The sequence below is a fragment of the Sorex fumeus genome, unplaced genomic scaffold (assembly GCF_029834395.1).
Source record: "Sorex fumeus unplaced genomic scaffold, SorFum_2.1 ptg000233l, whole genome shotgun sequence".
Taxonomy (NCBI): Eukaryota; Metazoa; Chordata; class Mammalia; order Eulipotyphla; family Soricidae; genus Sorex; species Sorex fumeus.
The window spans coordinates 2,119,152-2,180,099 of record NW_026606290.1 but is presented as its reverse complement, the minus strand read 5'-3'; the positions used below and the strand labels follow the sequence as shown (position 1 = coordinate 2,180,099).

At 56.2% G+C, this 60,948-nt stretch overlaps 4 protein-coding genes across 9 annotated transcripts; 3 read left to right on the top strand and 1 right to left on the bottom strand.

Annotated features, from left to right (window-relative positions):
* The first annotated feature begins 395 nt into the window (after positions 1–395).
* Positions 396–4,689, top strand: PTGES2 (prostaglandin E synthase 2). The gene is made up of 7 exons (XM_056108811.1): positions 396–689; positions 1,509–1,706; positions 2,227–2,285; positions 2,497–2,646; positions 2,918–3,118; positions 3,220–3,337; positions 4,259–4,689. Exons 1-7 carry the CDS (start codon positions 411–413, stop codon positions 4,382–4,384), a joined length of 1,131 nt encoding a protein of 376 aa, XP_055964786.1. The 5' UTR covers positions 396–410; the 3' UTR covers positions 4,385–4,689.
* Positions 4,690–6,430: 1,741 nt separating this feature from the next.
* SLC25A25 (solute carrier family 25 member 25) lies at positions 6,431–41,262 on the bottom strand. Of its 6 annotated transcripts, none has more exons than XM_056108793.1 (11): positions 40,930–41,262; positions 13,407–13,533; positions 13,242–13,329; positions 12,340–12,375; positions 12,038–12,149; positions 10,498–10,656; positions 8,626–8,778; positions 8,363–8,470; positions 8,110–8,277; positions 7,738–7,888; positions 6,431–7,648 (listed from the first exon to the last, which is right to left on the bottom strand). In XM_056108793.1, the coding sequence occupies exons 1-11, from the start codon at positions 41,206–41,208 to the stop codon at positions 7,464–7,466; spliced, it is 1,566 nt and encodes a 521-aa protein (XP_055964768.1). In that variant the 5' UTR covers positions 41,209–41,262; the 3' UTR covers positions 6,431–7,463. The 6 variants fall into 6 exon arrangements, with proteins under 6 accessions (XP_055964768.1, XP_055964769.1, XP_055964772.1 ...); XM_056108795.1 differs by lacking the exon at positions 40,930–41,262 and adding an exon at positions 21,764–21,982 and having other exon boundaries at positions 6,432–7,648; XM_056108798.1 differs by lacking the exon at positions 40,930–41,262 and adding an exon at positions 15,250–15,409 and having other exon boundaries at positions 6,432–7,648.
* On the top strand, positions 27,786–28,296 carry LOC130018007 (60S ribosomal protein L23a-like). Its single transcript, XM_056108826.1, has one exon. The coding sequence runs from the start codon at positions 27,786–27,788 to the stop codon at positions 28,248–28,250; it is 465 nt and encodes a 154-aa protein (XP_055964801.1). The 3' UTR covers positions 28,251–28,296.
* Positions 41,263–41,727: 465 nt separating the features above from the next.
* On the top strand, positions 41,728–46,392 carry NAIF1 (nuclear apoptosis inducing factor 1). Its single transcript, XM_056108813.1, has 3 exons — positions 41,728–42,947; positions 44,462–44,990; positions 45,867–46,392. Exons 1-2 carry the CDS (start codon positions 42,437–42,439, stop codon positions 44,935–44,937), a joined length of 987 nt encoding a protein of 328 aa, XP_055964788.1. The 5' UTR covers positions 41,728–42,436; the 3' UTR covers positions 44,938–44,990; positions 45,867–46,392.
* The last annotated feature ends 14,556 nt before the right edge of the window (positions 46,393–60,948 follow it).

Below are 60,948 nucleotides of genomic sequence, written 5' to 3'. Positions count from 1 at the left end.
CCGCAGGCGCTCACCCTTTCCGCGGCCGTCAAGGATCCGAAGCCGGGACCTTCCCCGGACACTTCAGTCTCTTGGTGGGCTGATGAGTCGACGTTTACTAGTCACACACACACCCTGGGCCACGCCGCGGCTCCGCGGCCCGGGTCCCCCCCGCGCCGGTCACCTCCCCGGGGTCAGAAGTCAGAGACATCGAAGGACTTCCGGACAGCCCGGGAGGACTTGGGCGCAGCTCGGACCGGGGTCCGAAGCCGGGCTGGGGCTGCTCGCACGCCTTTTTCCCGGGAGACCGACCTCCCCGCTCGGCGTCAGCGTCGCCCCTGGCAACCGCGGCCGGGCCCTTTAAGGCGGGCGTGCGCGCGCGCGTCTTCTCGGTTTCGCGCGCCCGCCCGCGGCGCCGGTGCAGAGTGGCCATGGCCCGAGCCGTACGGGCGCTGTGGCCGGCCGGCCGCTCGCTGGCCTGGAGGCTGGGCAGCCGCCCCCCGCCGGGGCTCCCCGCGCCGGGCCGGGCCGGCCTGGCGGGAGCGGCGGGAGGCCCGGACCCCGCCGCCTCCGCCGCCGCCGCCCGCAAGGGGAGCCCGCGGCTCCTGGGGGCGGCGGCGCTGGCCCTGGGGGGCGCCCTGGGGCTGTACCACACGGCGCGGGGGCACCTGCACGCCCAGGACCTCCGAGCCGAGCGTCTTGCCGCGCAGGTGAGTGCGGGCCGTCCCCGACCCCGGGCTGAGGCCTCCCGGGCGGGCATCGGCGGGGCCGGCCCAGTCCCCTTCCGCGCGCGCGCGCCCGTGACCTTGGGGAGGTGGCCGGGTTTCGGATCCGCGTGCTCTTCGCCGGCTTCTTCTGCAGGGGTGGGTGGTCCACACCCGGGGCCGACTCCTGCAGGGCTCGGGGCTCAGGGGTCACTTCCGGCGCGGCTCGGTGGGGACGCTGCGGGGTGCGGGGGGGAGAGGGGATGGAGCCCGGGCCGGCCACGTGCGAGGCAGCTGCCCTGGCCCGCTTGGACCGTCGCCCCGACCCGGTTCTTAGGTGTCTTCCTGGATGGGAAGGCGCAGAACACGCACGCGACGCGGAGGGGGCGTTCCTCGCAGCTGTCTGCCCAGCCTCAGTTTCCCCTCCTGCAGCTGTGGCTTTCACCTAGGAGTGTGCCCTCCCCCCAGGACTGTTCCTGGCACTCCTGCCTGATCCCAGGGTCGGGCGCGGCCACCACCCATTTGGGAGGTGCAGCTGGACTTCACTCTGGCAAGCGCCAAGGCGATGGGCTGATTAGTCGGGAACGTTTCCTCGAATCCCCGGGGCTGGCTGGGCACACCCGGTGGAAACCGGCGCTTTGCGTCGGTGGGGCCTCCGGGAAGCGCTGAGCCGAGACCCGGACAGGGGCTAGAGCCTGGACTGTCCAGGGCCCTTGGCCAGCCATCCTCTGTCCCCCGGTACTGGTCCTCCAGGCGGGGGACCTGGCAGGGAATCTGGGTTCCCGGGGCGGGGCCTCAGACTCCGCCCCCTTCTCCCACCCGCAGCTTTCCCTGTCCGGCCGCCTACAGCTGACCCTGTACCAGTACAAGACCTGTCCCTTCTGTAGCAAGGTCCGCGCCTTCCTGGACTTCCACGCGCTGCCCTACGAGGTGGTGGAGGTGAACCCCGTGCGCAGGACCGAGATCAAGTTCTCCTCCTACCGCAAAGTGCCTATCCTGGTGGCGCAGGAAGGGGACCGCTTGGTGAGCCTCCAGATGCCCCTGCCCCGTCCCGCCGCCTGGGTCGTGCCGTGCACTTCGGGTGGGGCCCTGCTCAGTAGCCTTGGTTGTGTGAGATCAGCGTCACTGCATACAGTTCGTCCTCAATAAATCTAGACTCTTCCCTTAACCGTCTGAACTCCAAACCATAACGGGGTCAAAGGGGAAGGAGGGTGGAGTTCCCTCCCACCCCTCCTGCCTCAGCTCTGTGTCTGAAATCAGAGTGGTGCAGGGGTGAGGCTGTGGGAGGCTGGAGTGGACCACTCAATCCCCGGGCTTCTCAGGGTGAGGCTGCGTGGCTCACGGAACCGTCCCTGGACCTCTCTGTGCTTCTGTCTTGTGCCACAGAGAGGCGTTTACTCAATGGGTGTGCAGGGGACTGCCCGGAATTGGAAACACAAGGCCTGATCTCACTAGCTTTGGCTTCCGCCAAAGGCCCTGCTGAAGCCCCGAGATCCAGCGCGAGGTCAGGGGCTTCTGGGCTGACCAACCTCTCCCCCTCCAGCAACAGCTGAACGACTCCTCGGTCATCATCAGCGCCCTGGGGACCTACCTGGTGTCAGGGTAAGGGGCCTGCGGCCTTGACTGGCCTCTGCCCGCTTTCTCGGAGCTGGGCACTGCTGCCGGCATTTCCGGATCTGCATGTCCCTCCCACACCCCTTTCCATGCTCCTCCCTTGAGGACAGTGCCCCCCCCCCCTCCAGCCCCCTCGTCCCAGGGTGGGCTGTCGGGCGGGGAAGGGCAGTGGGTGAGTGTGTCTGGGTGTCCCCTAAAGGCAGCCCCTGGAAGACGTCATTAGCTACTACCCCCCCATGAAGGCCACTAATGAGCAGGGCAAGGAGGTGACTGAGTTCTGCAACAAGTACTGGCTCATGCTGGACGAGCGGGAGGCCCAGCGCATGTATGGTGGGAAGGAGGCCCGCACGTGAGTGGACGGGACCGGGCCTGGCTGCCGGGAGGGGTGTGGGGGGCGGGGCCCTGGCTATTGGGAGGGGTGGGGGGCCTGGCTGTCAGGAGGGGTGTGATGAGACAGGGGGACTGGCTGCTGGGAGGGGTGGGGGGGTGTGGGTAACCTGGTTCTTGGGAGGGGTGTGATAAGTCAGGGGGTCTGACTGCCGGGAGCGGTGTGGGTGTGGGCTGTGGGGGGGGGGGGCAGGGCAGGACCTGGTGGCCTCAGCGGCGCCCCCTGGCCGCAGGGAGGAGATGAAGTGGCGGCAGTGGGCGGATGACTGGCTGGTGCACCTGATTTCCCCCAACGTGTACCGCACACCGGCCGAGGCGCTGGCGTCCTTCGACTACATCGTGAAGGAGGGCCGCTTCGGGGCGCTGGAGGGTGCCATGGCCAAGTACCTGGGCGCCGCCGCCATGTACCTCATCAGCAAGCGGCTCAAAAGCAGGTGAGCGCCGCCGTGGCCCTGGGTGGGGGTCAGCGAGCTCTGGCTTGAGCGCCCCGAATCCTGTCCCTGGCTTGTGGCTCCCCTGACGCCCCACCCTGCAGGCACCACCTGCGGGACGACGTGCGCGAGGACCTCTACGAGGCGGCCGACAAGTGGGTGGCGGCAGTGGGCAAAGACCGGCCCTTCATGGGGGGCCAGAAGCCGAACCTGGCCGACCTGGTGAGTGTGGGGACCGGGCAGGGGAGCCTGGCCACGGCGTCACCCGCTCTGCCGTGTGGGCCGGGCCGTCTGGGTCCTCGTCAGGTTCAGGGAAGGGCCGGCTTCAGGTACAGCTGGATCCAGGGCTCGGGTGGGAATGTTCACGAGCTCAGGCCCTCCCTGCTCGTGCTCTTGGTTTCAGCTTCGGGTGGGCCCGGGCCCTGCCGAAGTTAGTGGGTGGCACCTCATCTGGCTTCGGTGCCTGCCTTAGCGGGATAGACGCTCATGTATGTGGCCGCTGGGCCGCACCCCAGCCCTACTGCGTTCCTGGGATCCAGCGTTCGGGGTGGATCATACCGTTGGGCCTGGGGCTCAGCCCAAGTGTCCTCGAGGGAACAAGGTATGCTCGTGCCTAGAGAGGGGCGAGAGGACCAACAAGCCCCCTGGGTGCACGCACACACAGAGCACACACACGCACACAGCGTACACATACATGCATGCTATCCACACGTGCACGCACAGCAGATACATGTGCACACATAGTACATGTCTGCTTGTATACACACATGCACTTGTGCACAAACAGCACGGCACACACACATGCACACAGCACACACACAGCACACTCACGCATGCGCACATGCACACATTCACGTACACACAGCAGACACACATGGTCATACATATGCACACACGTGCACAGCACACGTGCACACGCAATACACATACATATGTACACACAGTATGCACACAGTACGCACATGCACAACATACACAGGCATGTGCAGGCGTGTGCACACACACAGCATATATGTATATGTGTGCACACATGCATGCTTATACCTACACGCACGCACACACACACACACACATGCTTCACAGCTGCACTCAGCACCAGTGGGTCCCACAGGTGGGTGATGGGCGGTGCCGCTCTGTCCCCAGGCGGTGTATGGCGTGCTGCGGGTGATGGAGGGCCTGGAGGCCTTTGACGACCTGATGCGACACTCACGCATCCAGCCCTGGTACCGGCGGGTGGAGAAGGCCATCGCACAGGCCCCCGGGGACTGAGCCGCAAGCTGGGCCACGTGGCCACGGAGAAACTCACTGCCGCAACAGGGCAGGGCCAGGGGGCACTGCATGGTGTCAGGAGCTCGCTCGCCCCCTGCCCCACTCCCCAGCTTTTCCGGCTCTGGTGCTGGTGGGCCCGGGGAAGCGGAATCAGGCTCCACTTTCCCTCCTGGGCCTCCCGGACCGTCTTGGAGGGTCACTTCGTCCCTAGCACCTCTTGCCCTGGAGCCCTGCTCTGTGCCGACTCTCCCAGGACTCAGCTCCCTCAGACACGGGCAGGAGCCCTCCCCGCTGCCCCCCACTCCTCCGGAGAGCCCCGGACTGTGACACAATAAAGCAGAGGTGGCAACCCAGGCGGGGGTGCGATGTGTTTCTGTGCAGGCAGTGCAGTGTGCAGCTCTGGCCAGAGGGGGGCTCAGTGAGCAGCTTTGCCTATGTGGGTGTAGTATGCGGCTCTGCCCACGTGGGGGCGCAGTAAGCAACTGCAGCGGGCCATGGAGCCAGGTGGCTGGAGGTGACCACCTCTCTCAGGCAAATAAGTGTTGGGGCTCAGCTGGCTCTGTCTCATCACCTTGGCACCAGGCATGCAGACAGACACGGGGACTCTGGAGGGGCAATGCTTGAGCCTCAGTTTCCTCATCTGCCAAACGGGTATAGTGTGCAGTGGGTTTCTAGTCCTGAAGACCAGGCTAGCTTTGTTGGTTGTTTGGGGGCTACTACTCCTGCTTCTGCTTAGGGACTGGCTGCTGGTGGTGCCAGGGATGGAGCTGGGGCTTCAGGCAGGAAAGCTGGAGGTGCTCAGAGCTTACTCCTGCCTCAGTTTCCCCGGGGGCTCTGGAAATGCTTTTCCATCACCACCAGAGGGCGGTAGGGGATGGGAAGCCCTTGCGGGGTGGCGCCAAACCAGGTGCTGCCACCCTGCGGCCAGTTCCAGAATTACACCCTGAATCAACTTCCTCATGGGCTTGACCCATAGGGTGGGAAAGGCCCCCCCCCAGTACCCCCTGCTCCCTTTTTATCACTTAGGGCCGCAACCCTGTGGCGCTGTGCATAGGCAGCTGCATCCTTTAGTAGGACTGTAAATATCAGTTCACCTCCACAGGTTGTGGCCTCCTGACCTGGGAAGCAGCAGGGCCAGGCCTGAGGCAGGTGGGGAGGCCGGCCCAGGTGGCCCCGTCCCTCCTCTGCCCCCCTCCCCCGAGCCCATTTCATGCTCTACCAGGGGCCTCCCGTCTCCCCTACACTGCGGGGGGGGGCAGGGCACCCCGGACTCAGGCTGGAGCAGGGCTGTCTCCTTCCCTGCCTCCACACCCTGCAGCTAGGAGACCCCAGGGGAAGCGAGTGGAACCCTGGACTGGGAAGGGCCCCCTGAGAACCCCCCAGCCCCGCCAGCCTCCCCTCTAACGGACGGGCCCAAGGCTCAGAGACGGCTGCCACTGGCCCCAGGCCAGTCTCAGCCTCCCGCTGCATCCAGTGCTCTCAGATCTCCCAGGGTGGGCGCCGGACTTTCCCCTAAGACCCAGTGCTTGAGGGGAGACCCTCTGGGAGGAGGGGCCCGCTGCCCAGCAGCTCTGAGGAACCCTACAAGCCCCACGCTGCCCCCTCCCGTTAACCAACCTCACCCAGGACCTGGGCCGGCCGCTGACCCTCACAGAAGGAAAGCTGAGGACTGCAGGCTGGGGTCAGGCAGCACCAAGGGGCCGCCGACAGGGAAGGAACAGGAGACCCCAAGGGCCCTCCCCAGGCTGCCACTTTGGGCTGCGTAGGCACCCCCCTCCTATGGGGATGATGATGGAGACCGCCACTGGACAGCAGTGGTGGACAGCAGGCAGCCTGGACAGGATGGGACCACCCTGTCCGGGGAGGCAGGGACAGGCGAGCAGGGATGCCCGGGGTCTCCCCATGGACAGCACATAACCAGGCCTTGAGCATCTCCCTGGCCTTGTGCCCCCTCTTCATCTGAGAGAAAAACGGGGTCTTCTCCCCTGTGCCCCGCACCCCCACGTCCCCTTCCCCAGCCAAGCCCAGACCAGGCCGGCTGCAGGCTCAGTTTTGAAACTTTATTGAAGCTGTTCGAGATTGTTTCCAAGTCTTCATCCGTTTGCACAAATTCCAGTTCTGTTTGGGTCTGTGTGCATCACACCCCACCTCAGCAGGGTCACGGGGTCAGCAGGCGGCCGGCAGGGGAGGGGGTGGGGGCTGGCGTCACCCCTGCCGCAGTGATGCCACCCCAGGCCTGGTGAACCGCAGACAAAGTGTCCCCCAGGCTGATGGCCCCACCTCGCTGGCCGGGGTGCGACCCTGCCCCACTTCCCCGCTGGGTCCTGGGGCACACCCACGCCTTCTCTGGACAGACCAGGGCCTGGCACCCCCCACCCCACAGGTGCTGGGAAGGCGTAATCAAGCACAAACATAAATATGAATAAAAAACGAGCTTGAAAATGACAAGGCTATTAAACAAATCTATAAAAATAGTTAGGACGTAACTCTGTTCAAATAAATATGAAATAAATAGGCTCCAAGCAGAGGTCGGCTGCGTGGTGGAATGTGAGGCGGCCCTGGGCCGGGTGGGCCAGTGGGCTGGGCCCCTGGGTGGCCGCGGCCGCCTGCTGCCCCCCCACCGCAGCGCGGAGCCCACACGCTTGGCGGCCAGACTTGCAGAATGAAACTCTTCCTGGCACCATGGAATTAAGGCCCCTCGCCCCCTTCTCTTGCCAGGAACCCAGGCACGGGGCCGCATGCCCTGTCCGCTGTCCCCCGGCCTCCCTGCCTGAGCTGGGTCAGGCCGGTTCTGCGCTGGGACAGGCCCATGTGAGGTCCCGGCACCCTGCCTTCCGGGCAGCCGGGCCCCCCGCCACCCCTAGGTCTCCACCTGCTGCCAAGCTCAGATGAGGGGGAGCATGGAAGTCAGGCGGCCCCCTTTCCCCGGACAGCCTTGGGATGGGGGTGGGGCACAAGCGGCCAGGAGGGGAGCGGCGAGGGCGCAGGCAGAGGGCCGGGCCCGCGTCCTCCCGGTTGCACGGCAGCGTAGTGTTGGCACATTCACAGAATGAGATGCTCCACTTCCGGGGCCGGCGCGTCACCGCGACTGCACGCCCAGGGTGATCTTCAGGTTCTCGTACACCACGTAGCTGATGCTCACGGCCGGGATGACCTTCATGAAGTTGGGGGCGAGTCCCCGGTACAGGCCAAAGGCCCCCTCGGTCCGCAGGATCTGCTTGAAGAGGCTGCTCATGGTCACTTCGGGGGCGCCCTCGATGGACGCTGCGGAGACGGGCACCTGTCAGAGCCCTGCCTGCCTCTCCCGGGACCCCAAGCCGGGTGCGGGGCCAGGCGGGGCGGGGGGGCCTTACCTTGAGCCTGCATCCGGGTCCTGACCAGGGCCAGAGGGTAGCTGGCCAGCTGGCCGCAGGTGCTGGACATGGTGCCGCAGGCCAGCAGCACGAACACTCCCGGGTCGGCGCTGTTGACGGCGTAGCGCTGCAGCCAGGCGTTCTTGAGCGTCTGGGGGGCGGGGCAGAGGTGAGGTCCCGGCCACCAGCACTGCGTCCCCAAGGGAACCCGGTCATTGGGCTGGGGCGGTCCAGGCGGGGCCAGCTGGAGCTAGGCTTTTGTTTCTGCTCCCGTGGACACACTTCAGTGGGGGGCAGACCCTCTTCCCCGACAGCTGAGGATGGGGGTGGGGGTAAGGGGAGCCCCCGGGGCGTCCGCCCCAACCCACTCACCTCGTACACGGCCAGGTCGATGCCAGCGTAGGGGATGATGCCCAGCATGTTGGGCACATAGCCCTTGTAGAAGGCCGTCATCCCCTCCTTGGCCATGATCTTCCTCGCACAGTCCAGCATGCCTGAGTACTGGCCGGTCTTCCGCAGGGCCATCCGGGTCTTCAGAACCTGGGGCGCGGCAAGGATGAGCTCAGGCCTGGCCCCATGCCCACTCCCCTCCCCCTAGCCGCCGGCCCGCGGGCCCGAACCTCACCTCCATGGGGTAGATGGTGCTCTGGGCGATGGCCCCCGCCAAGGAGCCGGCCACCAGCCGCTCGTGGAGCCTCAGGGTCTCCTGGTCACTGCCCACGAGCCGCTTGATCTGAAACGGAGAGCCTGTGAGCTGGCCTCAGCCGGGTGCCGGGAAACAAGACCAGGCCTGGCCCCACCATGGACGTCAGGCAACGGCTCAGGGGTACTGGGGGGCCCCCGGCTGGGGAGACGCTCTGGCAATGGGCCTGGGGCAGCGGCGCTCACCTGCTCGTAGGCCATGAACTTGATGGCTGACTCGGGCGCGATCTTGAGCACATTGATGCCATTGCCCCGCCAGAGGGACTTGGCACCGCCCTCGCGGACCATCTGCGTGAAGCCGCCCACGATGCACATGTTGTTGCTGCGGGAGGCGTGGACCTGCAAGAGGGACAGAGGACACAGGGCTGCAGACGGCAGCTGCCCGCTGACCGCAGACACTGTGGGGCTGAGGGCGCTGTGCCAGCCGCGCCAAGACCCACTTTATGGGGCGGAGGGGCAGAAGAAGACACGTCCAGAGGTGCTCAGGGGCGACTCCTGGCTCTGTGCTCACGGGCCCATACAGGTGTTGGGCACTGGGACTGGAGTTGGCTGCATGCAGGGCAGGCGCCGCACCCTCTGTATTGCCAGAAAATTTCTCGCCCATGGAATTTTTTTTTTTTTTTTTTTTTTTTGCTTTTTGGATCACACCCGGCGATGCTCAGGGGTTACTCCTGGCTTTGCACTCCTGGTGGTGCTCGGGGGACCATATGGGATGCTGGGAATCGTACCCGGGTCAGCCGCGTGCAAGGCAAACACCCTACCCGCTGTGCTATTGCTCCAGCCCCCTCGCCCATGGAATTTTTAACATATATATATATTAAAGGTAAAGGCCCTCCCGTTGATCGTCGATTTGCTCGAGCGGGCCCAGTAACGTCTCCATTGGGGACTTTGTTACTGTGTCTGGCATATCGAATACTCTCGGTAGCTTGCTGGGCTCTCCGACAAAGAGCTAATAGAGCAGGTAATGTGCCTGACTTGAATGCAGTCAACCTGGATTCAATCCCCAGCCCCACCAGAGTGATCCCTGTGCCCAGGGCCCCGGTGAGCCCCGAACACTGCTAGCCTGGCCCAAAGGCCATAGGGCCGAACAGAAAGGCTGAGGGGCTGGGGGCTGGCTGTGGGCTGCAAGCACAGGGCTGAGTTTGAATCCAGCACCAAGGGGCCTGACACCAGTAGGTGTCGCTGTGGGGGTCCCCCGGCAGACCACGCCAGTGGCTGGTGGGTGGGGAGCGGCTGGCTGTGGGGCACTGCTGAGATGGGCCGGGCACTCCGCACTGCCAGTGGAGACGCCCGTGATTCGTGTGGATGAGGCCCCGAGCTTAATTCCAACACTGCACAAAATAAAGGGCGTTCTTCTCGCGGAGCATTTCAAACACATGCTCGAGTACACATGAGGAGCATGCCTGATCTGCTCCCAGAATCCCGAACCCACTGCCCAGGGTGGGGTCTCTGCTACCAGCACCCGGGATGTCTGAAGTCTCCTACAGATAGTCTGCCCTTCCGCACAGGCCAACCCGATCTCTGCCACTTCCCTGGGGACTAAGGGGAAACATCACTGTGTGGGCCGAGGGCGAGGGCGGAGTCAAGGGTGCTCAGGTGCGGTGGGAGGGCTGAGTTAAGGGTGCTCGGGTCAGGAGGCTGAGTTGAGGGTGCTCGAGTGGGAGGTCCTGTTGGATCCAGGTCATGTGACCAGGGTGTGGCCCCAAACAAAAGCCTGGAGGTGGAATAACAGTTCAAGGCCACCCAGTGGGGTGGAGAGGACCCAGGTCCCCATTCCCGCCTGAAGCCCTTTTCTTGGAACCACAAGCTGTCCTTGACGCTGGGGCGTGGACAGTCAGGTGTCCCCAAAGCCCAGCCAGCCCGGGCAGATGCATGGAAGGAACCAGCTTCCCACCCCGCCTGCCTGCCCTGGCCTGCCCTGCCGGCACAGTGGCCTTGTGACGGATCCGGTGTGGGTGTCCCGGATACAATGACATCAGCCTGGAGCTAAAGGTCACCTGGGCCTGGATCTAATGTCTCCTGCTGACCTGACTGGGCTACACGGGGGAGCCACCGTACCTGCATGAGCACTTTCAGCCTGTCCAGCGGGGCCGTGCAGGTCCTGGACACGGCCCCCGCCCCGCCGCCGGCCACAAGGTGTCTCCACCACATGCCCGTCTGCCTCTCCTCCACCGTGAACTCATCGGGGACGGTCAGATTCTCGCCCACATCGAAGATCTGGGGGAAGACAACTGAGATGACCTAGGTGCCAGGCAGGCGCCCGGCACTGGGGGCAGCGGCCGGCCCGGAGCCGTCCTCAGGGCCCGCCATGGTGCGGACCAAGGACTTTGATCCCTGCTGGGGGTTCTGAGCACAGTCCAGCTGGGAGGAGGCAGTTACGTAACCTGGGAGCTCCCGCGAGAAGTGCGCATGCAGTATTGGGCCACACTTCAAGCCAAGGGCCAGGTGCCACAGGTCCGAGAGCTGGTCTGGAACCGGATCACACCGGTGGGACAGAAGGTCAGGCCTCAGCAAACACGAGAAGGGGCGATGCTTGCGTCAGGCCTGTCCTGGCCGCTGGCTGGCTGGCAGGCAGCTTGCTGGGTTCCAGGTCCCACCCCTGCCAGCTTGCCACACAGGCGCCCCCCCCCCCCCGCCCCAAACACACACACAGGGTGAGACTGGGCACTGCAAGGGTCGAGGCGGAGCACCTCTGAGCCCCGGTCCTACAGGGACAGGCTGGGTAGGAGCCAACTGAGGGCTTGAGGGCTGGCATGACGACGCAGGGGCAAGAGCCTGCACTCTGCACGGGGGAGCCCAGGGTTCAATCCCTGGCACCGCCTGGGCCCTCAAGCACCGCCACCACCAAACCTCAAAAAGAAAAAAAACCCTCAAAGCCCCACAATGCCACCCCCAGTGAGCTCTGCAGGAACCCACGCAAACATGAACTGGGCTTGGGGAGGGCCGGGCGGTATCAACTAGCTGTCACTGCCACTGTCCTCCCATTGTTCTTTGATTTGCTCGAGCAGACCCAGTAACATCTCCATTGTGAGACTTTGTTGTTACTGTGTTTGGCATATCGAATACATCATGGAGAGCTTTCCAGGCTTTGCCGTGGGGGTGAGATACTCTTGGTAGCTTGCCGGGCTCTCCGAGAGGGGCCAAGGAATCGAACTTGGGTCGGCCAGGCTGGCTGCATGCAAGGCAAATGCCTTACTGCTGTGCTATCACTCCAGCCCGTCAACTATTGAGGCAATTTCTCTTCTCTTTCCTGTTCAAGGAACAGCCCAATTTTGGGGGTGGGGTTGGGCCACACCCAGGGGTGCTTGGGGAGTCCTCTGGGCCCTGGCTCAGGATTCACTCCTGGTGGGGCTTGAGACCAGATGTGCTGGACACCAAACCAGGGCCAGTAGTGCTCAAGGCCATCACTGCAAGCCCCGCCTATCGCCAGTCCCTCATTTTTCATTTTGTTTTTGGGGGCTGGATATACGGAACCTGGGGTCTCAGCATGCCAAGCCTGACCCTATCAGTGCAGCACCCCTGCCCCCGCCTCCCCGTCCCGTGCTTCTGACAAAGGGATGCGGCAGGCCCAGCAGGGCACGGGGCCTGTGCGGCTCACCGTGGAGTGCTTCCAGTACAGGATGATCTCGGGGATGTTCTCCACGGGGTGCAGGAGGTGGTAGTCACGCCACTCATTCCAGTCGATGGTCATTGTGCCGTTTTTGTCCATGCTGCGGGACAGACGGGGCTGCGGTCAGTGCGCGCTGCCCCTGCTCCTGGAGAGTCCAGAGGGCACCTCTGCCCCCCCCAGGAGGGAAGGCCAAGCGGCCACCCTCCACGGTGCACAGGAACAGAATGCTGGCGCCCCCCGGAACCCCATGCCAATCAGGTACAGACCAAGAGGTGGCCGCGGATACTTACTAGGTGACAGGGCCCCAGAAATGGCCCGTCCGTATTCTGACAGACAGACAAAGGAGGATGCAGAGGAGAGAGGAGAAACAACACGAGTAAGTGCTTGAGCAGCAGTTAAGAGAGGCAAACACACAGCACGAGGCAGAGCGCCCCCCGGTGGCTGGGGAGCACACAGCATAGATGCACAGCGCCCCCAGTGGCCGGGGAGCACATAGCAGAGATACACAGCGCCTCCGAGTGGCCGGGGAGCGCACAACATAGCTACACAGAGCTTCTGAGGCAGGGGAACGCAGCGCGGATGTGTAGTGTCCGGCAAGTGGCCCAGGAATGCACAGCATAAGCATGGCACCCCTCAGTGGCCGGAGAAGCACAGAGCTCAGATACACGGTGCCCCACCCCCGCAGTCAGGGAGCACACAGCACAGACACAGAGGTAGGTAGTGGCGGGTGCCCCCGACTCCCAGCCACCAGGGGCCAGCACATCAGTCATGGGCCCCACCGCCAGTGGCTTTGGGTCCAGTTTATTTTTGGGTGGGGGTGCCAGGGAAGGACTCAGGTCCGCCACGCTCACTCCTGAGTCTGGAATGTGTCAAGGCCGTCAGCCTTCGGACCCCAGCTGCCCTGCAGGGAGTGCCCTGCTGCTGGGCCGCAGGACAAAGGATGTGCCAAGTCCAGCTGCCTGCCTGAGGGAGGAAGCCCACCCATGGGGTGCTACCCTTTGGAACCCCTCCCTGGGCATCAACCTGGAAGCAGAGGGCACTGGTCGCTGGGGAGGGCGGTTCACGCGCCCCTTCACCCTGCCCAAAGCTTAAGTCCAGAGAAGTCAGGTTTGTAGGCGAGATCATAGGCAGTCCAAAGCTGGCCTGTTGCTACCTGGCTTGGACTGGACTCGGGGCCGGCTTGGACACTCACCTCCTGAGTATTTTCTCTGCCTGCTGCTCGGAAATCTTGACTCCCAGGTCACGCAGGGACTGCATGATCTCTTGTGCGTCGATCCGCCCTGGAAGGGACAGGGGGGTGAGCGGGGAGCCAGGCCAGGGAGGCCTGGGAGCCGTGGGCCCGAGAGGGGACACTCACCATCGTTCTTTTTGTCCAAACTCTTGAACACCAGCCGGAGCTTCTTCTCGTGGTCTTGGAGGTAGTGGACAAACTCCTCAAAGTCCAGCTGCCCGTCCAGGTCTTTGTCGCCAGCTTGGACAATTTTCTGTTAAGACAGGAGCAAGGTTCAGTCTGCGGGGCGCAAGGCGACCTTTTCTTGACAAATTTCATGACACACCTGTGCGGATCTAGGACCAAAAGTGGCCCCAGGGGCCCAGGACGCTGCTCCTGACCCGACCCAAACTGCCCACCAGAGCCTCCCCAGGGCTCGCAAGTGTAGGCTGGAGCCCAAGGCGGCTGCAGGAGGCCCCATACACTGCGGCCAGCGGTGGAGGCCAGGCGCCTCCACGTTCCAGGTTTTCCTGAGACTGACACCGCCTGCCAGGTCAGCTGCCTGGCCCCCTGCAGCACTGTCCGGTGCCAAGCCCTGGAGTTCCAGGTCCCACCCAAAGCCCTGAGGCTGGCGACTGTGTCTCTGCGTGGCACGGGCGGCCCTGCCAACGCCTGCTTGGCAGAAACGCTACCAGGGGAGATCGGCAGACGGGAGACGGGGGTAGAGCCAAGGGGGACACGTGCTTAAGGGCTGAGCACCTCAGCTCTCAGGCAGGCCGCAGAGGCCCCGCAGAGCCCTGCCCCTGCAGCCTGTCTCCTCCACAGAGCACCCCTGTGGCCACTGAGTCCTCCCCAGTGCTCAGAGAGGTGATCCGGCTCACCCAAGGTCATGAATCCTGCTACCACAGTTGTGGGGAATCCCCAGGTGGGGAGCACCCCTGAGTCACGACTGCCTGGGGCACACCCCAAAACTGGGCTGAGAGGCTCAGGGAGACGCTGCGCCATCCCAGTGCTCTCGGAGAGCCCTGCCAGCACCGTTCTCCGGCCAAGACCAGGTGACGTTCTACTGACAAGCCCGTTTGGAATTTGTGAGATTGCTGGCACCCCAACAGGTCTGATCTCCATGGTTCTACGGCCGCCTGCCTCTCTCTGAGACTTGGACAGGCGTCCCGTCACTTGTCAGGATCCCAAGAACAAAGCATGGTGGGACTGTGAGGCTGAGGCCACGCCGTACTCCGGCTGAGTGGGCCAGGCTGCCACCCTGAAACTTGGGGCATGAGCGGAAGTGGGAGCGCCCCGCCACAGGGGGAGGTGGGGAAGGGGGCGCCCCCACCCACGTGCCTTCCGGGGCGGGTGCCCCAAGACGCTGGCAAGGAGGAGCTCATTGCATGCTCCAGGTTCTCAGAGCGCAGGTTCCTGCCTCTCAACTGCAGGGTCCACTGCCTACCACCTTCAGAGGGTGAGCAGTCGCCCCCTCCCCACCCACCCCAGTGGCCCCCACCTCACTCTGGGGAGATGAAACGGTTGTCAAGCAAAGTCCAGGCACCTCCTTAGGGGAGAGCCCTGACACCGCAGGGGGTCCCCCCATTTTCAAAGGGTAAGGTTTCTGTTGTCACCCCACACCCCCCTCATTCCACACGCAGAGGCGTTCCCCAGCCCCAAGTCCTACCCAGCCCCAAGTCCTACTGGCAGCCCCGCTCCAGCCAGGAGCCCCCTGGGGCCACCCTGTATGCACCCCTGGCTCTGAGAACAGCCCAGCGCAGCTGGACGGCTCCCCACCTTCTTAAATCTGTGCTTCTCCTATTTCACCCCTTGGCCCCCCAGTGCCTTCCCAAATGATACAGCCTACAGAGAAGTTTCCCGAGCTCTGGTCATCCTGGCACACAGCCACAGCCCTCGTGCCGCAAGACGACACGGGTGAGTGTATTTGGGGGGGACGGCTCCCACATTTCCGACACTCCTTCCCGCCCTGGCACCCCGCCGCACGGACCTGCTTCCACTGGCGGTAGGTGGAGACCTCCTGCGAGGGGACCAGCACGCTGAGCTTGAAGATGGACTTCAGCTCTGCCGGGAGACCCCGGGACTCGAAGCACTGGAACTCGGTCTGCGCCTCCCCCGGCAGCAGCACGTACAGGCACAGGCAAAGCATGCCGGCAGCGGGGCTCGCGGGACGCGCTGGGCACCTGCCGGGCGCCCCTTCCTTTTACCCCACGGAGCCCCGCCCCCGCCCCGCCGCCAGCCAATGGGCGCCGGGAAGACCGGGGCTGACGTCACCCACTCCCGGTTAACTCTTGGGGGCCGGGAGGCTCCACCCCGCTCCGCTCTCCCGCCCAGACCAACCTTGGCCCCGGTCCGCAGATGCGACACTCCGCGTCCGTGATGGCTCGCGGCAGGAATCGGTCCCACCAGGGACACAGATCCACGTGGCGTCCGATCAACGCGGAAAGATGGACAGGGACCCCCTTGGCTCTGGGTCTTCCCGGAGTATCAATCCAGGGTGCCCGGGGACCGGCTCCCAGGAAGGTCTGCACAGCCTCCCGCCCCCAGCTGCGCGGTTCATTGCAGAAGCCCTGACCTGTGAACCGGCCCCGGGGAGGAGGGCCGGGCCAGGTTTGGCCTCGGCACCAGCACCGCCGGGTGTAGTGCTGGCGGGGTGCCCACACTGCCAGGCAGGCCCCCTAACCAACATCAAAGCAAACTACACAAAAATTAGTGCATGAGGCCCCAGGGACCTGGCTCGTGGGAGTGCTTGCCCTGCAGGAGCTCCAGCTCTGGCAATAACTAAAACCCTCAAACACAGGCCCACACTGCATGCGGCTGACCTGGGTCTGATCCCCGCCAGGAGCGACCCCTGAACGCTGAGCTGGGAGTAAACCCCGAGCCCCGCGGTGTGGCTGCAAAGACATAACAAAAAGAACCCCAAGCTCAAGTCAGCTTAGATGGAAACAACGCAGCAGGTCAGTCACGTGTTCACAGGGTTGCGTCCCAGAGGAGTCCTAGCTTCACGGGTGGCGACTCTGCGGCTGACCACCCCTTCCAGGTGGGAGGGGGCAAACCTCCCGTCCTGGGAAGTCCGTCTCCAAAGCCATCTTCTTCCTTTTCCTGCATTTCCCGCAGGGCTGGGGCAAGAGCCCAGGGGTCTCACATGTGCCTCGGCCCTGGGTGGGCGGCTTTCCCCAGGATCTAAGAGGGGGCCTCTGCAAGTCAGTGCAGTGTCGTGTCCCACCCCACCCCCCCCCACCCCCCCCCCGTGGAGCACTGCTGCGGAGGAAGCAGCCACGTTACCAAGCGATCAAGGAGTCCGTTTCACTCCGCTCCCTCTCAGCGTGCTGCTTCCTAATATAGATGCGCCTCAGCGCCAGGAGGGGCAAGCACGACACTGATCTTCCTGGGACCCACAAATCGTCACTCACCCACCAGCTTTCGTGGAAGAATGCTAAAAATGAATTCCAAACGAACGATGTGGATGCTTACGCAAAAGCTTATGAAACGGATCTTAAATAACTTAGAAGGCATTTCAGTCTGTGTGAAAGAGGCGTGCTGGAAAATGGGGTCTTGGGACACGCCTTGGGCCAGGCCAACTCCACATCCTGAACACCCCCCCATCTGGAATATTCTGCTTGGGGGAGCTACTTTTGAACCCACTTGACTTCTGCTATGGGGGCCTGGAAGGAAGGAGGCTACCTGGGGGGCTTCCCCTCCTCTCCTGGAGGAGGAGAAGGCCCTGCATGAAAATGCTCAGAAAAGGGAACTGCCCTGAACCGCCCTCGGGCAGGCCTGGACAAACAACCTTGCCCACGTCCACCAAGACCATACTTAGGCTTGCTTTCCTTTCCTCCATGTGGTGCCAGGGATGGAACCCCGGGCCCCACCCAAACGAGGCAAGTGGGCGACCACTGAGCTGTAATCTCGGCCACAGCTCTGGTTTTCTGAGGTCTGAACTAGAGTCATCAGGACTTTTTACCCAATTCACCAATCATGATATTATTATTTTTTGTTTTTGGGACACACCCAGTGTTACTCAGGGCTTACTCCTGGCTCTGCACTCAGGAATTACTCCTGGCGCTGCTTGGGGGACCATATAGGATGCTAGGGATCAAACCCATGTCGCTGTGTGCAAGGCAAGTGCTCTACCCGCTGTACTATCTCTCCAGCCCCCTATTATTAGTTTTATTAATTTTTTCGCTTTAGCCATCTCCCCTTCTCTTATTACATATATGTATACATATACAGAGAGCAAGAGAGAGTGAGCTTGTTTTTAGCCATTGCCTGTTTCTCTCTCTGTCTTACACACACACACACACACACACACACACACACACACACACACACTCACACACACACTTTGGCTTGAGGGCCACACCTGGCAGTGCTCAAGGAGCCACTATGGGTGCTGGGGATCAAACCCAGGTCAGCTACCTTCAAGACCAAGAGCTCTACCACTGTACTATCTCTCCAGCTCCGCCTGACTTATTTTTATGCCCAAAAAAAGTTCAGGGCAGGCTGGAAAGATGGTTCAATGGGCTGAGCATCTATGCAGATCATGGTTTGCATGTGAGAGGATCAGGTTTAATACCTGGCAACCAATGGTCCCCTGAGCACTGGGCAGGGAGTAGCCCCCAAATATAGCTAGGTGCTAAAAGAAAAAAAAAATTCAAACAAACAAAAAGGTTCAGGGACAAAGAGAGGCTCAAAGGGCTGACTGCAGGAAAGCAGGTCTGGGACCGGTAACATGGTCCCCACCCTGGCACCAGAACAGCCCCTGAGTGCCAGCAGGTGTGGCCCCTGAACAAAAACGAAACTGTAAGAGGCTGATGTTTATAAATAGGAGCTGACTGTCAAGTGGCTGAAGTGCTCCCCTGATAGGCCATTCATATCTGCACCTGAGCTAGGAAGAAGCCGTCGCAAGTGCCACAGGGCTGAGGCGGCCACTGACTTCAGTGCGAAGCAGCAGATGTGCCCACTGTCGTTCCCCCTGGAGATGCTGCTTCCTAATAGAACTACACGCGACAGAGAATTCCGGTAGAGAAAAAGGCACCATCGTTGGTGCCTCTGAGTTTTAGAGGAGATTCACAGAACAAACCTGAGAGGTTCAAAAACGAGACTAGAAAGTGGAATCAATCCTCTATTTTTTTGTTTTGATTTTTAGGCTAGGCCGTGGCAATGCTCAGGGGTTACTCAGGTTTCAAACTTGGTCTGGCTGTGCACAAGGCAGATGCCCTTACTATTTCTCCAGCCATGGAAAAAAAATTAAGGGAAGATTATTTAAGTGTTCTTAAATGAGAGCAGCATTTCCTAGAAAAAAACGAAATGGAATCTTCTGGAATATAGCATAGCTCTGAAGGTCCGAAAATGTTATATCTGAGAAATTTATTTTTTAATTTTTATTTTTGGGCTTTTTAGGTCACACCCAGTGATGTTCAGGGATTACTCCTGGCTCTGCACTCAGGAATTACTCCTGGCGGTACTTAGGGGACCATACGGGATGCTGGGGATTGAACCCGGGTCAGCCACATGCAGGGCAAATGCCCTACCCGCTGTACTATCACTCTGGCCCAATATCTGAGAAATTCTGCATGTGTTTTATTTGTCAAGAGGTTATTTTACTGCATGAAGGATACTTTTTAAAGGAGGTTCTAACACTTTTATTTTGCATCTGAGATTGAGCCTCATGGAAAGTGTTCATTGGGCCACTGACATGGTCATTTACTTAGTTAAATCAACCGGCCTACTGAACTTCACACTAATTCAGAACTCCAATATTTTTTTTGCTTTTTGGGTCACACCCGGCAATGCTCAGGGGTTACTTCTGGCTCTGCACTCAGGAACTACTCCTGCAGTGCTTAGGCGACCCTATGGGATGCTGGGAATCAAACCCAGGTCGGCTGCATGCAAGGCAAACACCCTACCCGCTGTGCTATCGCTCCAGCCCCCAGAACTCCATTTTATGGAGACATTTTGTGGCGGACACATCCAGTGAGGGGGGGGGGACAGGAGTGTCAGTCCCAGGATCCAGCTTAGAGCTCAGGGGGGTGCTCTGCCACTTGAGCCGTATCCCAGGCCCCCAAACTCCAGCTTCTCAAGTTTGCACCGGAGTTCTTCCCAGCGGAAGCCTAGAGTAGGCAGAAAGGCTTTTCTAACCGTAGGACTGCAGACAGCCTGCCCCAGCGGGGCTCCAGGACCCGGCCTTAACCTGAGAGGAGCAAACAGGCCAGGGCCCAACCTCACCCAGAGTCTGGCTCCTGTTACAACATCCACTTAAGACAGCACCCAACCCCGATACCGCCTTGGAGATTTCAGAGCTCAGCTTCCAGGGAAGGCCAGAGGCCGAAGCTGAGAATGACAGGAAGCTAGACCCCGTGTCTGGGAAAGGGGCTGTCCCTGCCCGCTCAAGGTGTAGCCTTCGCAGAAACACCCAACCCTAATGACTGGGGTGGCCCTGATCTTTTCTGAACACATGCGAGAAATACAAGTAGTGCAGAAGACAAAAGCAGGGCCCGCATTCCTTTCTCGAGCATCACCCAGCTCGGATCCTGCATCTGCTACTGGGTTTTCTTCTGGGGACCGGCCTGCACTACGCCAACTATGTGCTTCTTCTTTTCCCGGGCTGTCCGGAAAACGCAGGGCAGCGCCTCTGGACCCCTCAGAATTTGCTCTTACTCCGTTTCACTGCTGCGCAAAGCGGCAGTTTCTCTCCCGAGCCCCGGCCCACCTCCAACCTGCCAGTTGTGGCTAGGAGCTTCCCGGGCTGTCAGAGTTTCGAGCCCCGGGCAGGTGCCTGCTGCCAGCAGGATGCTCGGAGGAGGAGGGCGGGTGGGAGCAGCTGGGGAAGGCTCCCGCCCCGCCCCGCCCCGCAGTGACTCAGACCCGGGAAGGCCTGCAGGAGGCGGAGGCCTCGGGGCCCCACCCATCGGACAGGAGCGCAGCCTCATTTGCTGCTCTGGTTGCCATGGCACCCCAGCACAGCCCTTTTCTAAAGCCACCTGCCTACTAGACTTGGCACCTAGATACACACAATGAGCCAAAGTCCGAGTTAACCCTTTCTTGGAGGCCGGTCTTCACCCCTCCCCTGCAGACTGACCAGGCGACCAGACACTGCCCCGGGAACCGACCCAGTTAAAGGGGAATGTGAGAACAGAATGAAGTGGCACTTCTCACCACGGACGAAGTGAGAAGCCTGGGAACCACAGTGCCTTCTCGAAACTTTCCATGAGGTCCTGGGGCCTGGTCCTGAGGAAGCAGGGCAGGCCAGCTCCCTCCCAGTGCTCCCGCCCCAGAAAAGGGACACTTCTCTGGAGACAAAACTCCCAACTTCTCCAGATTCACTTTGAAAGTCTGCCCGTTCAGAGAGGGCTTCCTTTCACCATCAAACCAAACTGGCAGCCCCACGGCCCCAATGCCCCACCCCGCGGACAGCCCACCAGGCTCCCTTTTGGGGTGCTCTGCTGGGCAGGTACCAGCTGTTCAAGAAAGTCCTGACAAGGGCCGGTAGGAGTCTGGGGAACAAGGCAGTCAACTGTTTAGGTCGAAAGGCAGGGGAAGCGGGGAGGCTTAAAAGGGAGCCCCAGGGTCCTACAGGAAGTGGGTGTGCAGACCTCTGAACTCACCCACAAAGATCAAAGGTGGAGAGGGTCAGCCCGGGATGCCACTCGTGGCCTGCGGATTCTGAGGGACAGCAACCCGGGCTCCACCCAGAGCCCCTCCCACCTCGCGGCTGCCCTGGACATGGATTAAAGTGCAGCGGTGGCAGCCGCCCTCCATCCAGCCTGTCCTCCATGTGAACCCCGAGAACTGTGGCCAGCGTCAAAGTGACCAAAGTCTCCGAGGGGAGCGCAGTCACTCCCCCGCAGGCAGGGGCTCACCAGATTAGGGGCAAAATCTGTCTTGCCGGCCCAGCCCCGGGCAGATGACATAGTCCTTCTGCACCTCAGTTTCCTCACCTATGAGATGGGGAGTTGCTACCACATACCTCGGTTCCTGTGCTCACTTGTCACCTCATGGTAACCTGCACTTGGGGCATGGGATGGCCCCCGCAGCCCAGCCTTGTACTCCCCCCTACTTCAGACACCCCCCCAGCAACGTGGCCCAGGGCACAAGGTCTGACCTTCCGGCTGCAGGATGGCCGCCCTGGCCCCTGCAGTTGGGTCCAACTTCACAGGTTCTCCCTCCTGCCTATGTGGCAGGGTCAGAAGCCCTAAGATGACATATTTGTCCCTTCCTGGGGTCACACACAGACGATCCTCAGGCCAGTCGGCTGCCTTCAACCTTCTGACCCTAAATGGTCACACTAAAGTGCTCCTTGCGGGCAATCCAGCTTTTACAGCGGCCAGAGAAGATTCCAGACCGCAGATCTGGGCTTCTTCGTTGCCTGACACTTCTCCCGGGACCCCGCGCCCCAGCGGACTGCGCCCGGTCCTCCCTTCCTCCCCGCAATCCAGGTCTTTCCAGGAACAAGATCCGCGACCAGCCCCTCCGCCGGGGGGACCTCGGAGGGCTGCCGTTACCTTAGGAAACTGCTCTGCAGGTCCGACCACCAGCAGAATAGTGGGTCTCTTTTCTGTGGCCTCTGCCCTTCCGTCCTGTTTCCCCAAAAAGCTTGGCACTGGCTCTCCCCGTGCTGGGGCGGGGGTGCCGGTGACTTCATTATCGCTCCCCTCTCTGGAGCCTTGGCACCCGGCCCCAGGGAAAAAACTAGACAGAAACTGCCACAGCATCTGCAGCATCGCGGCTGACTCCGGTCGCTGGCGGTGACTGCTCTCTTGGGAAGGTGACTGCAGCGCCCGGGGTGGCGGGCTGCGGGGCGTTCAGCATGCAGGGCCCAGGCCCTGCCTTTTCAACTATGCGAGTGCTGCTGTCGTGCCTGGCCTGACAAGTAGCTCCCTCGAAAAGAGCCCAGCGGGCTGCTGGCGGCCGGGGCAGCTGGAGCTTCTTCCAGAAAAGCCGGCGCTGCTGCTGCTGCAGGGGGGAGGGGGCGGGGAGGAAACGTTGGGCTTTGGGAGCAAAAGGCAAAGGCCGGCGCCAGGCGGACCTCTTCGGGAGACAGAAGCAGGTAGAGCCCCGATTATTCGGCTGTCCTCGCTCAACTAACAATCCGCTTGCCGATGAGGACCCAGCATCCAGGCTGCAGCCCCACTGCAGCAGGGCGCGGCCAATCACCTCTGCCGACACTACCAAGTTCATTCTCACAGCCCGCAGCAGCCCTCCAATCACAGGCGGCCGCGCTTCTGCAGGGAGGCGCCCGCGGTAACCCTGGGACCAGCATCCCCTGGCCGGACTCCGGGGCTGGAATGCTCTTCCAGATGCCACTCGCCACCCGGAGGAGCGGGAAGGAGTGGGATCGAGTCCCGGGCGGGCGGGGCTTCCCAGCACACAGAGCCATACTCTCGCTCTCTCCAACCAGGAGGCAAATGATGCATGTATGAACAGAGGACTTGTGTTCGGTATATCAGGGGCCAGATCACAGATCTATCCCCAGCACCCCGAGCCAGGCAGAGTCTGTGTGGAGGCGGAACCAAGTTGCGAAGTCATGGATCAGCCGGAGGGATCCAGAGGGGAGGTGTTTGCCTTGCACGTGCACCCGGATTCGGTCCCCAGCGTCCCATATGGTCCCCAAACACCACCAGGAGTAATTCCTGAGTAGCAGAGCCAGGAGTAACTCCTGGCCATCATCAGGTGTTCCTCCCATCCTGCCAAATAAAAATCATGAATAAAAAGGAATTATGTTTCAGTTCTTTATTTTTGGATTTTATTAGCAGGGATCAGCTTCTGTCACCCTTCATAGAGGTGACCCCTTGAGGGGCTGGAGCAACAGTCCAGCAGGCAGAGCATTTGTCTCGCACATGGCAGACTCATGTTCCACTCCTGGCATCCTATATGGTCCCCTGAACCCTGCCAGGAGCGATTCCTAAGCGCTGCTAGGTGTGGCCCCAAAAACCAAGGGGAAAAAGGTGACCCCTTGATACTCTGTCCACTAACTCTTTTTAAAATGTGGGGCTAGAGAGACAGTAGCGAGGAAAGTTGTTGGCCTTACATGTGGCCCAGGTTGATCTCTGGCACGACATTTCCACCCCCAGAACCGCCGGGAGTGACTCCAGAGCACAGAGCTGGGAGAAGCCCCTAAACACTCCTGAGCGTGCACTTCAAACTAAAATACTTTTTTCCCCCTCCTTTTTGGGTCACACCTGGTGATGCACGGGGGTTACTCCTGACTCTGCACTCAGGAATTACTCCTGGCAGTGTTCAGGAAACCATATAGGATGCTGGGAATCAAACCTGGGTGCAAGGCAAACGTCCTACTTGCTGTGCTATTGTGCCAGCCCCCCTTTTTTTAAGTTTAAAAAAAAAGGCACAAACATCTAAAAAAGTTTAATACACTGTGTTGGGGAAAAAGACCCCCAAGAGCTCTAAGAGAGGAAATCAGCACGCAGCCTCTGACACGGCCATCCCACTTTCTGCAATTTATTCTAGGGCTTTATTTGTGTCCCTGGGAAAGTGTGCGTGCACAGCGGTGACCCAACTATCGACAAAGGAGAGCTTTGATATCCTTGTCTAAAACTGCGCAGGTCTGAAAAGCGTAGGTCCACTGGAGAAGTGTGCCCCACTGCACGATGCAGATGCTGAAACGCACATGCAGCTTTAGACTGATGCTACAGAACCACAGGAAAGGGCTGCAGACAGCCTCATAGGCTGGGCACGTGGCTCTGATGGATAAGGCTGGGCTTTGGTCCTGGGCACCTCACAATCTGAGCACTGCTGGGAGTGACCCCAAGATCACAGCACTACAAACAGTGCCTGCAACCCCAGCCAGGAAGGTTTTGGTAGGGTACTCGGAGGGTCCTTCCTCAGCAGTTGAGGCAAAATCAGCCCACTCTAACCACTGTTCTTGCTAAGGCTCAAAAAGCCTGGAAAAAGTCAAGCTGTTTCCCAGTTTGCAGTAAAGTTACTAACCTGCAGCCCCAATCAAGTTAAAGAATATTCCAAGGAGGGCTTGGAGAGATGGTCCAGAGGTTTAGGCGCTTGATCCGGGTTTGATCCCCAGCACTGTATATGATTTCCCAAGCACTGCCAGGGTCACTCCCCGAGCACAGAGCCAGGTGTGGCCCCAACCCCAAAATAAACAAGCAAAAGAATACTCATAGGAATAAAAACCTAGCCAGCACCCCACAAGCTAAGTCCAAGAAAAGGTCAACATGAATGCAAAGAAGCAGGGGCAGACCCAGCAGAAACAGACAGAAAACCACTCAGCTGGAAGGGCCATTCACCAGAGTGGGCAGGGCCAGCACGTCACAACTGTGTTCTATAAGCTCAAGGATCCAACAGACGACTAAGCCGGCTGATACAAACGACAGACTGGGACCGTTGAAAGAGCAGATGAGACCGTGCCAAAGAAAAACTTAGTGAACTTGAAGACTCAGAACCAGAAATGTTCCCCACCGTGAACAAACCAAAAGGAACTGCTTGGGCCGGGGAACCAGTGCTTACCATCTACCTATGGGCTGGAGCGCCGAGCTGTGTGTGCAGCCTGGGGGCTTGGGTTCGAGCATGGCTAGATTTTCTTTTCTAAACTTCCTGAAAATGACAAACGCAAGATCTCAGCATCTCTCAAGACTAAGCAACAAACCCAGGCATATCACAAAGCGATTTGGTCTGTTTTGGTTTTTGAGCCACACCCAGCGGCTGGGGAGTCGAACCTGGATCAGCTGTGTGCATGGCAAGCACCCCACCCACTGTAATTTCAGCCCCTCACAAGAAAAATTAAAAACAAACAAAAAAGGAGGAAAATTCTTTAAAATCCTGAAGAGGAAATTCTTTGTTTTGTTTTGTTCCACTACCCACACAGCAGGAAAACGAGAATCCATTCTTGCTAGAGGAAGAGAGAATGACTAGACTTCCTGTTAGAAACCAGAAAATGGCAGATCCATATTGACAAGGGCTTATAGGAGCCAGGCAGGACAGGGCTGCAGGTGGCAGCACCCTGGGTCTCGGCAAGAAATGCCAGGACTCAAAGTGCCAACTGTGGGCAAACACACTGCACTCTTTCCCCATCACTGATGACTCTTTGAAAGACAAAATAATAATAATAATAATAATAATAATAATAATGCATTTGAGTTTACAACTATTCTGTAGGAAAAATGAATGAGAAGAGACAGGGATGGAGCTTATTGGTAGGATGAATGATGTCCTGGGTTTGAATCCCAGCACAGGGAGGAGGGGAGGAGGGGAGAAGGGGAGGACAGGAGAGAGGGAGGGAGGGAGGAAGGAAGGGAGGAAGGGAAGAAGGAAGGAAGGAAGGAAGTGAGGGCATGCTACAACATCCTCCAAGTACCACCTGGAGTTATGCTGGAGCACAGAGCCAGGAGCAGCCCCTGAACCCTGCCAGTTATGACCCCCCAAAACCAACAAAAGCGGGGTGGGGGAGAAGAAATATCCTACTTCAGTTCTTTATCTCCACGGAAGTGGTCAAATCTCAGTGGAGGATGATTATGCAAATTCAAGATATAAACTGAGGTCAGGGAGATCAGAGCAAGGGTTAAGGCACTTGCCTAGGGAGCTGCAGTTTCCAAGGTTCTCTTCCTGGTATCGCATATGCCCCCCCCCCCAGCACCAACCACCACCCCCTGCAAAAATAAAAGGTAGAAAAAAATAGTAGTTGTCACTTGTTTAAGACGGCAAAAGAAATAAGAATGGAATTGAGGGGCTGGAGCTATAGCACAGCAAGTAGGGCGTTTGCCTTGCACGTGGCCAACCCGGGTCCGATTCCCAGCATCCCATATGGTCCCCCGAGCACCGCCAGGAGTAATTCCTGAGTGCAGAGCCGAGAGTAACCCCCGTGCATCGCCAGGTATGACCCAAAAAGCAAAAAAAGAAAAAAAAAGGAAACAAATGGCAAAAATGATAGATTCAACAAACGCAAATAACTGGGATATCCCAATGAAAAGACAGTATCAGGTCGGATTAAAAAAAAAAAGGAAGATTGAGGTATACTTGACTACGGAAAACCACTTTAAACAAAGCTGGAAATGCTTCTGTTAATATTTGTATGGGTGGGGGGCATATGGCAGTGTTTGGGGGACCATGTGGTGTTAGGGAACAAACCTGGGGCTCCTATGTAGAAACAGAAATCCGTAACCTCCAGGGCAGTGACAATTCAGCCAGTAGGCTCCTGGCCTTGCCATGGCTGACCTGGGTTCGATCCCCAGCATCCTATATGGTCTGTCGAGCACTGCCAGGAGTGATTCCTGAGTGCAGAACCAGGAGTAACGCCTGAGCACTGCTGGGTGTGCAATTCCCCACCACCAAAAAAAATAAATAAAAATTCATGGTCTCACCTTCCACCTCAAGAAATAAAACAACAGGGGCTAGGGCAGTGGCACAGCGGGTAGGGCGTTGTTTACCTTGCATGCGGCCGACCCGGTTCAATTCCCAGTATCCCATATAGTCCCCCCAGCACCGCCAGGAGTAATTCCTGAGTGCAAAGCCAGGAGTAACCCCCTGGGCATCACCAGGTGTGACCCAAAAAGAAAAAAAAAATTAAACTCACAATTGACAGAAGAAAGGAAATAATCAACTAACCAGGAAGTGGCTGTTTATGTTTCAAATTTGTTAAATGGGGGTGGAGTGTACTATACAGGGGTTCAGGCTCTTGCCTGGCCCAAGGCTGACCCTGGTCTGACCCCCAGTACCACTTTTGGTCCCCTTGAGCAAAGCCAGGAATGAGCACTAAGCACAGAATAAGGAGGAGACACAGTAGGTTGTGACCCAAAAGCCAAAAGGGAAAATAGTGGGTTTAATACAGTTTAACTCTCCCTTACGCCACAGCTATACCACAAGCAGCAGAATCGGGTAGACCAGGAGACCCGGGGGAACTTGCAATTACCCGGGGATCTCTGCCACAGTGAGCGCCCTCGGATCTGAGTCATCGCCCACGTCCAGAGACGGAGATGATTAAGTGGAACCCTCTTGTGATAGCCACATAAACCCGAGCGGAGTCTGGTTACCTTATAGCTGATCACCTGCAGAAGGAGCCCGAAATCTAGAAGAGATCCGCTGGTTAAAAGGAAACCAGACTTCTTTTTTTTTTCTTTTTTATTTATTTATTTATTGAATCACCGTGGGAAAGGTTACAAAGCTTTCAGGATTAGGTCTCAGTCATGCAAATATCAAACACATTTCCCTTTACCAATACTTATTTTTTAGCACAGCGGGTAGGGCGTTTGCCTTACAAGCGGCCAACATGGCCGACCCGAGTTCGATTCCTCCACCCCTCTCGGAGAGCCCGGCAAGCTACCGAGAGTATTCGATATGCCAGACACAGTAACAACAAAGTCTCCAATGGAGACGTTACTGGGCCCGCTCGAGCAAATCGACGATCAACGGGAGGGCCTTTACCTTACCTTTACCTTATGAAGAACCCCAATAAAACCCCACCCCCCACCCCTCCCAGTCCCTGTGGGGCAGATGAATTCTAGTTAACACTCTATCTGCTTTGATTAGATTCATTGGGAAACCAGACTTCTTACGAAGATGGTGCCAAAGGCCAAGAAGGAAGCCCCTGCCCCTCCCAAAGTTGAAGCCAAAGCCAAAGCTTTGAAGGCCAAGAAAGTAGTGCTGAAAGGCATCCATGGCCAGAAAAAGAAAAAGATCCGCACATCACCCACCTTCAGAAGACCCAAAACACTGCGGCTGAGAAGGCAACCCAAATACCCCCAGTTTTGTTGGCGAAACAAGCTCGACCATTATGCCATTATCAAGTTTCCTCTGACAACTGAGTCAGCCATCAAGAAGACAGAAGATAACAACACACATGTGTTCACTGTGGATGTCAAGGCCAACAAGCACCAGATTAAACAGGTTGTGAAGAAGCTCTATGACACTGATGTAGCCAAGGTCAACACCCTGATTAGGCCTGATGGAGAGAAAAAGGCATATGTTTGGCTGGCTCCTGATTATGATGTCTTGGATGTTGCCAACAAAACTGGGATCATCTAAACAGTCCAGCTGGCTAATCCTAAATACAATTTCTTTTCCACCATTAAACAAACCAAAAAAAAAAAAAAAGGAATCAGAGGATTCTCCACATTTTTTGGAAAAAACACCCAATATTTAATGGGATGGGAGGGAACCCTTCCAAATTCACCTGAACTGCCCTGTGGCACCTTAACCACAGGGCGGTGGAGACTACTCAGGATGCCAGGATGGTGATGCCAGTTTACCCACCTACACGGCCTGCCACCTGTGGGCCTCTCCGACACTGTCAGCATTTGGAAAAGAAACTTTGGGTTAGACTAATGCAGCCAGATTATACTGGATAGAAAGCCAGAGGATAGGGTTGGATCTTAGTTTTGTTTTCAGGCCACACCCAGTGATGCTCGGGGATTACTCCTTGAGGTGCTTGAGGGACCACATGGGATGCTGATGATTGAATCTGGGGCGGCTACGGCTGCGTGCCAGGCACACGCCTTACCCACTGTACCATCTCTCAGGCCCAAGAGCATCTGATACGAAAATGGGGGCTAGCTGGGCCAAACAGGCTATACGGGAGGCATTTTCTATAAATCTGAAGGAGTCAAAACTTCAAAATCATTTTGGATCACAACCGGAATCAAAACCAACAAAACAACACAAAGGCAGCTAACCAGGGTCGGGGAGATAGTACAGGGGGATTAAGGCACTTGCCTGGCATGGGGCTGGCACCAGTTCAAATCCCCAGTCCTACATAAGGTCGCACTTTGGCATGCCAACGAGGTTACTTCTAAGCACAGAGCCAGGAATGGTCCCTGAGAGGTGCTGGGGGACCATAGTGCTTAGGGGAATGCTCAGGGACCAGTTGATGCCCGGATGGAATCTGGGTCTCCTGCATGTTTTAAAAGCATGAGCTTTGGTTCGTTCCCGGGTTTCAGCACCAAAAATAAATAAATAAATAAATAAATAAAAGCATGAGCTGAGCCCTCTGGTCCATCTTCCCTTTAGGATCTCTTTGATACATTGATAAGGGTGTATCTGATAGGTATTGGCTATTTCACAGGCACAGCTGAGAAGATGACTCAGCCTCTGAAATGAATCCTTGGTCCAATTTAAATGCTCACATCCAGTGTGCTCTTGGCACAGCAGAGGGAAGGTAGGACCCCTCCTGCCCTGACTCGCCCTCAATTAGTCCAGGACAGGAGCCAGGCACTCATCTCTTGGCCACAAATGAAACACTGGGCGTTGATGAGGACAACCCTGCAGTGATTAAACAGGGTGAAATCCTCTCGAGTAGTTTCCCTTGCGGAAGTTCCACGGTGGGGAAAAAAAAAAATCAAGCTGGGGCCAAAACTCCCTCCAGGAAGCTCCGGTGTGTGGCTAGGGAGGAGGAGAGAGCAGAGGGAGAACATAATCTCTCGGGTCCCATGATTTACTCCCCGGACACGTCCACGCCCCGCTGGGGTACTAAGTCCAAGGCAATGTCTACCAACAGATGTCATTTCCTTTTCTCTAGAACAAACTTAGCTGTAAACAACAGCAGCCCACTTGGCAGCGTAAGAGCTGAGCTGTAATATGTAAAGGGATGGGGTCAGAGAGTTAGGACAGGGTTAGGACAGACGCTTGCCTTGCACACGTCTGACCCGGGTTCGATCTCCAGCGCCCCATCTGGTCCCCCAGATCAAAACAAAATGAAACAGAACGAGAAAAAGGGCACCGAACATTGGTTTCTCGTTTTCTGCTCACAGGAGAGAGGTGGGTACTCCCTCGGATTAGCTGTCCTGAGCATAAGGCGGAAGGTGAGGGGGGGGAAAGTGCTACTGAGCTCAGGAATGAGTGCCAGGGACTCCCTAATCCCAAAGTGATCCCTAGGAACCCGTAACAGCCCCCCTACCCCCGCACCATGATCATGCCCCACACAAGCACCATCTACCCGCTGCAGCCAAGACATCCTTCTCCCCGGCTGCCAAGTTCACACAGGCCTACTGGCACACTTCAGAATCACACCCTCAAACTGAAACTGAGTGCAGGCAAACAGCTTCTGCCAGCTGCTCGCGTGGGCCTCGGGAGGGCTGTACAGGGCAGCGTGTGTGAATCCCGCCCAGTCCCCCAACCCTGCAGGCTACCCTCAGCAAATCCTGCTCCGTCTGGGAAGTGCTGGGGCACATCTCGTGGGTAAAAGAATAATGGTCTTGGAGGCCAGAGATAGCACAGCGAGTAGGGCACTTGCCTTGCATGTGACTGACCTGGATTCAGTCCCTGGCACCCCTCTGGGGCCCCGAGTCTGCCAGGGGTGATCCCTTAGCACAGCGCCAGGAATAAGCCCTGAGCACAGCTGAGTGTGGCCCAACCTGCCCCTTGCCCACAAAATAGAAAAAGAAAAAAAGAAAGAAAATAACTGGTCTTGAAAAGGTAAAATCTTCCCTTTGGCTACAGCATGAACAGAACTAGAGGATCTCACAGTAAGTGAAATAAGAGAAGGACAAATGCCAGATGATCCCACTTTTATGTGGCACCGGTAGAAATAAAGAAAGGAGAATGGCTGATGGCCAATAAAGCGAACCCTTGGACTCTGACAATAAACTGAGGCGACCAGGAGAGGGGGTAGAGGAAGGAAAGCTAGACAATATTAGTCTTACTGTTAATTAAAAAAGAAAACTGCGTTGGAGAAATAGTACAGCAGGCAGAGGGCTATTTGCCTTGTACGAGACCAACCTGGGTTTGATCCCCGGCATCCCATATGCTCCCCCAAGCACCATCAGGAGTAATTACTGAGTGCAGAGCCAGGAATAACCCCTGACCACTGCCGGGTGGGACCCCAGAACCAAAATAATAAATAACTTTTAAAGAGAAAAAAAAAAGAAAAAAGAACGACCATGACACTGAGATAAAGTTTAGCAGTGGAACATTTGCCTTGCTGTAAGGCCCTGTCTTTCAATCCGAGTACCAGGAAAGGAGAGGGTGTGGGGGGGCACCCACAAGAAGAATTACCTCTGCAAGTCTGACAAAAACAAGGAATCTTGGGCCTCAGGGCTGGAGTGATAGCACAGCGGGTAGGGTGTTTGCCTTGCACGTGGCCGACCCAGATTCGATTCCCAGCATCCCATATGGTCCCTCCAGGAAACTGCCAGGAACCCCCCCCCACCCCCAGGAAACTGCCAGGAGTAATTCCTGAGTGCAGAGCCAGGAGTCACCGCTCTGCATTGCCAGGTGTGATGATCCCCCCCCCAAAAAAAAGTTGGGTCTTAAAAATAAACAAACACCCCCAAGCCCCCCAAAATTGGTTTATACCTAGACAGCTCTTAGAAACAAGGGTTTTTTTTTTTTTTTTTTGCAGGGGGAGGAGGCCAGGGGAGATGTTGGGTGGGGTGGGCACACCAGTTTGGGCCAGGGTTGGGTCATGGCTCAGCTTATTCCTAGCAAGTACCTAACCCCCTTACTATCTCTCTAGCCCCCAAAGAAAAGGCAGTTTTTCCGCCACTATTTACCAGAAGTTAGCTTTGCCTTTCTTTTCCCCTATAGGTTTCTTTCACTGACAAAACAACACGCCTGGGCTGGAGATAGCACAGGGGTCACGACACTCGCCCTGCACACTGCCTGGCCTGTGGGATCCCGGGCATCCCATATGATCCCTGGAGCAAGGGCAGGAGTAAACCCTGGAGCATCGCTGGGTGTGACCCCAAACAAACAAAAACAGCAGACCTAAAATGTGACTGGAAAAAGGAAGAATTCACTGCCTGTATCTTCCCAGCGCCTCGCCCTTCCCACTCCAGCTCGGTAGAGCCTGCACTGCAGATGGCCAAGATGGACAGGGGGGAACCCCTTTCCCGATGGCCAGAGTGCTCGGGAGTTGAGCTTGGTCCTCAGGCACTGGCCCACGTGGCAGCTTTGAGGAGAAAGGCCAAAGGGCCAGTACATGTGGGCGTTACCTGTTGCTCGAGGCGCACAGGCAGCTGTCCACTGTCATGCCCAGACAGGAAACTCCCCTCTCTGCCCTCTCTGACCCTTGACACTTCCCACCAGGCAATGGGAGTTGGTGAGAAAAGTCACATGGCGCCAGGGTGGAGCTCTGCAGTTGAGCACTTGCCTTATGTGGGTGAGGCCCCGAGTTTGATCCCTGGCACCACCAAACTATGAGTCCCCTCTGATTCCAGCTGAGGAGAGGATTGGGGGAACACAGGCATGAAAGAGGCTGGGGGAGGGGCGAGACGTGGAATAATGTAGAAAAATTCCCCAAAGGACAGCAGGAGGGTGCTTCTAGCTTTCCCTCTGTCCTGAATTAAAGAAGTGATGGGGGCTGGAGACATAGCACAGTGGGTAGGGCATTTGCCTTGCACGTGGCCGACCCGGGTTCGATTCCCAGCATCCCATACGGTCCCCTGAGCACTGCCAGGATAACTCCTGAGTGCAGAGCCAGGAGTAACCCCTGTGCATCGCCGGGTGTGACCCCCCCCAAAAAAAAGAAGTGACTCACCTCCCTTGCAAGCTTCCTGAGGAGCTGGCCGAGCCCCTGCAGCGGCTGAGAGCTGGCTCTGCCGTGCCTCTGGTACTCTGGTACTTATGGGTGCAAGGCGCAGCCGCTTTGTTTTGTCTGAGGCGTCGGCTGTGTCTTCTCTAGACCACAGAGAGGAAGCGTTTCAGTCACTGCTTCCTGAACACCATCGGGGTGGCGGAAGCCGGGGCCCCGGTCTTGCAGGGGGCTGTCAGGCCCAGGAAGGGTGAAAAATGGATGTGGCTGAGTTTCAGGCAGGTCAGAGCCCTGGGCTCTGCTGGCGCACTGCCCACCGGTGTCCACCAGACAGGGCACTAGTGAGGAAGCCAAATGTGTTTTAACCCTGTTCAAGCACAGTCCCCAAATGCTCACCGCTTCCGTGGGAACGCCAGCTTTGCCGGAGGCCCGCACGGGGCGGGTAAAAACGGGCAGCCACTTTGCAAGGGCCATGCTGAGGCCACTTCCGGCCTGGGAAACTTCTGGACACTCAGATCTTTGTCTCCTCTATAGAAATTCCCTGGCCCAGGGATCTTCCTTGCTGGGTCACTCTTCCTTAAGGCCACAGGGTCGAGAACTTCCCTCAGGAGCTGCAGGAGGCCCTGGGCTCCTGGCAGAGGCCACGTTCGCCCTGGCTGTCACCCACCCTTTGCTAGTGGAGGCCCCAGCCTGTCTCCTTGCCGTTCTCCACGGACGAACTTGGAAGGGGGGGATCCTAATGATCCATGCTGGGTATCTTCAAGTCCCAGCAGGCAAAAGGTCACTGTGCACTGACAGGCCCATGACGGCCTCTGAGAGACTCTGTCTCGCCTTTTCTGGTTTTCCTTTGGAGACGGGACCGGTGGAGGTGGAAACTCACTCCAGGTTATCCGGAGGAAACATTGGAATCAAAATCCAGGTTGACAGCACCTGAAACTCGGTGCCCCTCACACTTCTGCTCTGTTGCCATGCCCAGCAGTGCTTATGCTGTATGAGCTTGGGGGGGGGGGAAGGGGTGCTGAACCTGGGCCTCCCTCATAGAAAGCTCCAGCAATAGTCCTTAGAGTTAGCTCCCTAAATCCCCTGATTTTTGGTTTTGGTTTTTGGTTTGGGGGCCACATCCAGCAGTGCTCAGAGGGCCATATGGAATGCCAGGAACTGAACCCTGGTCAGTGGAGTGTGGGGGCTCACTCCAAAAAAGAAAGTTTTCTAAAACTTTTTATTTTGGGAGCTGGTTTTTTTTTTTTCCTTTTTGGGTCACACTCAGCAATGCACAGGGGTTACTCCTGGCTCTGCACTCAGGAATTACTCCTGGCGGTGCTCAAGTGTGCTCAGGGGACCATATGGGACGCTGGGAATCGAACCTGGGTCGGCCGCGTGCAAGGCAACCACTCTACTCGTTGTGCTATTGCTCCAGCCCCTGGGAGCTGATTTTTAATAAAGTTGTTTTGTTTTTGCGGGGGGTGGGGTAGGGCATACCTGGCGATGCTCAGTGGCTACTCCTGGCTGTGCACTCAGGAATGATTCCTGGCGGTGTTTGGGGGACCCTATGGGATGTCGGGGTCGAGCCCAAGTCACCCATGTGCAAAGCCAATGCCCTACCCACTATATTTATGGCTCCAGCCCCTAAGAAACAGTTTTACTGAGATAAATTCACATGCCACACAGGATCCTGTTTCCATCACCCGTTTTCAGAATATTTATTCACCTGGAGAGAACCCCTGTTCGCTTCAGCCACATGGTGCCCTCCCCCACCTATATCTCTCTTCCCTCCTGCTGCTTGACTTCCTGTCTCTGCAGCCTCCCCATCTGGACCTTGTTACACATGAACCACACTGCTGTAGCCCCAGTCCCACCCCGCAAGGCTCCCAGATAATCCCCCAAACTGCAAAAAAGTACGGAATCTGCTTAAGACTAAGGTTGTTTCCGACATGGACACACCGATGAGAATTTGATTTCTAAATTAGGCACCGAGGGAGTTGACCGATAATAGCCAGACAGAATGTGGGGTCTCAAAACTCCTGGCTGTGCTGAGCCACTCTGACATCACACGGGTAACTGAGACCTGCAAAGCAGGAATGCATGGCTGGGGGTGGGCGTGCTCTGCTCTTAAATCCCAGGGTACCCTGCCTCAGCTAAGAACCGTGAAAGGCGTGGGAGCAAGACACATGAGCCACGCATGATGTACTGTTTTTAGCAGCAGCCAAACTGCAGGAAGACATGCCTTCAGATACTCAGAGGGTCCTGGGTCTTTTTCACTTCTAAGATGAACTTGGGGCCACGCTGACAATGGGGGGCAGAACGGCAGGATGACTTCAGTCTAACACAGGGGCTCACACTGCCCCCGCGGGCCCTGATGACCAATGACTTGTAGTCTTTATTATTATTATTACTAGAAATGTTTATTGGAAAGGAGAAGACGCAGAGAGGAATTTAGTATAGGTCTAAGTTCATGAGCTCATTGGGGAGGCGGGGGTGGAGGGGGAGGCGCCGGTAGGCTCAGCTACACCAGTGATGCCTGGGGTTTACTCATGACTCTGTGCTCAGGAACCTTATGAGGACTTGAACCTAGGGCGTGCCCTTACCACTGTACCAGATCTCCAACTCCCACACTAAAGTCGTGAATATCAGAAGGAATGACCGGAAAGGAAAAGTGCCCAAATAAAATCCATTCCATTACAACATTCAGCTGCCGTAGAAATGAATAATGAATACCAGCAAAATAGTTCTCATTCCCCCGAGTTTCTTCTCCTTCTGTTTTTTTTTTTCCTTTTTGGGTCACACCCAGCAATGCTCAGGGGTTACTCCTGGCTCTGCACTCAGGAATTACTCCTGCTGGGGGTTGGGGATCATAGGGGATGCCAGGGATCAGGGATCAAACCCAGGTCAGCTGCGCACAAGGCAAACGCCCTCCCTGCTCCGCCCCCCACCCTTCCCCTGGGGTTTCTGTGCATCTTCAACAATTAATGACTAAATATCAAAGGACTTCATGCAACTAAAGTTCCCGACAGGGCCGCTTGTGATGTTCTTATTTACTTAGTCTTAGGATCGGGGCACCTGACTCCACTTTGCCAAATATGCACACGACAGAGTACAGAGGTTAAGGTTCTTGCCTCACATTCCATTGATGTCAGTTTGAATTCCTGGCACCACATATGATCCCCCAAGCACCACCAGTGTGTGGGCCAAATCCTCTCCCCCACCTTTATATATCTCATTAATTTGATAATTACTTTCAAGTCAGTAACCAACTTTTCAAAAATACAGTCCAATTCCTTTAATGTATTAACTCAAGTAGTACAGCACTTTTTTTTTTTTGGGGGGGGGGCTTTTGAGTCACACCCTGCGGTACTCTGGGCTTATACCTAGGTCAGTGCTCCTGGTGGGGCTTTGGAAACATGTGGGGTATAAAACCCGAGACGGCAGCTTTCTTTTTTTTAATGGGCTATCACTTTTCAATGAGAAAAAGCTCTTCTGCAGACTATGGAATCTAAATCCAGCTACTTGGGCAAACAGCTTCTCCACACCACAGATCTCAAATATCTAAAAGGCACACTTAGTTCAACAGCACTGTTGATTAAGGGACTAACCTTAACGATATTCTGTTGGATTCTTTCAAGCCCACAAGATTGTTCCCCTGCAGGCTGGGTCAAGGAGAAGCAGGGGAGGGAGGATTTGCATGATTTGACAGATAATCACTAGATAATCTAGAAACCTATTTTAAGCCCTCAGAGGGTTAGAAACTGATCTTGTATCTTTTAATTCTTCCAAAAGTCTTGAGCAGAACTCTCTTCAAGTTCCATCAAAATACAAAAAAAAAAAAAAAGAAAGAAAGAAAAAGAAAAAGAAAGACACAATGGGGGCTGGAGAGATAGCACAGTGGGTAGGGCATTTGCCTTGCACACGGCCAACCCAGGTTCAATAATCCCCAGCATCCCATATGGTCCCCCAAGCACCACCAGGAGTAATTCCTGAGTGCAGAGCCAGGAGTATCCCCTGTGCGTTGCCGGGTGTGACCCAAACAGGAAAAAAAAAAAAAAAAAAAAAGAAAGACACAATGGCAGGGATGAGGTTGTAAGGGGGATAAACTAACCCTACGAACCCGATGAAAGGGCTCAGTTCATGATTGATGATGAGCTGGGAGTAACACCCCTGTGGAACATGATATGGTCCCTCCAACCAAAATTTAAAATAAAAGATACAGTAACAATAAAGAGATGGGGGACAGGAATCAGAAGATGGTTCCAGATCCTTCTTTCAAGCAGTCGGATTATTTTTTTTTTGCAAGCCATGTGGATCCTGGTGTATTCCCCCGGTAACAGTAGAACCCTGGTCTCGCCTCTATTTCACAAAATTACTGAGGCTCTACTTGAAACCACAGGCACTGAATTAGCAAGCGACTCCCCCTCACCCCATCCCACCCGGAGCTTCTAGAACCCTCACCTGTGTTCCATGCCAACCACTCAGGGGCACCTCGGCTAAAGGGCCGACTACTTACTCAGAACTCAGATTGCTTTCTTCCTCTAATTGGCTGCCTGAGCTCTAGCCTATGTTTGAAATTTGTTTTAAGACAAAGGTCTCGCTTGGTCACATGAAAATGCCTTAAATAGACAATGCTATAATTAGCTCCAGCTGAAGCTGGTCTTCCAAAGTCACTGCCATTGTCATGCTGTCATCGTCTTCTCTTTCCTTAACAAACCCTTCCCTTTGGTCCCAGGATGCTTCGTGCTCACATGCTCCTTCCAAAGTAAATTCCCTTGGCCGTCTGCCATCCACCTCTCTGTCCACTTCCATTTTAAGTCATTTTCTCCTCAACGCTCTCAATTTCTTCAGAAACAAAGGCAGACACTGAAGACTAGTTCTTTTCAAATGAGAGCTTGCCCCCAATTCACCCAGCAACCCCCAGCTGAGTCCTGCTCATGCCCCTGCGTCGCCAGACGGGCCCACTGGGGTGGACAAAACAGTGGCCCAAGTTTGATGCCCACCAAAAGCTCTTTCCCTGCAACTGGCAACGGATGCCTCGGCCCACCCCAGTTCCCCCTGGATCTGCAAAAATGCAGCCCTGACTGTTCAGTAGGTAGTTAATATTAATACTGTTTCAACAGGAAGTGGCACCGAGCTCAAGATAGGGTGTTTTCCGGCTGCCCAGCTATTTACAAAAAGCCAGGCCTGAAAACTGAAAACGCCCGGCAGGACAATTTGTGCTTCTCTTCCAAGGTAAGAAATAGGGGCCAGAGAGATATTTGATCCCGTGAGCCCTGTAAGGTCCCCTGAGCCCCGTCAGGAGTGATCCCTGAGCACACAGCTAGGAGGAAAGCCTCAGCATCGAGGGGTGTGGCCAAAAACAGAAAGGAGAGGGGAGGAAAGAAGTGACTGTCTCCGCTCTCTCTCAAAACTGCAGATATAATTGATCTAATTTTAACTTCGCCCTGAGTGTAGAATGACCAGTGAAGAAAACAAAAAAGAAAGAAAAGAAACAGAGCCCACAGTAAGCCTACACACGGGCACGGCACGGGCACGGTCCTCCCGTTATTCATCGATTTTGCTCGAGCGGGCCCAGTAACGTCTCCATCGTGAGGCTTGTTGTTGTTACTGTGTTTGGCATACACACAAAACACAAAATTGTTTCAGTGCTTGTCCTGCAGATCCAGGTTCTACCCCCTAGAACTCTGCGAGTGCAGAGCCAGAAGTCAGCCCTGAGCATCACCAGATGTGGTCCCAAACCACAAAAAATAAACAAACAAACAAACAAAAAAAGCTTCAAATATATTTTCTTCCATCTCATAAAACTTACCACAGAATTACAGATTTTAGAGCCCATAGGTCACTCCCCAACCCCCAACCTCCAAGAACCTGGCTCCCCACTTTCATCAAAAACGTTTTCTTTCCACACTGCAATGAAAAATGATCACTTTCTCCTTATTTGCCCTTAGACACTTACTGCCAAAAAAATGGATTAGGCTCAATATCAGATGTGCTCTGACCCACGTGAATACTGGAACTTGAGCCGAGGCACCTGGTGTCCCCCATGAATACACCCTGGGGTGCCAGGCAGTCCACCAAGTGGAGTAAGGTCCCTTTAAAGCAGGAGGGTCCGGCTGCCAAAGGGTCCTTCTTCCCAAAGTGCCTGAAGTTAGCCATATTCCCTCTAAATGACTTATTCATCAGATATGTGTTGCGGAAAGAGGCAGCTCACGCCATCTTGTGTGAAACTCGCTTAAAAATGTTTTCTCCTAACTTATCTCGAGATGGACTTAACCCAGTGAACTGGTCTCTCTGGTGGAGTATTATCCCTGGTCTTCCCAAGTACGTTAAATCCCTTGGATGCTGATCTCAGATAGGGGGGACTTGAGTTCAAAAACACCTTCTGGACACCCACCCAGCAACACCATCAGTGTGATTCTCTGACGTTTTGACCAGGTGGTTTTTTTTTGCATGTGTGGTGAGAAGCCAGGTCACTGCCCTGAACCAGCAAAGGGAGGCAAGTGGAAGTGAAACACGTTACTGGGTAAAGGTCTCTGGGAGGCAATAGAGAGAGAGAGAGAGAGTGTGTGTGTGTGTGTGTGTGTGTGTTTAACAGGTTACTAGGTAAAGGTCTCTGGGAGGCAATAGAGAGAGAGTGTGTGTGTGTGTGTGTGTGTGTGTGTGTATGTGTGTGTTTAACAGGTTACTGGGTAAAGGTCTCTGGGAGGCAATAGAGAGTGTGTGTGTGTATGTGTGTGTGTGTGTGTGTGTGTTTAACAGGTTACTGGGTAAAGGTCTCTGGGAGGCAATAAAGTGTGTGTGTGTGTGTGTGTGTGTGTGTGTGTGTTTAACAGGTTACTGGGTAAAGGTCTCTGGGAGGCAATAGAGTGTGTGTGTGTGTGTGTGTGTGTGTGTGTTTAACAGGTTACTGGGTAAAGGTCTCTGGGAGGCAACAGAGTGTGTGTGTGTGTGTGTGTGTGTGTGTGTTTAACAGGTTACTGGGTAAAGGTCTCTGGGAGGCAATAGAGAGTGTGTGTGTGTGTGTGTTTAACAGGTTACTGGTTAAAGGTCTCTGGGAGGCAATAGAGAGTGTGTGTGTGTATGTGTGTGTGTGTGTGTGTGTGTTTAACAAGTTACTGGGTAAAGGTCTCTGGGAGGCAACAGAGTGTGTGTGTGTGTGTGTGTGTGTGTTTAACAGGTTACTGGGTAAAGGTCTCTGGGAGGCAATAGAGTGTGTGTGTGTGTGTGTGTGTGTGTGTGTGTGTAAGTAACCGGTTATTGGGTAAATGTTCCTGGGAGGCAATAGAGTGTGTGTGTGTGTGTGTGTGTGTAAGTAACAGGTTACTGGGCAAAGGTCTCTGGGAGGCAACAGAGTGTGTGTGTGTGTGTGTATTTAACAGATTACTGGGTAAAGGCCGCTGCGAGGCAAGAGAGTGAGTGAGTGTGTGTGGTGTGTGTGTATGCATGTCCATCTGGGATGCAAACGCCGGGCTGTGTGTGTTGTGTGTGGTTCACTCAGGAGGCAAATGGCACGGAGTGCATATGTCGCAAATACCCAGGGTGCACGAGTGTGACAGTTTGCGTGTGTCTCAGAGGCCTCCCTTGCCACCCCCGTGCTTAGGGCCAAGTGCCCACAGGGGGACAATCGAAACCAGTCGGCCTCCAAGCGCAAGACATTCTTTTTTTTTTTTTTTTTTGCTTTTTAGCAACAAAGCCACCGGCGGTCCCCCTTCCCTGCACTCTAACCCTTCAACTCTGCCCTCGGGGACCCCCTTCCTTCCCGGCGGAGGCTGAGAACTGCGAGTCCCGGCCGCCCACCACAGCTTCTTCCCTGCAAGCCCAGTTCCTGATTTTCCGACTCCCACATGCTCGGGGAGGAACCAGCTCGGGCCCGCGGCTGGCTGGCGAGGAGGGGAGAGGCGGTGGCGCTGGCGGCGGGGCCGGGGGAGCCCCACACGGGCGTCCAGCGCGGCTCGGGGTCAGGAAGTGACCACGGCTGGACTCCTGAACCTGCCCTGCCACTCTGGAGGCAGGAAGGGCCTTTGCAATGCTCCTTTGCGGAGCTTTCTCCCCTCGCCCCCCAACCCGGTGCACAGACGGGGCGTCCAGCTGTGACGCCTGGGGGTGGGGTGGGAATGGGTCGCGTCGCCCCCAACCGCCAAGTCCGAGGGCCCGTCCACACCTGTCACCCGGCGGCCCGCACCTGTCACCGGGCGCCCTCCCCCCCCCCACCCCCGGGCGCCCGTCCCCGCCCGCGCCGCGCGCGTCGCCTACCCGGAGCTCGCCCTCGGTGCGGTGCAGTCCCAGGCGCCGCAGCCCCACGGCCAGGTCGTTGACACACAGGCCGCCGTCGCGGTTGACGTCGAGCGTCTGGAAGAGGCTCCACAGGCGCAGCCGGTGGTCGGGGCCCCCGCAGACGGCGCCGCCGCACGGGTCCCCCACGGACGCGGGCGACGAGGTGGGCGACGACGACGACGACGACGACGAGGAGGCGGTGGCGGCGGCGTCCGGCGGCGGGGAGGCCACGCAGCGGCACAACACACTGCTCACCATCGGGCGCGAGGCAGGGGCGCCGGGCGCCGGGCGGGGAGGACGCGGAAGACACGCCGGGCGTCTCCACACGGCGAGCGCGGGCTCTGAGGAGCCGGCCGGCGGGCGGGAGGGGGCCGCTTCCGGGAACCCCGCCCCGCCGCGAGACTCCTCCCTCGGACACGCCCCCGGCACTGCCGCCGGCCAATCACGGGCGAGAAGGGCCGCCCCGGCTGGGCGGTGACTTCCCGGGCGCCCAGAGCGGCCCGGCTCAATGGGGAGGGCGGGGCGACTGGAGCCTAGTCTGGGACCGATTCAAACTGAGGGAGGCGACGATTGGCTGAGCCGGGCCCGGAGAGAAGGAAAGCACGCCACGATTGGTAGAAGTGACGTGATTGGCAGGCGGAGACCCCGCGTCCAGTTCCCATTGAGAAACGCCACTTAGTAGGCGGCGGCGGCGGCGGCGGCGGCGTCACGACGAGGGCGGGGGGAGCGGTCGTGTACGGAATGACCGTAATTCAGATGGGAAAGTGGGTTTGGGAGAAGACGCACTCGGGAGCTGCGGTTTCGAAGCAGAGTTCTCGCCTGCGGACAGAGTTTAAAATTGGCCAGAGGTTCCAGGCCGAAAGCAGGAGGGAACCTCAGAAGATCAGGTGTGGGTAATCTCACTCCCTTAACTGCCAAAAAAAAAAAAGAGAAAAAGCTGAATTTAACGGCGTGGTAGTCCCAACGCTGATGATTGAATGACAGAACGGTTTTCCAATTGAAGTGAGCCCAGCGAGGTAGGCGGTGCGTTCTGTAAGCGCAGACATATCTTTCGGCCAATGAACAGGCCAGCATTTGTAGGAAGGCGTGTTCCTTGGGTGAGCGACAGTCCGGAAGAGCCAATGAGCGACATGACGCTTCAGCAGCGCCCAATCGGGAGGGCCGGCTCCCCAGGAGAAGCTCGGGAAGGCGGGAAGTGGGGCAGTGGGCGGAACTACGCACTCCCCGGCGGAAGAGGCAGATTCAGGAAGCCATTACGCAGCTGGCTGGCAGCGGCTGGGCCGGTCGGGACTGGGCCCTAAGCACTTTGCGTAGCGAGAGGGGTTACCTAAGGCCTGGTGCTTGACTTTGGGCAAGCCCGGCCCATCCCCTGGAGGGGCTGGGTGAGGGGCGAGGCAGAGGAAGAAGAGAAGGGGTACTGAGGCTGTAGAGGGGAATTAAAGTTTCTTTTTTTTTTTAAAAAAAAAAAGAGGGTTGGGGAGAGGCCATGGCCGTCCCAGCCAAGAAAAGGAAGATGAACTTCTCAGAGCGAGAGGTGGAGATCATCGTGGAGGAGCTGGAACTGAAAAAGCACCTGCTGGTGAACCACTTCAACGCTGGGGTCCCCCTGGCTGCTAAGAGCGCAGCCTGGCACAGCATCCTGCGGAGGGTCAACGCCGTGGCCACGTGCCGCAGGGAGCTGCCCGAGGTCAAGAAGAAGTGGTCTGACCTCAAGACTGAGGTCCGGCGCAAGGTGGCCCAGGTCCGGGCAGCCGTGGAGGGGGGCGAGGCCCCAGGGCCTAATGAGGAGGATGGAGCTGGTGGTCCTGGGAGTGGTGGCGGCAGTGGCAGCGGGGGTCCCGCCGTGGCCCCAGTGCTACTCACCCCCATGCAGCAGCGCATCTGCAATCTGCTGGGCGAGGCCACCATCATCAGCCTGCCTAGTACCACGGAGATCCACCCCGTGGCCCTGGGACCCACGGCCACTGCTGCCGCAGCCACGGTCACCCTGACACAGAGTGAGTGACCTCTCCTGTCCAGGTCTGAGCGCAGAATGGGAAGGGCCAGCGGGCACGGGCCAATTGGGGAAGGTTGGCTGCAAGGGGTAAATGTTCCATGGGGGTCTTGGAAGACCCAGAGGCCTGCTCAGAACTCCCCTGTCCCTCAACCCCCCCGATAGACACGAGTCTCCTGTCTGGGCCGCCCTCGCTCACTGCTACTTCCGGATGGTGATTTGCCACCTCCGTGATTGAACTGTGTGGTCCTTTGACGATCCACCATGGGGATCCCAACCCCTGCCCCAGGGTTGATGGTTCCTAGGGCCAGGCATCTGGTCAAAACATAGTTCTCTGGGCCAGAGTGGTTGTACAGTGGGTGGGGCATTTGCCTTGCACGTGGCTAACCCGGATTCAACCCCCCAGCATCCGGTATGGCCCCCTGAGCACTGCCAGGAATGATTCTTGCGTGCAGAGCCAGGAATAATCGCTGAGCATCTCCAGGTGTGACCCAAAAGCAAACAAACAAACAAACAAACAAACAAAGTCAGTTCTCAGCTGACCAGGTGAATGGAACAGCCACACCTTCTCAGGGCAAAGTCTGGCCTCCCAGGACAGTGAGGTCCGGTGCAAAGGTGGCCTAGAGTCACTGGTGTTCGTCACAGTTGGTTTGTCCACACGTTAGCAGTGACGCTGTGGCCAAGCCAGTGCTTGACCCATGTCCTAATGCCGGCCAGTTATACGCTCTGAGACACAGGCTGGACCCAGCGAGGAATAACTAATAATTGCCGTGTCAGAGAAATCCAAGGCAGAAGGGGAGGGGGCGAGAGTGACCTGTGCCACCTGCCTGCAAGGAGGCCATCATACCTGGCACCCCTTCAAAGGTTCTCAGCGATGAGTGACATCAGAGCCACTTGGATTGGACTCTGTGCCAGTGTGCCAATGTGCCTTGGCGGCAGTGGTCTGGGGGGAGCTCCCGCTGTGAGGAGTCCTGCAGCGGGGCGTGTCTCTCCAAGGAGAAGGAGGCCAAGTCGGTCTTCATCAGAGGCTTGAGGATCAGTCAGGACCGTTAGGTATCGCTGGGAAGGACGGAAGTGCTCAAGGTGGTAGAGAGATGCGTATTAGCTTAGCTGCTGCCCCGTTGAGGAGGGAGGGTGGCTGTGGCTGCAGAGAGTTGGCTGAGAGTGTCCCTGGGTGCTGGCACTGCCACCACAGGTGCACACGTGTCGGGGGGGACCTGACTTTGCTCCCTGGCCCTGCTGAGAAACTGGTGTGACCTTAGGCAAGTCTTTCTATGGTTCCTGGGTAGCTTCCAAGTCTGAACCTGAGAACGGCAGGACCTCCCTCTGGGTGTTCTCCTGTGGGTACATGGAACTGCTGAGCGCGCCCAGCCTGGCCAGAGTCGAGACTCGAAGCGTTTGCGCCAGCCTGACCTTGGGCGCGCTGGCTCGGGCTGACAGACCTCCCTGCACCCCCGCTGCCGGCTGTGCTCTCTCCAAAGTGACCCGTTACTGCCTTTGCTCTCTCCTCCCCCACAGTCCCCGCCGAGACCACCTACCACACGCTGGAGGAGGGGGTGGTGGAGTACTGCACCGCCGAGGCACCCCCAGCCCTGCCGGCCGAGGCCCCTGTGGAGATGATGGCCCCGCACCCTGCTGACGCCTCGGTCAAGCCTCAGGCCCTCAAGAGCCGCATCGCCCTCAACTCGGCCAAGCTGATCCAGGAGCAGCGCGTCACTAACCTGCATGTGAAGGAGATCGCACAGCACCTGGAGCAGCAGAACGACCTGCTGCAGATGATCCGCCGCTCCCAGGAGGTGCAGGCCTGCGCCCAGGAGCGCCAGGCCCAGGCCATGGAGGGCACCCAGGCCGCCCTGAGTGTCCTCATCCAGGTCCTTCGACCCATGATGAAGGATTTCCGCCGCTACCTGCAGAGCCACACGCCCGCCCCCGCCCCAGCCGCTGAGCCCACACAGGTGGCCCAGAACGGGCAGCCCGACAGCCTCATCCAGTGAGGGCCGGGCCCAGACAGCCTGCTCCCGCGACCCCGTCACTCCAGCGTGGGCTTGTAAGTGGCTCTGTGCTTGGCGGCGGGCATTTGAGGGGCAGGGGAGGGTTCTGTTTCTGAGGAATGAGCCTGGGAAGAGGTCCTTGGGGGGCACTTCCCAAATATCCATGTACCCCCGCCACCTTCCTGGGGTAAACATGCAGAGAACCCCAAGAATCTCTGGTGGCCGCAACACCTGTGGTCTGGAACCGGAGCTTGTGAATTATTCAAGGCTGACTGAGGGTCAGTAAGGGTCTCACCTGCAGCCCTCTCTGTGTAGGGGTGGGACAGGACACAGCCCACCTCCCCAGATGCCATCCCTTTGAGTCAGAATGTCAGTGGTCAGGGGCTGGAGCAATAGCACAGCGGGTAGGGCGTTGTCTTGCATGCGGCCGACCCAGGTTCGATTTCCAGCATCCCATAGGGTCCCCTGAGCAGTGCCAGAAGTAACCTCCTGAGTGCAGAGCCAGATATAACCCCTGTGCATTGCCAGGTGTGACCCAAAAAGAAAAAAAAAAAAGTAAATCCAGAATGTCAGTGCTATCACTCCAGCCCGAGTGTAGTAGTTTAAGGCGACCTGCTGGCTTGTCCCAGAAGGTGGGCCCAGAGCCCGTTGTATTTACTGTCTGTGAACCCCTTCCAGTACTTCCAGAGGCTTCTCTGACTTGGCACACAGAATGGGAGTGCCCAGCCTCAGGGCCCAGCCCCCCTGCACCCTGGACCCAGCCCCATGGGCTCCTGAGAGCGGCCTTCCTCTGACTGGTGGGCCTCCTGCGTCTGGTTGGTCGTGCGTGACTCGGTGGCTTCGGTCTCTGTGCCAACGGTGTGGCTGCCTAGCGACCCCTCCTCCATTTTGAAGGGAACGGTCCCCATGGCCTTTGTGTGTCTCTCTTGCAGAACCGCTGGCGGTTCCCGAGCCCCCACGTGCGTCCTCCCGGATGGTTTCTCAAGGTGCCCCACGTCCCGCTCCCCAGCGCAGGACTGCAGGGCTCGGCTCCCACGCTCTGGACCTCAGTGACACAGAGGGGTTGTGCTTCTGGACACTCACCTCCACTCTGGCTGGTGGGGGACAGTGGCCCTGGAGACAGTTGGAACAGGACCCCTGTGCTGCCAGCCTTCCCCCGTGGGACATGTGTGTGTGTGGGGGGGGGCTGGTGCAGAGACTGAGGATCAGCCGGAAGGAGTCGCCGCGGGTGGAAGGGCAGCGCTGGTCGCCGGCGCCCTCCCACCCAAGAGCCCGAGGGCCCAGCCAGGCGAGAACGTGCAAGGACTTTTGCCTTGAACTGTTTTTTCTGTGGGTGGGAAACCTGAGCCAATATTGTCTGATCCAGTTGGGGATAAAGGGGGCCTGGGTGACTTCAGCTGGTCCTTTCCAGATGAGAATTTCAAATTAAAGACACATATCACATCTTTTTTTTATACACACCTGGGTCTGTCTTTGATGGGTGTCCCTGGAAGAGACAGGTCCTGCCTGAGAGCTGAGGCGGGCACCCCAGAGCCCAGAGATCAAATCCCACCTACTGTGTATTTATAAATAAAGTTTTATCAGAACCCCAACCCCCCTCCCCCGCCCCGCCATGCACGCACATAATGTCTTTGGCTGCATTTGTGCTGCCTTAGCAGAGCCAAGCTTGGTAAAAGAATCAAGCTTTGTCTGACCTGTGTCACCCCACACAAGGACCCTTCTGAGACCCTGAGATGATGAAGCCAGTTTCATCGTGGGCGAAAGTCCAAAGGGAAAAAAAAGACTGCCTGGCCCTAGTTGCGGGCAGGGTTTGTATCTCTGGAGGAGAACCACCGTGGTGTTTGTTAGAAAAACCCAGTCCCTGGCCTCCCCGAGCCTGGGGAGGGTGAGCACTAAGGGTATTCATGGTAAACAACCCCCCTGGGTGCACTGAGACTCCCCAGGCCGCAGAGCGGCTGAGAGACAGATCATCCCCTGGGCCGGCTGCTTCGCAGGAGTTTGTGCTGAGCAGCTGAAAAGTCTTGCCAAGCAGATTCGCCCTTAATAAGACTGGCCTATGGGGGCCGAATACAGCGGGCAGGACGCCTGCCTGACCTGTTTGATCTCTGGCATGCCTTGCCGTCTCCTCTGAACCCACCAGAGTGAGCCCTGAACACAGAGCCAGGAGTAAGCCCTGAGCACCTCCGGTGTGACCCCAAAACAAACAAAAAGACTGGCCTTCATACTGAGGGGTCACAGTTCCCTGGACTTAGTGCTTGTGTTCTCTCTCTCTCTCTCTCTCTCTCCCTCCCTCCCTCCCTCCCTCCCTCCCTCCCTCCCTCCCCTTCTCCTCCTTTTTTCCTCTCTCTCATTTTCTCCCTTGCCCTTGCTCTGTCCAGGACACTAAGCATTACCTCACTGATGCCTTGTGACAGTCCCATAAACTAAACGCTGATCCTCTTCTTGGATTGTTTTTAGGACCGGAGACTCAGAGAGGTTTAGTGATAAAGTAGCACAGTAGGATATCTCCCTTAGTCCTCTGTGTGGCCCATGCTCCTTAGGTTTATTTTAGGGCCACAGTCAACAGAGTTCAGGGCTACCCCTGGCTCCGGGCCCTGTCCGTGGCTGTGAGGCTGGGAATCAAACCCGGCATCCCTCATGCAAAGCATGGTCCAGTTCATTCAGCCATGTCTGGCCCTTGGTCCAAGCTCTTAACTACTGTTCTTTCTTTGGTAGTAGGATGGAACACAGTCAAACATACAAGGCATGTGCAACTGAACATTCTAGCATCCTAGGACATGCTTCCCACCCCTTAGTGCCACCTTAGCCCCTCTGCCTTGGCTGCCAGCCAGATGTGACATCAGTCAGAAGTCATTTGAGCCTGATCATGAGGAAGTGAGGTAAAGGAGGGCCCTAGGATTGGTTCATCTTGTCCTTGCTAGGGACACAGATGCTTCTACTCTTTTAATTTTTTTGAGGAGGAGGGAGGGAAGGAAACCACACCCGGTGATGCTCAGGGTTTACTTCTGACTGTAAGAATCACTCAAGAATCACTCCTGGCAATGCTCGGGGGACCCAATGGGATGCTGGAAATTGAACCCGGGTCAGCCACGTGCAGGGCAAGCGCCCTACCCACTGTGCTATCTCTCCGGCCCCTGCTCCTACTGCTTTAGGCTTTGTACTTACAAAGAAGGGGGAGAGGTGTCATAAGAAGGGTGTCAGGGTAAAACCCATAGCACCTCAATTATGCTGGTGGAGGACTGTCACCTTGAGGTGCAACTCAGGAGGTAAGTAAAAGGTAAAGTTTGCTCATTAGGGATCAAAGAATTGTGGTTGGGAGCACATCAATATTGTAGAAAACCTAAAATGTGCTTCCCCCTACTGTCACTGTCACTGTCACTGTCCTCCCATTGTTCATCGATTTGCTTGAGCGGGCCCAGTAACATTGTGAGACTTGTTACTGTGTTTGGCATATCAAATACGTCACGGGGAGCTTGCCAGGCTTTGCTGTGCGGGTGAGATACTCTCGGTAGCTTGCTGGGCTCTCTGAGAGGTGCAGAGAATCGAACTCGGGTCGGTGGTGTTGGCCGCATGCAACACAAACGCCCTACCTGCTGTGCTATCACTCCACAAAGAGATAAAATAGGGGCCTTTATGGGAGGAAGGAGAGGTAAGTAGTAGAGATGAGAGGAAGTAGTTGATTCCTGCTGCCAAGTGGACACTGTTCTTGCTGATTTTCTGTGAAGGCTGAACAGGGACCTGGATGAGTCCATAATCACCCAACAATTGCTTATTTGTGTTTGGGGATTTTTTCTTGGGGGGTGGCCACACCTGGCGATGCTCAAGGGTTACTCCTGGCTCTGTACTCAGGGATCACTCCTGTTGGTGCTCTGGGGACCCTATGGGATGCCAGGGATCGAACCTGGATGGCATGCAAGGCAAGTGCTGGACATTCACTGCAGACCCTTGTTTCTATTTTTTCAAACCAATTGCTTTGGGCCCAATTCAAAAGCCCTTGGCCTGGTATACAGGTGACTGACTGTGCCATTTCTCTGAAAGAGTTTCCAGGCTGCATTTAAAAGATGGCTTAACAGATGGCAGATTTACAGTCCTTCCTGAAATGTGGAGTTTGACAAAGAGGAAATTCTCCCTACCACCCAAGTCAACTGCTTTAAAAATGGACATTTGCGGGGCTGGAGCAATAGCACAGCGGGTAGGGCGTTTGCCTTGCACGCGGCCAACCGGGGTTCGATTCCCAGCATCCCATATGGTTCCCTGAGCACTGCTAGGGGTAATTCCTGAGCACAGAGCCAGGAGTAACTCCTGTGCATTGCCAGGTGTGACCCAAAAAGCAAAAAAAAAAAAAAAAAAATGGACATTTGGGTGGAGTGATATGATAATACGGTAGGTAAGAAGTTTACCTTGGGGCTGGAGAGATAGCACAGCGGTAGGGTGTTTGCCTTGCATGTGGCCGACCTTAGTTCGATTCCCAGCATCCCATATGGTCCCCTGAGCACCGCCAGGAGTAACTCCTGAGTGCAGAGCCAGGAGTAACCCCTGTGCATCACCGGGTGTGATCCAAAAAGCAAAAAAAAAAAAAAAAAAAAGAGAAGAAGAAGCTTACCTTGCACTCATCTGGCCTGGGTTCAACCCCACCCACCACATATGGTTCCCTGAGGAGTGATCCCTGAGCACAGTCAGGAGTAAACCATAACCACCACTGGTGTGACCCATAAAGAGGGAAAATTTTTCTTTTAAATGATTTTCATGGAAATTTTCCCCAAAAGATCCTTTGAGAACTGTTTTTCCTAATTGCTCTTTATTCAATAGACATTTTTCCCCCTATAGGTGCAAGAGGCAGAGGGTCCAGTTTTCTCAGCACTAAAAGGGAGGGAGGGTGTGAGGGGCCAGATGGGGTGCTTGCCTTGCATGTGGCTGACCTGGTTCAATCTCCAGCACTGCACGTGGTCCCCCAAGCCTGCCAGCAGTGACCTCTGAGCACATGGTAGTTCCCAGGCACCACTAGGTGAGGCCCAGATCCCATCCCCAAAGAAAAATTAATAGAAGGGGGCTGGAGAGAGAGTCCAGTGGGAAGGCGCTTGCTTGCACGCAGCGGATCTGGGTTTGGTCCCCCTCCCCCCTCCCATCACCTAAGTTCCCTGAACCCCAACAGAAGTAAACCCTGAGGCCGGAGCCAAACACCCCCAATCAAATAATCACTGTATCACTGTCATCCCCATTGTTCATCGATTTACTCGAGCGGGCACCAGCAATGTCTCCATTCGTCCCCAGCCCTGAGATTTTAGCAGCCTCTCCAACACGGCAGCGTTGAGAAAGATGAGTAAGGAAAGGCTGCCAATCAAATAAAAGATAATTAAAGACCAACCAAGGAGCCAACTTGATAAGGGTGTGACCAGGATGATGGGGACAGCTACCCCATCTGCGATATTTGCAGAGTCCTTGGGAGTACTGTGCCAACACAGCTCATCCAGCTGCCACCGAGGAGGTGGTGAGCCTTTTCTGAAGACCACAGAGGTGGTTGTCAGAGATGGTTGGAAGTGGGGCCGGAGAGATCTTGATTCTCACGCAGCTGATCTGGGTTCGATCCCTGACACCCCATATGATCCCCCAAGCACTGCCCAGAGTGATCCCTGAGCTCAGAGCCAGAGTAAGCCTTGAGCACCACTGGGTGTGGCCCCAAACAAACAAATAAACAAACAAAAAAACACCTGACTGGGGCTGGAGAGATAGATAGCACAGCAGGCAGGGCATTTGCCTTGCACGCAGGTGATCCGGGTTCGATTCCCACCATATCCCATATGGTCCCCCGAGCACTACCAGGGGTAATTCCTGAGTGCATGAGCCAGGAGTAACCCCTGATCATCACTGGGTGTGACCCGAAAAGCAAAACACACACACACACACACACACACACACACACCACAAATTTTATTTTATTTTATTTATTTTGCTTTTTGGGTCACACCCAGCAATGCTCAGGGGTTACTCCTGGCTCATGCACTCAGGAATTACTCGTGGCAGTGCTCGGGGGACCATATGGGATGTTGGGGATTGAACCTGGGTCGCCTGCGTGCAAGGCAAACGCCCTGCCCACTGTGCTATCGCTCCAGCTCCCCACACACGAAATTTTAAAGGTTGTTGGAGTGCCAGGGGATGGATTTCAGCAACTTAGCTCTTGCATATATGAGACCCTGGGTTCAATCCCTAGACCACCAAAACATAAACAAAAAAAAAAAATAGAACAATATGGTTGCTGATGAGATCATGGCCAGTGGCTGTAGTCCAGGGAGCAGAGCGCGGGAAGAATGAAGGCTGATGGACCAGGTACGAGGCCAAAGTGCTGGAGCATATTGGGTGTCAGGACATTCTTGCTATGGACACTCTGGGAAAGGCAGACAGAGCAAGAGGGCCAGAGCACAGTGGCCTTGTCTGGGTGCCCACAGACTCAAGCAACAATGGTGAGTGACAGCCCCTCGGGAAAGGAGAAAGTGCCCTGAGCCCCTACCTCCTCACACCCACTCACACCCAGGCCAGCTCTGAGACTGTTCCACAGACCGGCCTGGGAGTGTGCATGTGGGGGGGGGGGGGGTGTATGTTGGAACAGTCCTGCTTACTGAGCCAGAGCCCAGGTCTCTGATCTCCAGGTAGGGACAACCCCCAGGGGTGGCCTTTATCCTGGGGAAAAACTTCAATTGACAATGGCCTCCAATAGAGAACTGAGTGGGGGCACCCGGCTAGGATCTCAGCTATGGGGTGCGGCCTCCAGTGTCCTCGCCCCACAAAGGGACCAGTCATGTCAAACCTTGGTCATGTTATGCCTCTGCAGGCCCAGAAGATCATGCAGAAACAGCTGGACACCTTTCAAATAAGCACCAGAACTTTTTTTTCTTTTTCTTTTTCTTTTTCTTTTTTTTGCTTTTTGGGTCACACCTGGTGATGCACAGGGGTTACTCCTGGCTCTGCACTCAGGAGTTACTCCTGGCAGTGCTCAGGGGACCATATCGGATATGAGAATCGAACCCAGGTCAGCTGCGTGCAAGGTAAACGTCCTATCCACTGTTCTATCTCTCAAGCCCCCAGATCTTTTCATTTTTATTTTGATCACTCCCTGCAGTGTTCAGGGACTACTCCCTGCTCTATGTACAACCTCAGTACAATTACCTGGGGCAGGATCATTCCTAAGTGTTGGGGTCCTGTCTGACATTCTGGGGTGTTAAACATTCCCAACCTCGGGGCTGGAGCAATAGCACAGCGGGGAGGGTGTTTGCCTTGCACACGGCCGACCCGGATTGGATTCCCAGCATCCCATATGGTCCCCTGAGCACCAAGTAATTTTTGAGTGCATGAGTCAGGAGTAACCTCTGTGCAACGCCAGGTGTGACCCCAAAAAGAAAAAAAAGAAAAAACCCAAAACATTCCCGACCTCTCCACACAGCACTTTCCCCTCCATCTGGGACCCTAAGGAATGTATTCAGATGTTGTGAGGATGTAATTCTGGATAGGAACAACCATGCCACCTGGTAAGGTTCGAGGAACATGAGGATGAAAAATGCTCATGGACGAGCCTGGGCCAGTCCAGACCATTCGTGTTCCACCACACACACACACCAAGCAGTATTCATATACTTAATATTTCCATTTCTGTTCCAGAATTTATGTGCCCTCCTGTCTTAGGAATCTAGATTCTCCACATTCCGTGATCCCTCACCCCTTTTCAGTGAGAATATTAGCTCAAATAGCTTTATTCGTTACAGTTTTCAAATTTGCAGAAACCAGGTTTAGATATAATCATACCTCTATCATGTTACAAAGATAGAGCCAATGTACAAATCTTTGTGTATGTGTGTGGGGGGGGGCACCCTGGTGATGCCCAGGGGTTACTCCTGACTCTGGACTCAGGAATCACTCGTGGCGATGCTCAGGGGACCTTATGGGATGCTGGGAATCGAACGTGGGTCGGCCACATGCAAGGCAAACGCCCTCCCCGCTGTACTATCTATCGCTCTGGCCCCTAAATATTATATGCCATATGATTCTGCAATAGTCAATTATCACTGTCACTGTCCTCCTGTTGTTCATCGATTTGCTCGAGCGGGCACCAGTAACGTCTCCATTGTGAGACTTGTTACTGTTTTTGGCATATCGAATATGCCATGGGGAGCTTACCAGTCTCTGCCGTGCAGGCGGGATACTCTCGGTAGTTTGCCGGGCTCTCTGAGAAGGACAAAGGAATCGAACTTGGGTCGGCCGCGTGCAAGGCAAACGCTCTACCCGCTGTGCTATCGCTCCAGCCCTCAATAGTCAATACATTCTATTAAACTTTGAGAAAAGGGCCAGAGAGATAATACAGGGGTTTAGGTATTTGCCTGGCACACAAACAACCTGGGTTTGATTCCTGGCACCATATGTGATCCCCTGGACATTGCCAGATATGGCCACAAAACAGAACGGAGCAAAGCAAAACAAAACACGGAGGTGGAGGGATGGAGAGGAAGGACTGTCCCTGGGCCCAGAAGATGTCTCAGAGGCCAGGGATGCCCGAGGCCCTGCCTTTGATCCCTGACACCACCTGGCCCCCCAATCAGCGGTGGTGTAGCCCCAGTCAACCCTCACAGGAACCTCCCCCTCAGGCAGCCCGGCCCTGAGCAGGGTGGCACACTCAACCGCGCACTGCCGACGGACACGTGTGAACCCTGGGCCACATTCCTGTCAGTTGTTTGGCATTTCCGGAGTAGGAGAGATGAAGGGACAAAAGCCAAGACTCACCCGACCTGCACATGATGGGTAAGTGGCAGCCGGGCGGCCCACCCCATAGCCGCCCTTGGTGACTCAGTGGGTGAGAGTGTGACTCAGCCCAGGGCGGGACACAGCCTTGGAGAACTGCAACCTTGACGGGGTTGAGGGCAGGTGAAGTGGGAGCCCCTGCCTGAGCTGGACCCTCCCCTAACACACACACACACACACACACACACACACACACACACACACACACACACCCCTGAGGCCTATGACCTTGTATGACCTTGGGCAACTGACCTCTCCCTCCCTGCCCTTCCCCTGAGGGCTAAGTCCTGGATTTTTTTTTGGTGGGGGGGATTTTTTGGGTCACACTCCTGGCTCTGCACTCATGAATTACTCCTGGCGGTGTTTGGGGGACCATGTGGGATGCTGGGAATTGAACCCTGGTCAGCCACGTGCAAGGCAAACGCCCTACCCGTTGTGCTATCACTCTAGCCCTGGATTTAAGGAGCTCAGGGTGCTGGTAGCCTGGACAAGAGCCCTGCTGGCTGTGCTCTGATAACAGGTGCCCCCCATTTCTATAACACGGTCCCCCCACCCTGACCTGTGCAGGACAGCGCTGAGCAGCGTGTAGCAGGCAGGAATGGGGATTAGGGAGAGTCACATCTTGCGAAAGCAGCCAGGAAGGGGCGGGAGCGATGCCACAATGGGGAGGGCACTTGCCTGGCACATGCCCACCCCCTCCGGTTTGATCCCTGACATCCGGTAGGGTTCTTCGAGCACCCCCAGGAGTAATTGCTGAGTGCAAAGCCAGGAGTAGCCCCTGCGCATCGCTGGGTGTGGCCCTAAAATAAACCCAAAAAAGCAGCCTGAATTGGAGCTTTTTTCTTTGCTCTGGGGTCACACCCAGTGGTTCTTGGGAGATTCCGCCCCTGCTCGGTGTTGCTGTGTGGTGGGGGTCACTGCGAGTGGGGTTCAGGGGCCCTTGCGGGGCCAGCCATCGAGCCCAGGGCTGCAGTGCACACCCTGGCCCTCAGAAATTGAGACTTGCAGGTGTGGGGAGGGCTTGGGGTATGAAGCCAGGCAGTCAGATGCGAGCTGCAGGCTGCCAGGAAGTGGTCCTTCCCTGCACAATCTCCCTGACTCAGCCCTGGGAGCTTTTCAGGGCCACCTCATGGTCCACACATACTGGCCACAGAGCAGTTGGTGACCCTGCACAAGCCAATCCACAACCCCCGGCATTAGAGTCAGTTCATGAGCTCGTGCTTCAGCCTTTGGGGACCCGTCTGTGCCCCACAGCCGGCTCCAGAGGAGGAAGCCGGAGGCTGTGGGGGTGTCTGGAGACCCCAAGTCAGACCTTCTCTCTACTGCTTCTCAGTCTCCCACCCAGACACTGTTCAGGGGTCAGCCTCCTGGGGTGCGCCGTCTGCCTGGAGTGCACCCAGACGCCACAGACGAAGAGCTGAGACTCTAGTCTGCTCTCTTCTGCGCGTGTCCGGAAGTTACCTGCGCGTCTGCCCAACCAGCGGCAGATTAGAGGTTCCCACGACCCTCCTGAGACTTTGGGTGCCAGTGGCAAACCCAAATTATTACCTGTGCTCTGACCAACTGGTTATTTATTTTTTGAGAGGGGAGGGCCACACCTAGACATGTTGGGGATACGTCCGGTGATGCCCGGGGACCATGCAGTGCTGGGAACTGAACCAGGGGTTCCCACGTGCAAAGCACATGCCCCAGCCCTCTGAACTATCTCCCCTGACCAGACCAACTAGTCATCAACCAGTAGTTTCCCCCACTCCGTCCTCAGGTTTGAGTCACTTGCCAGAGAAGCTCCTGAGTGCAGCAAACCCATTTGCTCACTTGCTTACAGCTTTCTGGCAAGGTTCTGACTTATGTTTCGCTGATGGAGGGATGGGGTGCACGGGGTAAGGTGGGTAGAGGTCTCAGGGCTTCCAGGGCCTCTTTAGGAAGCCCCCTTCCTGTGTCTCCCCGTGTTCCCCAATCCTGAAGCTCTTCAGAGCCCCATCTTTGGGGTGTGTGTGTGTGTGTGTGGTGCGTGTGTGTGTGTGTGTGTGTGTGGTGCGTGTGTGTGTGTGTGTGTGTGTTTGGTCCACACCCAGCAGTGCTCAGGGCTTAGTTGTGGGTCTCTCCTCAGGGACCACTGCTGGTGGGACCCAGGGAATCATATGTGCCGCCAGCGATCAAATCCAGGGCTGGCTGTGTGCAAGGCCAATGCCCTACTCACTGTACTCTCTCTGGCCCCCACTGTGGGAATTTTAAGGAGGCCTGATTGCTTAGGCATGATGGGGTACAGCATTTGCCCACAGAACTCAGCCTCCAGCTCCTTTCAGGTCTGTGAGCAGAACTGGAAGGTGTGACCTTGTAATTGTGCGGTGGGTTCTCCACGCAGCCCACCGCCAGCCCCTGGAGACTTACTCCCTTCAGGTATCAGGATGCCCTTAGCATTCCCAACATTTAGGAGAGTCCCAGGGCTTGGGGAGGGTGAGGGTGGGGGGGACTGTGAACAGGAACTGAGGATGAACCCGAGAAAGATGAGAAATAGAATGTGATCATTGGAAGGACCGAGCCCATTTTTTTTTCCTTTTTGGGTCACACCCAGCAATGCACAGTGGTTCCTCCTGGCTCTGCACTCAGGAATTACTCCTGGTGGTGCTCTGGGGACCATATGGGATGCTGGGAATCGAACCCAGGTCGGCCACATGCAAGACAAATGCCCTACCCGCTGTGTTATCGCTCCAGCCCCCAAGGGCGGAGCTCATTTCCCTTCTTTCACCCCCTTCTCTCTTCATTGCTGGGATGATGGGAATTTGGGGGTGATGTGATACTTGCAGCGTGTGCTGCTCCCACACTTGGCCTTGCAGGGGTCACCCACTCTAGTGCTGGTGCTTGTACACAGCTGGATGCAGTATGTGGGAGACCCACATTTTATTGGGGTGCCAGGACCCCAGGACAGCAGAGCCACTGGCACCATGCTTGTGCCAGAGTCATCACCCCAGACCTACAGACATCGACTCTTCTTTTTCATTCATTCATTTATAAGATTTTATTTTGGCTTTGGGGCCACACCTGGTGGTCCTCCTGGCTCTGTGCTCAGGGATCACTCCCCGCTGGGCACAGGCGACCCTATGTAGTGCCGGGGATCGAACCCAGGTTGGACAAATGCCTTCCTGTTGCACCATGGCTCTGGCCCAATGTATGTCATTTTGAGCAGGTATTTGTCACCCTGAGGGGCTGGGATTTGGGTTCCCTCAAAATATCTGCTGGGCGGAGCTGGAGTGATAGCACAGCGGGTAGGGCGTTTGCCTTGCACGTGGCCGACTCAGGTTCAATTCCCAGCACCCCATATGGACCCCTGAGTAATTCCTGAGTGCAAGGCTAGGAGTAACCCCTGAGCATTGCAGGGTGTGACCCCAAAATAAAAAAAAATATATATATATATATGTATCTGCTGGAGATTTGCCTAGACCAGCTGTTCCGCCCGTAAAATACCGGAGCTGTGTTTATACCTGCCTGAGTCCCAGCTCAGAACAATAGAAACAGCTCCCGGCTGGGAACCTTGGGCCACGACCACGTGACTGGTGAAATCGCTACCTTGCCCTCTTCACTTCCTCCTCTCGCTGGTTTGAACCACATGACCCCGCCCTTCTGGCCACAACTGATTGGTTAAGGAAAGAATCTGTGTTCCAAATTGGACCAATCATTTCCTCTCCTCTATGTTTGGCCTTGGCTTCACAGGGCCAGTAAGTCGTGGCTGTTTGAGTCCTGTGCTTCCCAAGTCCCAGACTCCCCAATTTTTTGGTTAAAAGACAGGAAAAGAGGGAGATGGTGGGGGGGGGGGGCGTGTCATGGAGAGATAGTACAGGCAAGTGCCCTACCCATGTACCCATCTCCACCCTTCATTGTTGTTTTGATTTGCATTTTCCTGATAAGTCATGTGGAACATTTTTTCATACACCTTTTGGCCATTTGTATGTCCTTTTTTTTTCTTTTTAGGTCACACCCTGTGATGCTTAGGGGTTACTCCTGGCTCATGCACTCAGGAATTACTCCTGGCAATGTTCAGGGGACCATATGGGATGCTGGGAATCGAACCCGGGTCGGCCACGTGCAAGGCAAACACCCTACCCACTGTGCTATCTCTCCAGCCCCTCGTATGTCTTTTTTGCCACACCCAGCGGTGCTCAGGGTTTATTCCTGGCTTTGCACTCAGGGATCACTACTGGCGAGCTTGGGGGCCTTATGGGACCAGGGATGGAGCCTGGATCAGCTCAGTACAAGGCAAATGCGCTACTTGCTGTACCAACACTCGGGCCCCCAAAGATGGAATCTTGAGGCTTGCTGCAGTTTGGAAGGAACTGGGGGGTACTGTGTTAAATGAAATAGGTCCAAGAGAGGACAGATGCCAGCTGGTCTCATTCATCTGCGTGTACAGAGAGATAGAGCAGGGCAGAGACAGTGTTGATGGTAATAAAGCCTTGACCTTGGGCTATAGAACTGAGATTCCTAAGCAGAGGGGAGTAGTGGGGGGTGAGGGAGAAAGAGACGCAATAGAAGTAACATGAGGCACTAGTGGATGGTTGTAGGTACTTTGGTGGAGGTGAGGTGAGGTCACTGTACATTAGAATCAAAAACATAGAAGCTGGAGAGATGGTATCACAAGTAAGGCTTTTTTTGCCTTGCATGCAGCCAGCCCCGGGTGTGATTCCTGGTACCACGTATGGTCCTCTGAACATCACCCAGTGTGATCTCTGAGCACAGAGTCAAGAGTGAGACCTGAGCACTGCTGGATGTGACGCCCTCCCCCCCATACACCCTCTTAAACCTTCCCTCCCCCCACAGGGGCCAGAGACATAGTTCAAGGGGTAAGACGCTTGCCTTGTACAAGGATAACCCAGGTTTGATCTCCGGGATCCCATCTAGTTTTGTAACACCACCGGGAGCAATTCCTGCGCGCAGAGCCAAAAGTGACCCCTAAGCATCGCTGGGTATGGCCCCCAAACAAAAACAAACCAAGCCACCACAACAAAAAAACACCTCCTCCTTAACCATTCAGACTGTTATAAATATGTGACTTACACTATCACATAAGAAATGGAAAAAAGAAAAGAAACTGCTGAATAACCTTTCTTTTACTTTGTGTGGGGGAGGCCAGCAGTGGTAGGGGCCATCTCAGGGGGGCTGCAGAATCACATGGTGCTGATGGAATGTGAGACCCCTGCACCCGAAGCCTGCCCCTAGCCTCCATTGCCTATCTAACTCCAAACCCTTTGTCCGCAATATTTTACAGACATTTTCACCTTTCCATTTCCATCACAAATCCTGTGGAATAAATAATAATAGATGCAAATAGAGGGGAGAGATGCAGTTCTATATCACTGGCAAGAATGCAAGAGAGAACTGGACAGAGTACAGGGGTTCAAATGCTTGCCTTGCACATGGCTGACCTTGGTTCGATCTCGTTGCCGCCTAGTGCTCCCTGGAGCACCACTAAGGATCATTTCTGAGCATGGAACCAGGAATAGCCCCTGAGTCCTGTCCTGAGTGTCCCCAAATCCTCTCTCCCCCAAAAGAGCATGAATAAAAGGGTCCTCGCCCTCCATTACTGGTTTCGGGGTTGCTTCTAGTACTCTGTTAGGAATGCAAGCTGATGCAAGATCTAAAAGAACTCTGCACTAATGGTTCATCCAGTATCTTTCAGGAGCGATAGTACACTGTGTAGGGCATTTGCCTGGCATTCAGTTGACCTGGATTGATTGCCCAGCACACATGTGGTCCCCTGAGCAAGGCCAGGAGTAATCTCAAAGGCCAGAATAAGCCTTGAGCAACACGGGGCGTGGCCCCAAAATGAACAATAAGACAAAATAAAAACAAAAACTTTCAACGTGGATTCTTCTGACTCAGCAAGTGTAGCTCCAGAATTTTTTTTGAAAAAAACGAAACAGATCGGGGCCAGAGAGATAGTACAGCAGGGGTTGTTTGCCTTGTATGTAGTTGATTTGTGTTCAAGTTCCAGCATCCCATATGGTCCCTGAGCACCACCAGGAGTAATTCCCCAGCATTGCTGGGCTTGGCTCAAAAAACGAGAGAGAGAGAGAGAGAGAGAGAGAGAGAGAGAGAGAGAGAGAGAGAGAGAGAGAGAGATTCAAAACCAGACCCAGACAACAGGGGCTGGAGTGATAGTCCAGCGAGTAGGGCTTTTGCCTTGAAAAACTTGCAAACCATTGACCTGAGTTCAATCCCCGGCATCCCATATGGTCTCCAGAGCACCATCAGGAGTAATTCCTGAGTGCAGAGCCAGGATTAACCCCTGAGCATTGCTGGGTGTGACCCCCCCCAAAAAAAAACCCAAAAAATAAAAACCAGAAAACAGACCTAAGTTATCTGTTCCCTACTCTGGTCTCGGGGTGTACTGAGGGGTGGAGCTACTGGCTGACCTGACTGGCCAACCCCAGGTTCTGGGCACTGGGCTTTGATGTGCTCAGGGCCTTTGACCACCAAGTACAAGGGGCTTTCGTGCAACTGGCATGCCCAGGGCTGGGATAACAGCTAGTGATTACAGGGGGGTGCCACAACCCCTGAATCTGGCCCGGGGAAGATTGCATATTCAGACTTTCAGACTGGAACCAGCCACCCCAGTGCAAGCAGGAAGCAGGGCCCACACAGCTGCCTGGGAACAGAAGAGGGAAGAGAGACCTTTGCTCTTGAAGCACCAACGATTTCTTGGGACACTCCAAGGTGGGGCAAGAGTCAATGGCTGGGAGCCTGGGTTCTAGATTATACCTGGCCTGTTGAGCCACTTCACTCAGCCCCTTCCTTTCCCAGGCCACTGTTTCCTGGGAGAAGGTCCCAGAGTCTCTCCCAGTTCGTCTGGTGAGGGTAGAAGCATGGGTTCTGGAGCCAGCTTTTCCTGAGTTCACTCTCCGGGATTTGGCAAGTTACATAGCCTCTTTGTACATCTGTTTCTTAACCCGGCTTGAGGCCCTACCATGGTTTCCTATTATGTTTTTCATTTATTTATTTATTTATTTATTTTTTGCTTTTTGGGTCACACCCAGCAATGCTCAGGGGTTACTCTTGGCTCTGCACTCAGGAATTACTCCTGACGGTGCTCAGGGGATCATGTGGGATGCTGGGATTTGAACCTAGGTCGGCCTCATGCAAGGCAAATGCCCTACCTGCTGTGCTATCGCTCCAGCCCCTCCTGTTATACTTTGGGAAAAGGGTCTTGGGATCTGCACTTCCCAGTTTCAAATA

Bases quoted from the DNA above. Each gene is read 5' to 3' on its own strand.
- NAIF1 (XM_056108813.1), top strand. From the start codon at position 42,437: ATGGCCGTCCCAGCCAAGAAAAGGAAGATGAACTTCTCAGAGCGAGAG. The intron at 42,948-44,461 runs GTGAGTGACCTC...CCTCCCCCACAG, and splicing joins CACGGTCACCCTGACACAGA to TCCCCGCCGAGACCACCTAC.
- SLC25A25 (XM_056108793.1), bottom strand. From the start codon at position 41,208: ATGGTGAGCAGTGTGTTGTGCCGCTGCGTGGCCTCCCCGCCGCCGGAC. The intron at 10,657-12,037 runs GTGAGCCGCACA...GTCTTCCCCCAG, and splicing joins TGTACTGGAAGCACTCCACG to ATCTTCGATGTGGGCGAGAA. The intron at 7,649-7,737 runs GTAAGGCCCCCC...CCGTCTCCGCAG, and splicing joins GACCCGGATGCAGGCTCAAG to CGTCCATCGAGGGCGCCCCC.
- LOC130018007 (XM_056108826.1), top strand. From the start codon at position 27,786: ATGGTGCCAAAGGCCAAGAAGGAAGCCCCTGCCCCTCCCAAAGTTGAA.
- PTGES2 (XM_056108811.1), top strand. From the start codon at position 411: ATGGCCCGAGCCGTACGGGCGCTGTGGCCGGCCGGCCGCTCGCTGGCC. The intron at 690-1,508 runs GTGAGTGCGGGC...TCCCACCCGCAG, and splicing joins CCGAGCGTCTTGCCGCGCAG to CTTTCCCTGTCCGGCCGCCT. The intron at 2,647-2,917 runs GTGAGTGGACGG...CCCTGGCCGCAG, and splicing joins GGTGGGAAGGAGGCCCGCAC to GGAGGAGATGAAGTGGCGGC.